At 38.5% G+C, this 72,089-nt stretch overlaps 3 protein-coding genes across 3 annotated transcripts in view; 1 reads left to right on the forward strand and 2 right to left on the reverse strand.

Annotated features, from left to right (window-relative positions):
• The first annotated feature begins 12,752 nt into the window (after positions 1-12,752).
• On the forward strand, positions 12,753-30,084 carry LOC145780802 (tubulin-specific chaperone E-like). The gene is made up of 12 exons (XM_082592443.1): positions 12,753-13,208; positions 17,875-17,959; positions 18,975-19,169; positions 20,983-21,071; positions 21,583-21,785; positions 22,079-22,254; positions 22,933-23,041; positions 24,117-24,266; positions 25,156-25,309; positions 25,808-25,873; positions 27,183-27,334; positions 28,369-30,084. Exons 1-12 carry the CDS (start codon positions 13,115-13,117, stop codon positions 28,513-28,515), a joined length of 1,620 nt encoding a protein of 539 aa, XP_082448569.1. The 5' UTR covers positions 12,753-13,114; the 3' UTR covers positions 28,516-30,084.
• Positions 30,085-32,844: 2,760 nt separating this feature from the next.
• Positions 32,845-42,866, reverse strand: LOC145780828 (uncharacterized). Its single transcript, XM_082592472.1, has 3 exons — positions 42,681-42,866; positions 41,132-41,308; positions 32,845-34,336 (listed from the first exon to the last, which is right to left on the reverse strand). The coding sequence occupies exons 1-3, from the start codon at positions 42,769-42,771 to the stop codon at positions 34,020-34,022; spliced, it is 585 nt and encodes a 194-aa protein (XP_082448598.1). The 5' UTR covers positions 42,772-42,866; the 3' UTR covers positions 32,845-34,019.
• Positions 42,867-66,695: 23,829 nt separating this feature from the next.
• Positions 66,696-72,089, reverse strand: part of LOC145781346 (sialate:O-sulfotransferase 1-like) — a 13,195-nt gene continuing 7,801 nt past the window's right edge. The window contains exons 2-6 of the mRNA XM_082593128.1: positions 70,336-70,517; positions 69,853-70,051; positions 69,260-69,504; positions 68,253-68,456; positions 66,696-67,054 (exon numbers count right to left, since the gene is read on the reverse strand). Of these exons, the coding sequence (XP_082449254.1) occupies positions 66,696-67,054; positions 68,253-68,456; positions 69,260-69,504; positions 69,853-70,051; positions 70,336-70,517 (1,189 nt within the window). The remainder of the gene's footprint in view (positions 67,055-68,252; positions 68,457-69,259; positions 69,505-69,852; positions 70,052-70,335; positions 70,518-72,089) is intronic.

A 72,089-nucleotide genomic window follows, 5' to 3' on the forward strand; every position in this document is an offset into this window, starting at 1 on the left:
ACTCGGCAATCTGGCAACTCTAACTATTTCGCAATCAGAATCGACTATTGCGCAGATCGGGTGCAACCTATTTCGTCTTATGAAAAAAATGGAGAAAAAAAATACAACAGAACGGCAGTCGCTAATCGGGTGCAAGTGCAACCTAGTTCGTACCCTGAACAGTTCGTACCCTCAGTTCGTACCTTGAAAAGATCGAGAGAAAAAATTAAAAAAAGCCGAAGTCGCTGATCGCAGTTTCCGAAAACATTTTAAAATTTTCCCCCTGAAAAGATCAAGAGAAAAAATAGCACAAAGCCGAAGTCGTTGATCGGAGTTTCCTTTTTTCCGCAAACATTTTAACATTTCCGGTAATGATCCTAAGAGTTTGCCGAAGTCGCTGATCGCAGTTTCCGAAAACATTTTAAAATTTTCCCCCCTGAAAAGATCAAGAGAAAAAATAGCACAAAGCCAAAGTCGTTGTTCGAAGTTTCCATTTTTCCGCAAACTTTTTAAAATTTTCGATAATGATCCTAAAAGTTTGCCGAAGTTGCTGATCGTAGTTTCAGCAAACATTTTTAAAGGGTTAGGAAAAGATCGAAAAGAAAAATTTGAAAATAGCCGAAGTCGCTGATTGGAGTTCCCGAAAACAAACAAACTGAAAAGATCGAGAGAAAAAAAATAGAACAAAGCCGAAGTCGCTGATCAAAGTTTCTGTTTTTCCGCAGTTTCCGCAAACATTTTAAAATTTCTAGTAATGATCCTAAGAGTTTGCCGAAGTCGCTGATCGTAGTTTCCACAAACATTTTAAAAGGGTTAGGGTTAGGAAAAAATCGAGAGAAAAAAAATTAAAAAAAGCCGAAGTCGCTGATCAAAATTTCCGCAAACAAACAAACTTAAAAGATCGAGAGAAAAAATAGAACCGTTTTTCCGCAGTTTCCGCAAACAATTTAAAATTTGATCCTAAGAGTTTGCCCAAGTCGCTAATCGCAGTTTCCCCAAACATTTTTAAAGGGTTAGGGTTGATAGGAGTTTCCGCAAACGTTTTAAAATTTCCGGTAATGTTCCTAAGAGTTTTTGTTTGTTTGCAGAAACTGCGATAAGCGTCTTCGGGTTTTTTTATAATATTTTTCTAGATCTTTTCAGGGTACGAACTGTTCAGGGTACGAACTAGGTTGCATCCTGTGTTTAAAGCCTGCTGGAAAAAAAAGAACACTCAACAAATGGTCACCGTACGCCACAGCACTGCAACGGAAAATCCGATCAGCGACTTCGGCGAGAGAGAAACCTTTTATTTTGTCTGCTGCGAAAAATAGTCAAAAGTCATGTATTATTTTCAATAGAAACAGATAAATATCAGTTTGGGTTTTTTTTGTATTAATTTGGCTTTAAGACCTTTTCATAATCTGGCAACCCTGATGTCGGTTACATATCGTCAGACTAATAAAATAATGGCGTAACTCATTTTTTCTTGTTTTGAGATAATCGAAAAAAACTGTTTACACGGTTGTTATCATATTTATTGTACAGTTAAACGAAAATAGCATGTCGACACAAATACAATGAACATGTATACTTTGATTTGCTTCATTTTGCATCCCATAATGTGCTGGGATGACTTAGGCCATTTTCCGAATGCACAGACATGACTTAGGCCAGGGGTCACCAAATGGCGGCCCGCGGGCCGCATGCGGCCCGCCACGCTGTATCGCTGCGGCCCGCGGAAGGTATCAGCGTACAAGTATAACCAAAAATACTTTTCTTGAGGAGTTAAAGAGCACGAAGGCAAAAAATACTTTCCGGGAAGCATATTTTTGCTTTGCATACGATTCCACCTTCCACCGACCTATACCAATCAGATTATAGTTCTAGGTGGGGGTTGCTTAAAGTTATTCCAATGCGATGTCCAGCCACACTGTTCCAGTGGTTGATTAAAATGTCTGTTTTCGAATTTCGAAATTATCTGTGAGCATAGGGCCGCCAAGTTAAAGCTTTATATTGTACAGCGAACATGCTACGTTCACGCTTTTCTAACTGCTCTTCCGTTGTAATGAATGTAGGCTACTATTTCGCACGTTTTGTTTACCTATGTACTCCAGTCAACTGTGGGCCAGATACTTATCCTCAAGTATGAATAAATTGCGTGTGGCTTACAATAATGCATTTCGAACATTGCATAAATTACCGAGGCGTGTTAGCATTAGTAGTATTCAGACGTACCATCATATTCCTACGTTTCATGCCCTATTCCGAAATCGTATATTTAATTTTGTCAACCGCTGTCAGGTCTCATCTAACAAGTGGTTAGTTGATATATAATGTGATATATAATGTGTAAACCCAAGTATTTATGTGATATATAATGGCTCGTATAAATGCTGAGATTTGTTCAAAAACGTTTGTTTTATTTTGTATGAAAATTTAATTTTTCTGTCGTCCTTATTTTGGGGTCCATGTCGATGGCAACCCTGGATATTGCAGTGGCGTATATTCAGAGTGTGAGCTCCGCACACCCATCAAACATGGTTGATTCATCAATCATCATACAGTTAAACATGCAAGTAGGCTACTTGGCAGCCTATATAAATGGTTAAGGCATGGTATGCAAGTAGCCTATAAGTACTTGGTAGCCTATATAAAAGGTGATGGCAGGGTATGCAAGTTTCACTATCCAACAAAAGTGCAGAGACAAGTTTTTGAAATGGCAGAAAATGTTAAGGAGACTGTTGTGAAGGAAATTAAAGAATCTGGCTTGTTCAGCATTGCAGTGGATGAGTCCACTGGAGTTCGATCTTGTACACAGATGCTAGTTTACGTCCATTACAAAATAAAAGATGACATTAAAGAAGAGTTTTTATTTAATGTCACAAAAGGCAAATGCTTTGAATCAAAAGGCAATGCTTTGAATCGATTATTTTAGCCAATAAGAGAAGTAAAGGCATTTATGCAGAATAAAATTGATAGTGAAATGCAAAAGAAGCAAACTGCCAAACAAATCCAAAAACAAAATGGCATGATTGAAAAAAAATGATTGATGTGATAAATGCTGATAATTTTGAAGAAAATCTTGCTTATTTAACTGACATGTTTACGGAGTTAAATCATCTCAATTTATTATTACAAGGAAGAGACAGCACAATCATAGACTTCAAGGACATTATTAAAGGATTATAGCTACAAAAACTGCTCTGTCTCCCTCTCTGCCTGTCACCACAAGTCGATACCTTGTCATGCAATGTGTTCGAAAAGCCTGTTTACTTATTTGCTTTTATAGCCACAGCAACGTTAAATCAAGCCTAAAATGTATCAAACTTTGTAATATGCACCTTCTTACCCTCACATCAACACAACACTGCACTCCCATCCCACCCATATCAGCTGTACGCGCGTTACGCAAAGCGTGCTAAAGCTTGAAGCAATCACTGCGAGCGTGTTGCTAGGACCCAGTTGTAGCGCCACCGAGTGGATCGCACAACCCCATTGTGAGAAAACTATCGTCACGCACTTACATCGTTAAGTCTATGAATGGTGTCACATACAAACGAAACCGTGTGTCATATTCGTATTGATAGACATGAAAACCAAAGCCAAAGTGATGATAATGAATCAAATACATCGTATTTCGATTCAAGAGCCAACAACAATAATTATGTACCTCCTTGTAACAATGTATTTTGCAATGATGACAGATCTACCGCAGATGTAAGACCACTGAGAAATCGTAGACCTCCAGTGAAACTATGTGATTATTTTGGTGAAGATTTTGTGAGTAGGCCTAGTGTTATATTATTTATGTTTTGTAACTGTTATTTTGTACTGTACAAACACTCATGTAAACAAGAAGGGATGTTGATATATTGGATGTTAGTGTTACCCCTTTGCATCTGCAACACATGATCTGGTGTGATTATTATTGTTACGTGACCTCCAGGATGTCCATGTTGGGCAATCTATGTCACTTTTCGTTGTGTCGGTTCAGTTGCTATTTGTCTCGCCAGGTGAACGTTGCATTAGCCCGAATCAAACCCAATAAATCCCTGATTGTGTCTTTGATTAAATAGAGATGTAGCGGACAACGGGTAACTTAACTTATCCGCCCATACCTAGCTGTCATACTAGTCTACAGCGACATTTCGGGCACAACAATGTGGCAGAAATGATCTGAGAACGAGGTCTGTACTTCTTTATTACAAGTATGATTTTATTATCACCACATAACTTAAAAGATTGCAATCGTCTTTCCACAACAGAACGTAATCCAAATCATAAGTCCAACCCAGGAAACTGCACACTGAACGTTGACTGACGGAGCCAGAATTAATATCACCACTGTACCAAAATCATATTATGGTGGACTGCACCAAAAATTATACAGTACTCTGACGTACTCCTCACACCAAAAGTAAAATTCTCTGTCTGTCGAATGGTCGGCCAAAACGCGATATACATAGGCCCTGAGGAATGAAGCATCTGTAAGCCAGAACGTTGAAAAGACGAAAAATTACGCATATGTGATTGAAAGGTGCCGGTTGCAAGAATGCGTTTAGCTGATTGGCATACGATTTCTTAAGAGGCAAGCAAATTCCTAATCATACTTCAGGAAGCCCAAAGCACACTTGCCAAACTACATGAATTGCTTGACTTACTGGGTAACATTACATATATGCAACAGAACGATAATTTCAAAGCGGTAACAGGCGTTTAAGAAAAGTTGAAAAGACCTAAGGTGAAAATCCCGAAGCACAATTGTAGATTTCATGACGGTGACAAACCTAAGGAATGTTGAAAAGACCTAAGGTGAAACGCAGGGCGCTACAGAGACGACAGCGATCAACAATAAGCTTACAATAAAACTTATTCAGTCACATTGAAATGGTTCGATCGTATGAGCGAATAACTAATAGAGCTTCCTATGATACTTCTATAGTTAATGCTGCTGTAGGATATGTATCAGATGCAAGTCACAGCTTACGAGAAGCAGAAGCAAAATTTGGCATAAACTACCGAACCCTTGGTCGATAAGGCAAGGAAACAAGACCCAAAGCAGTTGTTGAATTAATTTCAACTTGTTTATAAATGTGTAAATTCCATGTAATAAAATTTGATTTTGTAAGGCAAACCGGGCCGTGTTGTCACAGGTTTGGGGTTTTTCAATTTGTGCTTTTGCTATATAAAATCAATTTTTTTTTTACAAAAATTTGATTTTCTTGAAATCCTTTTGCGGTTAAAAAGTTTAACTAGTGGCAAAAGGAAGTGTAAGTAGACAACGTACGAATGATATAACCAAATCACTTGCATTTTATATAGCAAAAGCACAAATTGAAAACCCCAAACCTGTAACAACACGCCCCGGTTTGCCTTATCATTAAACCGTCACAAATACCACATGGTGAAGCACAATCTAAAAAAGTTGCAAATTGGTTTATAGCATGGCGATCTATAGCCTACTACTGGCCATCCCAACGTGGCAACAGCCAAATAATGTGGGGGCCTATACGAAATTTCAATTTACCGACTGAGATAAGTGTTACAACATGAAATCAGCAATTTTCATTGCTCAAGTAATGTTTTTTAGCCTAAAAATTGTAAATACAGTGCCAAAACGTAATTTGGATGTAATATTATTAAATAAGTGGCAAGAAAGCAGGACAATAGCCACATTTTAAGAATAGGCCTACCATGAGAATCAACATATCAACAGAATCAAGGTAGGCTACACGAAATCAAGAGTGACCCAACTTTCAAAACACTCAGTATGTTAAAAAATTCGTTTTCTAATCCAGAAGTATTTGTTTTTAGTAATAATTCATGCAAAGACGCCTTTTTTACGCCTAATACCTGTTAGTTGCCAAAACTTAATAGACCCCCACATTATTTGGCTGTTGCCACGTTGGGAAGGCCAGTAGTATAGATCGCCATGGTTTATAGGCATAACTTGTTTAATTTTTTGGTTTCACTTAGATCAGTGTTAACTTAGGTTGTTTAAGTCTGAGTCTCTCCGAGAATTAATTGTGACTGTCTTTGTTCGTTTAAACTTTAAAACATTATCACATTTTGCCGCCTTCTAGCAAGTGCCGCCCCAGGATTTATCCACAAGATCCAATGGGTAGTTACGCCACTTCTCTCGGAGTGTGCGCTTAAGCAACGCATTCTTAGGACCGCTGTCTATACAGCAGCATCTAATGGATGGAATAATTCCCCAGCAACAAAACTTCAACAATCGGAAACTTCACTCTGTCAGTCTCGGTGACCGGGCCTGTGTCAGTGATTCAAAGCCTTTACAAGTATGCGAAACTGCCAGGATTAAGCTCTGCAAGAAGCTTTCCCAGTCCGAGGATAAAGATTCAATCAATCAATCTTGGCTTTTTTTTGTATTATTTTGGCCTTAAAGGTGCACTGCAACGAAAATAGGCTACATGGCTTTTGTATTTGTAGATCTTTCTGAAATGAAACGTTTTTCAACAATTTTTTTATTTTTTGTGTTACCATTAATTAAAAAACCTAAAATAACTTTTTTTGAATTGAATGATTCTGATTGGTCAAAATTTTTGATGACGTCATTGGCTGGCAATGCCGCATCCAAGGTCTACTGTTTTGCATGCAAACACAAAGAACAAATCGAGTGGGCTACCGAAAAAGTGAACAATTTTGTGCTAAGGGAGTTTTTACGCTCTCAAAATGGTGGCTTCTTGTATGGCTCCCGGTTGTACTAACCGGGAAATCGTCAACGGGGGATCCTGGGCGTTGCTTAAACTCAGAAATTATGTCAACACAGACACTTTAAAAGATGTGTATCACGCTTTGATTTACTGTCATTTGCAATATTGTATTTCAAGCTGAGGAAAGGCCTGTGACAGTGCACTGGATCCATTAATAAAATTACAAAAAAAGGTTGTAAGAATAATTACGAAACAAAATTACTATGCTCACACTAATTTTTTATTTTTCAAAATGAACATCTTGAAACTAAAAGACATGCATAACATTGAAATAAAAAAACATATGTACAAAGTTCATATGAATGAGTATCCGTCTACGTATTGTGATTTATTTACAAATGCTTCATCTATTCCTCAGCATAACACAAGATATCAAACAAGCAACAATTATTTTATAAACAGATCAAACACAGAATTTGGCAAGAAGTCCATGCAGGTATTGGGACCAATGCTCTGGTCAGAGGTTCCAAGTAGGCTAAAAAACTTATCATTTCATTGTTTCAAAAAAGAGATCAAAACGTTAATTTTACAAAGCTACAGTGCATCGTAAGTGATATGTTATGGAAACCAACTTGTCAGTTGCTTCGGAAACTTTATTATTCTCTGCTTGCTTCATGGAATTTTGTGTTTTGGCCTACGTTATCATCAATATGTTTTTTTTTGTGCGTATGCTGTTGTTGAAGCGCGGGAACGTTTCAATTATTATTTTTCTCTTGTAAGCTTATTTTAAATGGCAAAATCGTAATTTCCGTAGGGTGGCAATTGACTAGTAGACCGTATGGTCGTCTCGTTGTCTCCCTGTCGGTATGGGAACTTGTGTAACTTTTGTACTGTGTATATTGCATATTTCAAACATGTACCTATGTTCCTGTTACTGAAAAATAAAACATTGATTGATTGATTGATCCTTTCATCGTTTACTTCTGAATAATGACAACAAGCTGAAGAAATGGATCTCAGCGATGAAACTCAAAAACCCACCTGTAAACAAGCACTGCCGTGTGTGCAGCAATCATTTTCTGGCCAGCGATTACCAACGTGATCTACAGGCAGAGCTACAAGTCACCAAGTCCAGACACCTGATCCCTGAAGCTGTTTCTTCTGTCTTTGATTTTTCAAGATATGTGAAAGCCACTGTCAATACAGTACAGTACGGTACCCACAAAACTCGACCGACCTAGGTACACTACACAGGTCTGTGAGTACGATCGGACGTTTGGATCGAATAGCAAAGCGAGAAAAAAACAAGACTTTGAAACTTTTAGGACAGTAAAACATTGGCAGGGTAGGCATAATATTAGGCAACTCTAAATACAGTACATCGGCTACTTTTAGTTGATATAAACCATTTGGTTCAAGCAAATTATTTTCCTGCATTTTTTCAATGCAAATTTTCCATCCGACTACTGTCCGAACTGGTGTTGTCAGAGCATAGCCGTACGAGACCAAAGCATTTTGGGGGGGCAGAAAGTAAATTTGCCCAAATGTGCACGCTTTTATAGAAATTGCCCAAATATAATGTATGCGGTGCATGATAACTATCCCTGATGATAACAGTGAAAAAGTAACATAACAAGATCACCAGCAGTGGCGTGGCCAGTAATTTTGAAAGGGCGGGGGTTGAGGGCGTGTTTCGCTTATGACGACACCCAGCAGTGGGAGGGTCTGGGGGGCCTCCCCCAGAAAATTTTGAAAAATTACTTTGAATTTGGTGCATTCTGAGAGCATTTTCAACAAAAATGTGGTTATGAATATTCCTGTAAAATGATGCTGTCCAGTGGCATAGCAAAAGGATAAGATCATGTTTTTTTCGGTATTTTTCAGAAATAAAGCTACAATTCTCTATGTTTTCTTGTTGCTAATTTCTGGCTGAAATATTTGAATGCTTGGTAATGGCAAAACTCGCTCTTTGCAATACCCCCCCCCCCTCTCCCCTTGGCTATGCCACTGATCACCAGCTAGCTAGAACTTCTTACCAAAGTATTCAAGATAGAACAAATGAATTCATCTTTGAAGAGCATGGTAAGTAGGATTAACAAATATTGTTTTACACACCACAAATAATAAACAAGGCCACTTAAATATTCAGTTGTGATGTCATAAAAAACTCAGAAAAATAAACATTGCAGAAAACCGGCTCAGGGTGACCATGCGGATTCAGAAAAAAGTACATAACAATAGAGAAATTATAATTAAATGTAATAAAACACAGACATACTACTTCTGTTCAAATAAACTTTGTTCAATCAATTAAAGTAGTTTTGATGATACAAATTTTTAGTACAACAATAAAAAGGTCTGGCAGCACTACTTCTAAAAATATAGTTAGGCTAGGTAATTTGATGACAAAAATAACTAAGTTTAATATATTCTAAGTTTGCATACAGACTAGGGTTGCCAGATTGGGCGCTTTTACGCCCAATTGGGCTACTTTTGATTTCTCCAGGCGCCAAAAATTCGCGTTGGGCGCGATTTTTTAGATAGCGCCCAATTGGGCTACTTTTTTTTAAAGTATAATTTAACTTTTTATGTAAAAATTGTGTCATGTTTAAGATTTTTACCTAATTCGTAGTTATTTCATTGAGGAGGAGCATTTTTGGAGACCTCGGTCAGGCAGGGTTACCAATTTGGTAGGCTATAAACATTAAACATGCCAATTTTCAAAAATTCGCATGTTTAGGATTTAATATCTGGCAATCCTGTCAACTTAAGTGATCCAGGTTTTCATGAAAATGCAGTGAGTGGACATCAGTTCAGATTTGTTTTTATTTCTGACCATCGCAACGAAAAACAATGTATGTCAAACATAGCAGGGGTCTAGAAAAAAGTAGAAGCGACAAAACACGGACGCTATAACGTGCGTGATGCCAAAGCAGGACAATCAGTATCAGTTATGGCATGGTCGCAACACCTTAATCAAGTTTTTACAAAATGTAGAAAGATAAGAAAAAAAGGCTAGTGAAGGCATTTTTTGTGTTTAGGTACCTACCTGTTTGTAGTTATTTTAACAAACAGTTGATTGATTGAATCTTTATCCGCAGACTGGGAAAGCTTCTTGAATAGCTTAATCCTGGCAGTTTCGCATACTTGTAGAGGCTTTAAATTACTGACGCAGGCCCGGTCACCGAGATTGACAGAGTGAAGTTGTCGATTGTTGAAGTGTTGTCGTCGGGGAATTATCCCATCCATTAGGTGCCACTGAATGGAGAGCAGTCCTGAAAATGAGTTGCTCAAACGCACACCCCAAGAGTCAAACCAGTGCCGCTTGATCTTGAAGCTTCTTCTTTGTTCTTGAAGTCACGCGCTATGCGCTAACCAAGTACAGTACCAATTAACTGGGCTATCTGGTGAATGCATGGTTGCCAATCTGTTTGAAAGATGTGAAGAACTGGAAAAACACTTAAAATTTGGGACTGATGATCAAGCGCTCCAGAATAATTTTGTATATTAGCCTATCTATTTGCTTGGGCTCCATTTTGGGCTCCATTTTAGAACCCCCAAAAAAATTGGGCTACTTTTGGGCTACTTTTTGCATAAGCTTGGGCTCTTTTTTATATTAACCTCTGGCAACCCTAATACAGACGGTGACGTAGGATTCAAAGAACCCAATTAGCCTAACAGTTCGTATTTACATTGATTCAATGTCTGAATATTGAATAATATTCAATCATCGGATTTGCAGGCGTCGTTGGATTTTCAAAAAATCGCCGAAAAAGGCTCTGGCCGAATAGGAAACTCGCCGAATAGTAGCAGAACCTCTTTATAAAAGTAACCAAACAAAGCTAAGCAACACCTTAACATTACAGTACTTTTAACAGGTATAACATGTTTTTGTTAAATGTTGTGGTGGTGTTGCTTAGCTATGTCCATTTATGGTTGAAAAAGTACTGTGACCTCCCCACCCGAATTGTTTTGTAAAAGTACCGGTAGGCTATTCACCAGATTTATATAAATTCATATTTTGTAGTTGCCCAAATCAAGATGATGCATTTATGGATATTATGAAAAAAATTAAAGACTTTGTACATTTTGATGCGAGGCAACTGCATCATGCCAATTTGGGCAGTTTTATAAATAGACTATGATCAGATAATTTCATATTTTTTGTTGCCTTAATCTAAACGATACAGTTATGTAAATGGGAAAAATTAATGAATTTGTTCATTTTGGGTAAACTGCCTCACGCTAATTTGGGCAGTTGCATAAACAGACAGACTAATCAGTTTCATCAAATAATTTCATGTTTTCAGCTGGGCAGTGGCTATTTGACCGGCTCCGGTCTTTGAATCTGAAACACTATTTGACCGGTCATGACGTCATTACATAAGTACTTTTTTCTTTTTCTCTTTCAAAGCAAAAGACGTGAAGCGCCGATATAAAGTTCTAAATTCAACACGCTCTCTTCAACTAAGTCCGTGGCGCATACGTTGCGTCTCGGGTTGCCATTCTAGAGGGGATGAGTTCGATACTATCCGGAAGCATTGACTTTTTTTCATTTTTTTTTATTTAAACTTTGAACCGAAGCGCATTTTTGTGATCAATTTTTAATTTGAGTAGCCTACAGCCCATTTTTTTATGTCTTTTCAAATGTGAGAAATAAAGTTAGAGTTTTTTTAATTTGCTGGAATTTGAGAATTTCTCTTGGTAATTTTCCAATCGTGATAAGTGGTCCAATTTTCCAATCGTCCATTTTTTTTAAAAGAAAATTACATTTTTGCTCTCAAGTTAGTTATAGCCTATACAATACTTCTTTAAAAAATTTAACTAACTTGAGAGCAAAAATGTAGGGTCGTTCAGCAAACACGGTCACTTATGACGATCGGAAAATTACCCAGAGAAATTCTCAAATTCCAGCAAATTAAAAAAACTCTAACTTTATTACTCACATTTGAAAAGACATAAAAAAATGGGCTGTAGGCTACTCAAATTAAAAATTGACCACAAAAATGCGCTTCGGTTCAAAGTTTAGATAAAAAAAAATGAAAAAAACGTCAATGCTTTCGGATAGCATCGAACTCATCCCCTCTAGAATGGCAACCCGAGACGCAACGTATGCGCCACGGACTGAGTTGAAGAAAACGTGTTGAATTTAGAACTTTATATCGGCGCTTCACGTCTTTTGCTTTGAAAGAGAAAAAGAAAAAAGTACTTATGTAATGACGTCATGACCGGTCAAATAGTGTTTCAGATTCAAAGACCGGAGCCGGTCAAATAGCCACTGCCTTTCAGCTGCCCAAATCAACACGATGCATTTGTGAAAATTAATAAAATTAGCTATATAGCAAATTTTGTGTTTTGATTTGGGCAGTTTCACAAAAGTATTAGAGACATATTTTGGTGGCTGCCCAAATTGGCATGATGCAGTTGGTTAAATGCATTTCATACTATAGTTTGATCACCATGCAATACAATACATCAGTACGGGTGTGCCAAATGAAAATTTTGCGGCACATTTCTTGTGCAAATAAGAGGCTGTACTTAGTTTGATAGGTAAAAGATATTAATTTATAGTTTTTCTTAATTCATGCAATTTTGTAGCTTTTTATATAGCAATTTTTGCCCTAATAATTTTAAGATTTTGCCCGGACTTGCGACGTTTTGAAACAACAGGGGGGGCGGCTGCCCCCCTGGCTCGTACGGCTATGTGTCAGAGCACGAATCAGAATGGTGTTCTTCGCCGTCTTTTTGGTTCAAAGAAAAATCCTTGTCTTGTTTCAGACATCTTGTTTATGCTGATCTTCTATTACTCAATACACAATGACCTATGCGACGTTTTCAAGGCAATATGCATCAAGCTGTTTACTTGGTTGCCAGCCGATGACGTCACAAGACACATAGCGCCATCATGTGGCCGATTTTCATTTGGTTATATCTCCCAAACAAAAAGGCATATCAAAAAAAATTTTCGAAAAATATAATACTTAAACACTAAAGAGTCACCAAAAAAATTTTAATTTTTCATTTCAGGTCCCCTTTAAGACTTTTTCATAGTCTGGCAACTCTGTTTGAAACATTTATTTGTTGTTTTTTTGCACCAACCGGAAAAGGCCAAAACAGTTCAGATTTTTTTTAGGCAACTTCTAGATTGAATTTGAGGGAAAGCCTAGAAAGTTACTCTAGTTGTCAATCAATGAATCAAGTTTAATTTTCTATGCAGTAAGAGCAACCAATTTACTTAATATAATAAACATTCATGTAACGAGCGTTAGACCTACTACCCTACAGAGTAAAAAAACAAGTGGTCACTGCTAACACTAGCTAACACTACTTAGCTAAGTAACGAAACAATTGCAAATAAAAAAAAAAAAAAATAGATACCTAGGTATAGGCTACAATAAAAAAGAAGTAACATCATAACAGAGTGCACATGACTAATAAAGTTCACAAGCATTTTTATTCAGATTATAAGTGACAGTGCAATGGATGAAGTTACTTTGACTGTGGGTTGTCGAGTTGAAGTTAATGGGGATTTCGGAACTGTAAGATTCTTGGGACCAGTTCCCCCTACAAAAGGTGAGTTTGTATTGATTTTAAGATGTCATTATTTGGTTGTTCAGCAAGGCAAGGTGACACTTACATTCTGTCAGAAACAACTTAGGTTTATACTCGTAATAGACTAGCCTACTGAAATAAAGCAAAATTTCGGCAACATATTTTGGTTGTGCCACCGTACCATAGCCTATTTCTGTCCAAAATGTTGAATTATTATAATTTTGGAAGTGGCTACACTTATGGCGCCGTAAATACAGCCGTTTCATGCCTTTTTAAAAATCTTTACGTCGCTATTACTGCGCACGCGCTGTTGCTGCGTCTGCGCTCTTGCTGCGTATTTATTTCTTCCTTCACCTTCTCTTTCTAATCTAAGCGAAAGAACAAATGAAAAAAGTGCATATATAACTTCTAAATTCAACTGTTTTTGCTGAGTGAATCTTTGGCGCGTGCGATGTTTGTCTGGCTCGTACTCACATGGATATGAGTTCGATACCACCAGAGGTGATTTTTTTTAAAACTCAATTCTTCAATCGTTAGGCTACGCATTTTTGTGGCCGTTTTTTAGTTCTGACCATCACAACGAAAAACAGTATATGACAAACATAGCAGAGGTCTAGTCTAGGAAAAAGTAGAAGCGAAAAAACGCGGAGGTTATAGCGTGCATGATACCAAAGCAGGACAATCAGTTTAAAATATAGCACGGTCGTAACACCTTAATAAAATTTTTATAAATTTAAAACAAAGAGTAAAAAAAGGCTAGTGAGTTTTTTTTCTTTAACAATTAAAATGAGTAAAAAAAAATTCTAAATTTATAAAAATTTTAGGTGTTACGACCGTGCCATATTTTATACTGATTGTCCTGCTTTGCTATCATGCACGCTAACGTCCCCGTTTTGTCGCTTCTACCTTTTTCTAGACCTCTGCTATGTTTGTCATATACGGTACTGTTTTTTCATTGTGATGGTCAGAATGAACTCATATCGTTGGGAGTACGAGCCAGACAAAGATCGCACGTGCCACAGATTCACTTCGCAAAAACAGTTGAATTTAGAAGTTGTAGGCTATATACAGTCAACCCCGCTTAATCGGCCCACGTTTAATAGGACCACCTGCTTATTCGGACCATTTTGCACTGGTCCCGAATCCAAATCCATTTTTCTGTACAATTTTCCCCGCTTAAACGGACCACCCTCCGCCCTAAAATAGGCCTTTATGGTTAACTTTTTTTACTTTTTGTACATTTTTCTGCGAGGTGACGCGTCAAGAGTTGTTGATGGGTCAACGTGCTACGTTCTCGCTAAGCCATTTTAAAGTGAAGTAGGCTACAGATAAACAAACGCTTGTTGTCACGTCATAAGGTCAATTGTCATCTAATCAGAATTGCAGTAGTTGTAATGCAGCACCGAAAACTGTACTGTACAGAAGAATGAATGAATGCTTTTAGTGCTTGAATAAAAATGGCAGCAATAACTCGCGTAGATCGAACACTTAAAGAAAAAATAGAGATTTTTAACAAAATCAAAAACTAGCCTTAGGGAACGTCAGAGAGGAAGTTAGCCGAGATTGTTGGCCTACCAAAGTCAACATTAAGAAGGCTATGTGTACAGGAGAGGGAATTGCAAGATCTATGGGCAAAGCATGAGAATAATGGTAGTGCAGCTACAGCTTCGCGTAAACGCCAACGAGGTGCGAAATCAGCAGACGTCGACGAAGCATTGGCAGAATGGTTTGACGCGGTATCGACAAAAGAACAGGTAATTACTGGTCCGATACTGTTGTCAAAAGCATCCGAGTTCGCAGTCAAACTGGGTGATACGGAGGTCAAAGCTTCTGAAGGCTTCCTTTATTGTTGGAAGAAGCGTCGTAGCATAGTCTACAAAAGGGCTTGTGGTGAAAAAGCAAGTGCAGATGTCAAAAGTGCCGAAAAGTGGATCGAGACAGAGCTACCAAAGCTGCTGGAAGAGTATGAGGCAGATAACATCTATAATGCAGACGAAACAGGCTTTTATTACCGCGCAACACCAGATGGTTCGCTATGTCATGCAAAAGACCAGCTCGCAGGTTCTAAAAAAGCTATGGACAGAGTCACAGTTCTATGTTGTGCCAACATGTCAGGAACAGACAAGCGAAAACTCCTAGTGATAGGAAAGAGTAAAAAACCCCGGTGTTTTAAGGGTATAGATACAGAGAAGCTTCCTGTGTCATACTGTGCAAATAAAAAGAAGCTTCCTGTGTCATACTGGATGACAGGTGAGTTGTTCACGAATTGGCTGAAGGAGTGGAATGCCTGTTTGGCACGAGAAAAAAACATTTTACTTTTGGTAGATAACTGTACTCGTAATGGCCCGATTCGGTGAGTCCGATTCGGTGAGTCCGATCCCTTAACGGGAGATTTTTTCAATTTTTTTTTTAATTATTGGGTACCGTGACCTAATTATCATTGCCGTTTTAGGGTTAGGGGTTAGGGGTTAGGAGTTAGGGGTTAGAGGTTAGGAACTCACCGAATCAGACTCACCGAATCAGACTCACCGAATCGGACTCACCGAATAGTAGCAGACCCAACTGTACTGCCCATCCTCATGTGGAGCTGGCAAACATTAGGTTGCAGTTTTTGCCTCCTAACCAGGGTTGCAAGTATCGGTTCCAAATCGCTATTCGATAGCGCTGTTCTCTACTTTTTCAATATCGATTACGTCATAGTCTTTTCTTTTTTCCGCCAATATCGTTTATGGTTTTTCTTTACTTTTTTTTATGTGAATCGGGGATATTCTTTATTCGGTTGTTTTGCGACTTTTTTCAAGCCTTTAATTCTACTTAATAACATACGACGGACAAAGATATCATAACGTATTTTGACGCTCATGCGAGAAAAACGCTAATCGAACAATACCGATCAAGCGGAGTTGAAAGAATAAGCATTTTGTTTGAAGTTATGCATGATTGAGCAGAAAGGATGCACTGGTAGGCAGTATAAAATCAGATACTTGATTTGTATTTTTTTTAAAATTGCGTTTAATATCGATTAGCCTATTCTTTATTCTCTACTTTTTTGGGAGGCTATTGAAATCGGATATTTCTCTACTTTTTTGAGAAGCTATGGAAATCGGATATTTCTCTACTTTTTTGTTTGACTATCGATATTGATTTATCCCCTACTTTTTTCAATATCGACTTGCAACCCTGCCCCTAACACAACCTCAATAATCCAGCCGATGGATCAGGGGGTAATAAAAAACCTCAAGACGCTCTATCGTAAAGAACTCATCTTCATGATCATTCGTTACATTGACGAAGATCTTTTGAATCCGAATTCAACAGCCATAGAAAACAGCTCAAAAATCTCGATTTTGGACGCCATTAATCTGCTGGCAAAAAGCTGGAGGGATGTATGTCAAACAACAGTCCAAAACTGTTTCCGACATGCAGGATTTCAAGCGGTCACACAGAAGCAAATGAAGAGGTAGAGGACATCAATTTTGATGCATCATTGAGTGACATAATTGGTGGAGATGAATACAATTGTATTGACGACGATATACAGTGCTGGGAGGAAGTGTGTGACGAAGATTTAACGGAGAATAGCGTGGCAAGGCATCGCAAAATTGATGATGAAGAAGAAGGCAACGACCAAGAAGACGAAGATGATGAGGCCGAACCTTTGCCTAAGGTTACCCATCGTGAAGCCAAGCATTGCGTTGCAATACTCCAAAAGTATTTTGTCGAACAAGGAGCCGAGCAAGACCTCCACAAGCATTTGGATGTTTGTGTACAGACAGTCCGAAAAATTGCTGATAAAGCCAAAAGACAGACGACCCTTGATGCATTTTTCTAGTGACTACTGTACAGTACTGTATTTTGTTTTGATTGTTGATGGTGTTTTGGTTGTGTTTATAGCCGCAATTGTAAAATGCTTAAACTATTTTCTAAAACGATGAAAAAAATAACAAAATTTGTTCTCCCCGTTTAATAGGACCACCCGCTTAATCGGACCAATTTGGCTTGGTCCCGATGTGGTCCGATTAAGCAGGGTTGACTTAATATATGTACTTTTTTTCCAGCAACAGCGCGCATGCGCAGTAAAAGCGACGTAAACATTAAAAAAAAGGCATGGAACGGCTGTATTTACGGCGCCGTAAATGTAGCCACTTCCTATAATTTAATACTTAAAAAAGAAGTTTTTTTGTACGTATGTAGTTCGATTTCTTGTAGTCTAGCCTACTCGTTTAAATTGTGGTTTATCCATGGAATTAACCACACTCTTTAAATGAAACACTATAAGCTTTCAACTTTATCAATTAGCCTGCATTACTTATTGAGAATTTCAATTTTCTCATGTGTAGTATTGTCCAGGTTTAAATCTTGTAGTAAATAAAAAAAGTAACAGTAACCTTTCAAGTACCGGTACATGTACTGTAGCTCTACACAAAGTGAAGTTTGCATGGCTTTTGACTCTTAAATTTTGCTTATTTTATTCACTTTTAATTTTTTTTATTTCCTGTTAATATTTTTTACTCACTTGTTGACTCTTATGCATATCAATTTGTATCCTCTATGGATTCTTGTCTTGTATCGTGGGCCATTCCTGGTACAGTGGTACACCCATTCATTTTCTTTAAATCTTGTAGGTTGTCTTTTTATTTCAAAGAAATTATAGTTTTGCTCAACCAGTATCCTATTTTCTTTTTAGGTGTCTGGGCTGGCATTGAATGGGATAATCCAGCCAGAGGAAAACATAATGGTTCAAAAGATGGTGTTTCATATTTTGCATGCAAGTAGGCATTCAGCCAAAATTGTTCAGAAATGTTGTTTTAAAAGTTAATCATGGAAATAACGAAACCTTACATTAAACATTTTGAGCTGGTGTACAAGTCTCAGTCCTGTTGAAAAATACCATGACATCATAGACAGGAATCGACCAAGTCACGTGGGTTGAAGTATATATGAACACTAACAGTAAAGCAAAGGTAAATTAGTTTCACATTATTATCGTGTTTGGTTGATTCCTGTCTATGATCTCATAACGTTTTTTTCCAGCGTGGAGACTTGTACACCAGCTCCAAACATTTGTATATCAATGATGAAAATTATACATGAATGTTTCTGAATAGGTTGGTTGATGTTTTGAATCTTTATTCTCGGACTGACAAAGCCTTGATAGGTTATTTGTGGTAGTTTAGCAATAAAACACTTTTTATTGATGCAGAATTGATTAAAGTATCGATTTTGCTATAAAAATAACATCACCTTATTCAAACAAAAACAGATGCAGAATACTTTTATTCTTCTCAATATGGTAATACTAGTCTTCTGCTACAGTAGAACATTTTGGTGGATATGTGTTTTTTATTGTGATTTCAATATTTAACACAAAAACATTTGGTATTTGGAGTTGAAAAATAGCAGTGTAGCCCATACTCATACACATTGTTAACAATACTGTGGACTTATCACGTTTTTGTAAAATGTGTAAAAGTAGACTTTGAATTCACTTATTCTACTGTATTTAAGTATTATTTGATGAAACAATAAATAGTAAATCAGGGCAAATTGTATGTATATATCAAATACATTGCTTATCACTTAAAAACCTTGATCTTTAAAAGGTTGTTTCAAATAACATTCAGTCTTCCATTCTCCAGGTTGTCCTGGTATTCAGTAGGCGAGCTATGTCATCTTGTAAACCTGAGTAATTTTGTAATTATTTTTAAATCTGTTAATTCTGTGTTAAGTTTTATTTACCATATGTTGTTTCTATAGAAAGTTGTAAAATTTTGGATACTTGTGCAGAAATCCTACTGGTGGATCTTTCCTTCGACCAAATAAATTAAACAAAGGAATAACAATATATGAAGCGATCAGAGAAAGATACACAACTGCTGATGACAGCATAATATTTGATGAAGATACTATGTATTTGTCAACTAGTGGTGGTAGCAAAAAAGTTGAAAGTGTTGGAATGGATAAAGTGCAGAAGCAATTTGAGTGAGTTTATGATATTTATATATATTGATAACTGCTCATTCACAGGCAACGCATGATTTAATAATTTGGTTATAATATTAGTACCGTAGTTCAGTTCAGCAGGCCATAGATCTAGGAAGGGTCATTGACATTTCTCTAGAGCAGTGTACTGCTCATATATGAAAGAAATCCAGGGCCATAGTCGAAAGGCCGCCACTCAACAACGATTTTTAAGTTCTTGCCAAAGACACATGCTCTAGAGCGGTGTCGAGCCGGTGGCCTTTCGAACGTTGCACCAGGGCTCTCACCACTCGACTATGCAATAACATATGTTGTTTTTAATTGTGTAATTGATAGAGCTTTGATAGAGAGTTTGTTTTGTTGAACCATAGGCATACGAAGCCGAGCAACGTGATCAAGTTTAACATATTCAAGTTTATTACATTTACATAAACACAAAACTATGCAACAAATTAAATATCGAACGTTTTCGACATTACAAGATTTCCTTTTCAGGAATAACATACATACTTAAAAATACATACATAAATTTAACTACATCGGACTAAAATACAATGGTTTACTAAATCCTATAAACAAGAAAACACAAAAAACTGCATAGTACTTCTGACTAGCTCAAACTCAGTGATATAGGCTCTACGAGAATCAAAGGTAACTGCATCAAAAGGTGTTAAACAGATCACATGATGTGGTAGAATTGTGTAATTGTTGTCAGGGTTGAGAAAAACCCGTTTTTTTTTTAAAAAGCCCAACCCGCATGTTTTTTTTTTAAAAGACCCAGGTTTTTTTGGGTCAAAAAAGATGCAAAAAAGGTAGATTCATGCTTATTTCACCTCAAATACTACTTTTTACCAATGAAGTGCCTTTCACTCATAGTACATGCTGGCATAACTCAATAAAATAATGCACTAGGGCTGTTTAACTATGAGTATGAGGCCTTCTTGCATAAATGAGTTTTAGTGTAGTACAAAGTGGCATTACTTGATTTTTGTGTACAGAAGTATTCACTGTGTTTTCAATTTATCCTTGGAAATTTCCTTCACAATCACATCCTTAAGTCCTAATTTGAAGTTTGCTTTAAGTACATTGTAGTACTGGTTCATTTTTTCAATTTTCTGATAAAAAATGGACAAATATGATGCACTGTTTTTTTTATGGGTTTTTTTAAGTGTTTTTTTTTGGTTTGGGTAAAATACCGACAACCCTGATTGTTGTTCAACTGAAAGTGAATGTACTTTTTTGGTATTTGTTTGTATATATTTAACTTAAGTAGGCCTAATGGGATTTGTGATTATGATTTATTAAGCCTATCCGATTTAACAATTTAATCAGTCACTAATGGTATCTACATGTTATTCTGCTATTAAGCTGTTTTAACATTGTATTAGAAAATGGGCATTGATTGAGAAAGCATCGTCTGATGCTTTACCTTCAGTTGTTTTGCATACTTGCAGCTAAGTTTCAACCACTGACATAAGTCTGGTCACTAAAGGTTATTGTTTGAAGTTAGCTTCTTGTCTATAATCTGTTTCTTTCACTAAGTACTGCACTGCTGAATGGAGGTCTGTTTTTGAAATATGCTGACCAACTGCTAATGCAAAATGTCGTATTATATCTGCTTGATCGCGCCATTTTTTTTATTTGCCGACCATAGGGTTTTTTCTATGAACTGTAAATATCATGTACTATATAACTCATAAATTTATTAATTAGAGCATTTCCATACACACACAGCTGTGACCTGTGTTGCTTGTACAGGGTACAGTCGTTAGATAAGAACTTTTAACGTAATAGTGAAAACATCTCTTTTCAGGAAGTTAAATGAATTGATACAAATTGGATTGCGACACAATTTCATATCTAGCGCTGGGAGACCGGGCGTGCTGTCTCACTTTGTTCCAAGTAAGCTGATCTGCTATTCAAAACCTCACATTTATTGATAAGCTATTTCAAAATCTCGTTTTTTATTTTTAACAGCTTTTGAATAATTTCTATTTTGTATAAAATAAAAATGCAAACAAAAAAGAAATTGGCAAACTTTTAAAAATCAATTTCATTTTATGAATGTAAGAACAGGGGGATGCACAGTGACTGCACACCGTTTTCAAATAAGGTTGTCCCCCGCAGCTACGTTTGTCTTTTTTTAGTGTTCAATGCACGTCTTCAGACTCTTCACTCGATATAGTTTGATATTACAAGAGTTAATTTTCAAAGAGAAGCAAAGTATTTCGCGTCATATTATTAATGAAATGGAACGCATTTGCCGTACAGTGCTAGCAGCAAACAGTCTTGCTGGTAGAACGCAACATCTGAAGTCAAAGTATCTGCCTTGAATAATGCTTTTCCAGAACCAAGAAGGCCATTTTTTTCTGTTTTAAAGTCCCATTTCTTATTGCAAAACCGTGTGCTTCAGATATCAAAGAGCTGGAAGTTTCCAAAAACCTGCTGTCGTCCTGGGACACAATTTGTGACATTGCCATGCAGCTCAAGTCTCTCAAATTGCTCAACGTCAGCGAAAATCTACTCACAGTATCCGATGCTGCTTTAACACGGTCGTCTGCTTTTGATTCGTTGCATACTCTCGTGCTCAACAGATGTCAGATGACTTGGAGTGAGGTGATCATTTCTCGTACTTTTGTTCAATCCTTATTATAATTTCATTTATTGTAACATTGTGGTAGAAAATGAACAAACCTTTTTTCATGAAAATGTAACGTCACGTAACAAGACATAATCTACAAGGCGCAATAGGTTTCTACAAAAGTGTCTGGCATAGCTTACTCTCTCCTCAATTATCCGGCACATCTCAAAATTGAGGATGACGTGCTTAGTGAAGTGTATGCAAAGTAATGTGTACTTGCCGTAATGCTAACTAAGATAACATAATCGCTCTTGTCTATTGTTTCTAGGTTCTCACTTGCAGCAAAATGTGGCCCGGTGTTTGTAATCTTCACCTGGTGGACAATTTAATCACCGACATGGCCCCTATTCCAAGCGATGTGTTCTATTCACTAGAATTTCTTAATTTATCCGAAAACACGATTCGGTCTTGGGATGACGTCAGGAATTTCGATTCTCTTCCAAAGTATGTTGATTATTAGAAGTTATGACTTATTCGCGCAGCTAGAAACTAGAAACCTGTTTTTTTTTTCATGCCAAGTTGCTTCTCATGGAAGCGGTCACTTCGTTATCATACTGCTGTCAATAAACTCGGCTTTATTGAACCACCTTGGAACAAAACCAAATTATTTCGACAAGCGGAAAACAATCTGGCAAAACTAATATGCGATCAGTGACCGTCGTATTTGTTTCTCCTCCCCCGGGTCGAGGCCTATCCTTTTTACTACTCCATAATTGCGATGTTTCCTGGACAACACCGAGAGGCTACTGAAGAGCAGCTAGTCTTTGGCCCCATCTTCCCACGCAAACTGTCTATGAAATGCAAGTATAGTCTAAGATACGAGTGACAAGTTGTGCGTTAGCGGAACCTTCTGTTGTAATTTCATTCCAAGATATTGTCAAACCAATTGTATTTTTATTTCAAATCTCTTTGGTACTGTGAGGTGGCATCAAAAGAGACATTAAATTTTCTTTCTACATTTTTGATTTGAGCTCTCCATTTCAAAGTTCGACTTTGTTCAACATCCAAACAACTTGAAAATGATATTTTGTTTCTAAAGTAGACTGCAGTGGGAAACATTGTTGTCTATTATAAAGTAACATTGTGACAACTAAAGTTACTTCATTTTTTTTTCCTTTTTAGGTTGGCAACCTTGCTCTTGAATGACTGTGCTTTTTCTGAGATAGATGTTTGTCCAACTGAATTCAAACATCTCAAACACATATCGTTGGCGAGGAATCGGTTTGAAACAGTGAGTAAAAATCACTTGTTATTTCTATCAGTTTGCATAGGATAGTAGACGTGCAATGAAGCACTACCTACTTTTGGAGTTAACTGCTCAACATACCACTTATTTTGCTTGGCAAAAGGTCCTCCGTATACTGTGCTTATCAACGACGTCAGTCAGGCACAGATGAAATGCGTCATGAATTACATCACTACTGGCTACTGCATTACACTGCATTGCACAATCTGCCTATAATAAAGATATAGCATAACTATGGCGACCTTTATACACAGGCCATGACAACGTGCAGCTTTAAATTTGACTAAAGGCCGGTCTGTTAGTAGCCAAAATTGCTAGAATAAGTTGATAGTTTGATTATTACTTAATAAATATAGTCTTTGTGTGATTTTGAGCTACTTTTGTGCTATTGTTACCGTACAAATAATGGACTAGATTTTTGCACTTGTGCTGGAAATTCAACAAGTATCTGGCAACACTGGTAATAGAAAAAGGTTTGTCATTTTTTAACGTAAATTTAGGAGTTTTGCAGTGAGTTGAGATTCAGTGATAGCACTTTGGCAATTTAGGTTCTCAAAACTATCATTTCAAAGGGATATATTATACAGTAAATTTAGCTTAAAAGATTTCGAAATCGAAATTACATCGGTTTGGCTTCAGTTCGCACGTTGTTAATAGATCGCTATGAGCATAACATTGAAAATTTAAAACGCAAATATCTCGAAAACTTGATGTACTAGACAAAAAATAAGGACATTTTCGGAATCAGCGCCAAAAACCCTTCAAGAATCACCTAATCAGATCGCCGTTTAAAATTTGCTGTTGACCAACGTGTATCTTACAGGCGCAATAATTAGACTTGAGCATTGCGCAGAAAGATAACACAATTTTTGTAACAAACAGAAGAATGTGACATAAATTTAGGACCATTGTCAGAAAAAGGGAATTTTCTCAAAGGAGAATATGTCTTGTCGAAGTTATACATAGCTAAGATATGATACAAATTGTTTTGATTGAAACTTCACACAACTGCCTGAATGCGACATTATGATTATGCTGTATCTTATTCGTTCTTTTTCAGCTTCAGATCTTTAACGAAATCAACAAATTTCCTGCCGTGGATACCTTGACCTTCCGAAACTGCAAGGTTATGGATTTAGAAGATTATCGAACGATGGAAGAGATCATTGTTGCGAAGATTGGAAAGTTGAAAACGTACAACAGAAGCGCAGTGAGTATTCGTTGCGTTTGTGCTCTGCTACAGTATTTTTTGACCTACCAAAAGGTGATTTTAATTAAGTTTTTAATTTTTCTTCCTTTGCAAACTACACGGCACATGTGTCAAACTTCCGGCCCGTGGCCAAATCCGGTCAGTGATGCAACATTTTTTGGTCCATAGGATGAGTATTACTGGTGATCAAGTTTATTGTAATCCATAAATGCGTTGCCAATGTGTAAAAATCGCTTGCAAAACTACTTATTTTCCAAATTGAATATTTGTCCCAGTGTATGTTAAAACTTCAGTTGTTCTGATAGGGCCTTTCATACTGGATGGCAGTTTGTAGGCAGAGTGTGAATACTAGGTTAGTTTCTGTTGTAATATATGAAAGTTTCTTGAAATTAATTTTGCAGTACATATTGAACCAGTCTGGCCGCGATTGGTGCCGATTTTTAAATTTTGGTCCAAACTGTGCTTGGGTTTGACGCCCCTGTCATGCGATTTCAAATTTCCCTGTGTAGTTGGAACACGTATTATATGGCCTAATTTGGGTAATCGCGTCCATAATTTGTTCAATAAGCTTTGTGGACTACTTGGTTCATTTGGTGTTAGTTCACTTCAATTAATATGGGATGTCATTAGCAGTGAATTATTTCAGTTGGTATAAGCTAGTTTCTTTTCCACATTTCAAGACTTAAATTATACGTGTTGCATAAAAAATAGTCTTGTTCGGAAAATTGTTTCTTTAACTCATAGTTGTTGAAACAACAGTAAGGAGATAGCAATAGAATGCATGTACTTTCGTTCAGCTGCCACTATCTCTTTTACCACGACGCAATTGTTTTTACCATAATTCGGCATTGCTTATCAACTTATTGATCGAAAAAATGCTATTTTTAAGATTGTGGTCAACGAAAGAAAAAGTGCCGAATTAGATTACCTGAGAAAGTACGGACTGGAATGGAAGAACGCAGGAGGACATCAGGATCCCGAGCTAAATAATCCATCGGAGGAATTTTTAAGAGATCATCCCAGATTCCAAGACCTTATTAACAGTAAGGATATAACCAGTTCGAAAGCTGAAAGTTTTAAAGAACGTTGTTTGAAAGAGCCGGCGATTATACAGCCACGTTGTTACACTGCGTTATATTTGTGTGTATTTGACACAATACAAAAAAAGTTTGAAGCCACTTTTCATAGCTTCTCAATGTGCTGTTGAACCTAAGTTTGTTTCTGCCAATCGTACCCTGTCTACCTCTGCAGCACTGAGAACTCTCTCAAATATATGAATAGTGAATACCGTACTAAAAAGTTTGAGTGTTCATTAGGAATATTATTATTTCTATTACTAGCAGTAGTTGGAACGTTCATCAGATAGCATTGTTACTACTCCTAGAAATGATCTCAAATATATGTTGTGAATTTTTACGTTGCCAAACTTTCGATTGCTATCATCTTTTTTCTTCATTATATGAGATCATGCTCTAAGCGTCACTCACAAGGTGAAAAAAGTTACAAGCTACAGCGATAATTGTAACTTGTTACCATTCCAGTATACGGTGCACCTGCTGACTATCAACTTTTGAAGAAAACAACAGCCATTAAGGGAAACCTTATTGGTGAGTGGCCGACTGGAAGGAAAACTGTTGATCGATTGTTAACGTTTATTTATGAGCTTTAGTTTATAATGTTTACTTAGTGGTTGGATGCATTAATTAAGCTTTTATCAGAAAATCTTATGAAATGAGTCAATTTCACAAACAACTTCTTGTTTTGCTATGTAAACACTATATTTTAACAAATTTTACCACATCAATGTAACTGTCACATTGAATACGTATTTAAGTGTTGTTTGTGAAGTATCTAGGTTGCAATAACTACGTATTCCAGTACGATAAGTCACGAAACAGCGTTAGTTTGCTCTTTAGACCAAACTTGAGCCAGCCTCATATTTTAAGCTGCTATAAAGCGAGAACATCATTGAAAAATCTGCAACTTAAATTTCAGACAATTTTTTGATGCTTTTGCGTCGTCCGGTCAACGAAATTTTTTTTCCCACAAACTTTCTGTCTCATTTGAAATATTTCTGTAAGTGTAGCCATTACTGATTACCGTGCGGCGCGCGTACCTGTTTTTACCGATTCATTTTTTACCACACTTTTCAAAGTCAGCAGCCAATTTTCGCCCTCCAGGTCCAAATTTAAACAGTGAACTTGAAAAAAAAACGTAGCCTGGAGACACACTTAGTTTAAAAAAGTTGACAAAAGAAATTGATTCTGGTCACTCTAAAAGTAAGATTTTCTGAATTATTAAGAATTAACCCTAACTCTGCTTTTTATGTAAAGCTTTTTTGCACGCCAAAATTAACTTAAAGAAAAAAAAATTGACTTCGATGGGCGTCGAACCGATGACCTCACGAACACAAGGCACAAGATGAAACCACTGAACTAAACTCGCCAAAGAAAAAATGCTTGCGTTCACATGGTATTGACACAAACTCTACGCGAAGTAACAGAAAGTTCGTGGGAAAAAAACTTTCGCGTCCGGTCCATCCAGCGGTTTCGTTATGCAGTGCTGCTTTTGCTGCATGTTGATTTAAGGAGTAGTGAGAGAGAGTTCGCTTCGAAAGAAAAACATTACAATTTAAATCTCTAACAACTCTCCACTGGCTGATGATTACTGTGACTAATTTTGTAGAAAGGTTCAACTGTTCCGCAAACGGCTATGAGTATTAATAGGTTCATTGGTAACTGATATGCTAAATTGAAATTACATTTGCCGCTCAGTTTACCTATTATGGTGGTTAGGTTTGACACAAGGAGGTTTGACATGCTTTTGATGTATCGTATTTCATCATCTTAGCTTATATTGCAAGTTATGAAGCTCCTAGCATGAGTATCCGGCTTATTAAAGTATCTTCGAATACAGACGTCGTGATTGAAGCGCCGGTCAAGCCCGAATTCCAACCGGTCAAACGTCGTCTTCCACTCTCCATGACCATTGGAAACTTGAAGCTTTTAATCCAAAAACTTACCAAGATCGAGATACGGAAGCAAAGGCTGGTTTACGTCAGCAAGGATGTGAGTTGGATTGTTCTGGTTTTCCTTGCGAACTATGTTTTCGTGTTTTGGTCGAAAAGTAGTTGCTCTATTTACTCTAAGATAAGTTACATTAACAGATTATTGTAACCAAAAATATTTGTTAGTTTATGCTAACCACCGCAAATGTCCACCTCTGTAACTTCATCATCAAACAATCGGCCCTGTAGACATTGGATTGGCGAGATCAAGCATGCATCGAGTAGTGAGAACCATGTAAAGTTATTTCTCTCTCATGCACTGCCGCTGTGCCACGTGTACCCTAACATTAAACGCCTAGGCTTTTCCCTGTCAGGTAATCAGTCCATTTTTACATTGATTCTACGAATGTAAAATTGACTTATTTGCTGGCTGGCTTTTCTTTGCATTTACTCGAGCTGTATTAGCTGGCCAATGCATTGTCGGGTACCCAGTGTCCACATTCTTGTTTTAGAACGAAAAGCTCGTTGTACCATTGTCACGTGACGGCGAGTCGTTGCGTGACGTATCAATCGATCCCGACGATAGAATTCAAGTCCTGCACCCTTTCTCAAAAGAAATTCAGTGGGATGCCATGTTGGTCAAAGATCGTGCGCTTTATGAGCAAGTTTATGGCTCTCTTAAACATTGACGTCACCAAGTGTGACGTCACCACATCTCCAATTTTTGAAAAGTTGTTTTTCTCTTCATCCGAGAGCTTCTCAACCTCAGTTCTAGTGGTTTCATCAACTTATTTGGATACGATTCAAGCAACTGATCTCCACGTGTGGTACAGTAGCCGTGTTTCGCGAGTCCTTAAAACCACGGCTGTGCAAGAATTATTTTTTAGTTATTTTTAAAACCTTTTACTTGATGTAAAAGATCAAGTGAAAACATCATTTGAATGTCTTATTTACTTTCCAGCCAGGAAATCAGTCCATTTTTACATAGAATCAACGTACGCAGACGTTGAATCCACGTAAAAAAGACCGATTTGGTGTCTGGATTTGCCAAGATTCGGCTTCAAACCAGCGTCAAGAAAACCTGTGACTTTTTAGGACGATTCGTATGTTGTTGAGCTGCACCGCGACTTTGAAACACTTCACGACGTATCGATCGAACCAGACGATAGAATACAAGTGAGACAAGCGTTCAATTACTTGAACGATTACTTGAAATACCGGGGCAAAAAGTTAAAAAACTAACAGTCATGTTACCTTTTCATTCAGTTCCTATTGCGGTTTTATACCAACTTGAGCTATTTTTTTGTTCCGTTAGTTTATTGCCGACTCCAATATATAGATAATTTTCTTATCGCTATTGTCGATCGTTTTCGTTCTCAGTTAATTGCACTTTTTCGTCTCATAAACTTCAGTCGAAAAGTAATTTCTCATCCATAGTAGTGCAAGATTATTTTCTACGCTCTTGGTGGACAGTCCCATAAAATATTTAATTTTGTATGTTAAAACTGACTGTAACATGATTTCTCAACATTACTTGAAGAATTGTTTAATTAAAAAAGTCGTAATTTCATGTTAAAAGCCGTTTAAATATCCATATGACTTCATTGGAGAAGGAAAGGGGTGTCGGAACCGTGATGCAATATGGAGTCATTAATTGACCACTGATGTCATGGGGTGAAGAGTAGTGAGGCGTGATATTTAAACAGCACCTTGTGTTGCATGATGTCGTTATGCACGCCAAGGATCAATATAAACAAACGGATGAACAACTTTGTGTAGTTCACTCAAAGAGGCCTGGGACAGTTTTATGAAACGTGGTCTATTTCGTATCATGAGCCATCGTATGTGAAAGCGCCAGAATGTTGTGCGCTCTGTGTGAAATACTGCTGGTTGTTGTTAGCACAAGTTGAATGTACCCGAAGCCTCAAGTTCTAACTATAAAGAAAACTGTTGACATGGTACTGTAAGGTAATGAATTACTGATCAAAAAATCGTTCAAACTTCTACTTGTTTTCGATTTGGTTGATGTTGGCCGATCAACTAGAGATATGTTGCATGTAGACTTGCAATTGCTGTGTTGCATATCTAATCTATTGCTTTTCTCATTTCACAAGCCTTATGATTGGTCGATATAAAGCAGGTATCTCTTGATACGTGTATAACTGTCTACTCATAGTGTTCCATGTTGTCAAAGTGATGGTAATGTTAGGTTGAAGAAGTTAATCGAAATATATAAAGAAAGCGTAGCGTTTTGCTTTTATTTCCCTAAACTAGGCAAAGTTAGTAATTTGTGAAATAGAATATAAACTTGTTTTCTCCGCAACCCGATTTGTTTTGCTTGGTGATGGCAACAGCGTTGGTAGGGGGGTACTTGTGCACCCGGCCCCGGAACTTCATGAAGCCACGTCGTATTTGTTAGGGCCCGATGATCTCGGTGTTTTCAGGCCAAAATGATCCTCTCAACCTCCCAGTGTGGTGACGTGATGTACCATATCTTCTGAAGACCTATTTTGTGGTGATTTCTATACTTTGTACTACTTATAATTTCTCATCTGCTCAGCATACGATGTGTGATAGGACTGTGCACCAACATATTACGCGACGTAGACGAGCAATTACAACACTTGTGAATTTTGATCAACCGTTTCGTCAATATTAAAGCAAGTTATAATCACTTTCAGTGTTGCTGATTGCAGGGCCGGATTTAGAGAAAGAAAAGCCCTAGGCTATTCCCCTTTTGAGGCCCCAACTTCCACCCTAGCCATAAAGACGAGTAGCCCGCGACGTCCTCTCCGATAACTGAGTTGGTCAGCGCGTGACTTTGTGAACGCAGAAGCTTCAAGATCAAGCGGCGCTGGTTCGACTTTCGGGGTGTGCGCTTGAGCAAATGCACGTTAAGTACTGTTCTCCATTCAGCGGCCTTTAATCGATGGAAGAATTTCCTGGTAACAAGACTTCAACGATCGGAAACTTCACTCTGTTAATCTCGGTGAATAAGCTTTGCAAGAAGCTTTCCCAATCCGAGGATAAAAATTCAATCAATTACTGTATCATCATTGCGAATAACATGTTGTTGTTTTTTTTTAAATTGCTTCACGATAGCATTACAAAATGATGAAAAATCCGATGTTATATCCAGTGTATCTGCTCGAAATTGTTCTTTTGCTGCTCAAGCCTCAGCTGAAACTTTTGTACTTCTCGGCACTGAGGAGACCCGCTTCAAACATGACTGAATTACTCCTGGAAAGATCGATGGTGGTCCATTCGGTCTTTTTCCTCTCTTTGCTTTTATTCAATTGCAATGGTTAGTACTTACAGTACGGTACGGTACAAGCATAAATCAGCTTTAGCAAACTGGAACGTTCATTTGGCATTGCATCAATTCATTGGTTTCGTTCTGCTTCTTCCTGTTGGAAGCTATACAACTCTTTGGTAGCCTAGGCTAGGGGAAGGGAAGGTAATTTGATACACTTTTAACATTTTTGCCTGTTAAAGGGGTACTAAAGGAAAAACCTGACTTGGCGATTTTCCACGTTCTTTGTGTTTAACATGCTACCATAAAACAATTTTCAATAAAATTTTGCCCCATTGCCGTCTGACCACCATTGTGCGCGTGCTTTTGTCAGAGCTTTCAAAATGAGATTGGGCCTGAGCAACGAAGCGTGCGACTGTACAGTCTACGTAACAAAAGACTAGCAATCAACCAATCATGCAATAATTGTTACTGCGGGCGATTTGACTGTAGGCTATGTATGTATGTACGTCAAAACAGCGCATTTCAACATCAAAACAGCAGACAGTTTGCTCAAAACATCAGATGTGGTCAGTAGCGTACGCAGGATTTTCTCAAGGGGGGGGGCATTGAGAGTAGCGTAGCCAGGAATTTGAAAAGGGGGTTTTGACGACCGGCGGGCGAAGCCCGACGGCGTTTTCGCTTAAGACGACACCCAGCGGCGGGGGTTTTGGGGGGCCTCCCCCAGAAAATTTTGAAAAATTACTTTGAATTTGGTGCATTTTGAGAGCATTTTCAACAAAAATGTGGGTATGAATATTCCTGTAAAATGGTGCTGTCAGGTGGCATAGCAAAAGGATAAGATCATGTTTTCTTCGGCATTTTTTGGAAATAAAGCTAAGTCTCTATGTTTTCTTGTTGTTAATTCCTGGCTGAGATGTTTGGCATTGGCAAAACTCGCTCTTTTAATGCAGTTTTGTTTAAAATTAGGCAAGTTTTTTTTAGACTGAAACCATCATTCCCAAGCATAAAGTAACTGAAAGCATCATTCTCAATATCGTGACGTCACACGCGTGCCAAAGTGGAGTTGTAAACCCCAAGGCCCACCCCCTCCCCCCTTTGGCTATGCCACTGGCCATTGATATCCCAGACGTCTTCATGATATCCCGGTATGGTTTTAGTTTAGACTTTATCCATTTCTCTCTCACTAATCACTATAATAGGCTTACAGAACACTATGCTACATTGGCATACCTGGGGTGGGGTAGGTGGATTGGGCCATGTATTTCGTATTGGCTTAGTCTATAAAACAACATTGTTACAGTAATTGCTTTGACAGAGCAATGCAAAACATATTAAATGCTTTAATCTACGTCGTTAACTACTAAAACATTTTTAAGGGGGGGGGCATGGCCCAATGGCCCCCCCCCCCTGCGTACGCCACTGGATGTGGTAACGTGGCTTTTGTTATTGCTGTCTTTTATTACGTATTCTCGAGCAGTATTTGCACGTTTTGGTCATTTTGAAAAAAATGAAACACTGGACTTTGGGCCTTGCCAGCGCCATTGAAAACAATTTTTTTTGGGTAATTGTTTTTGAAATGTATTCTTGAATGTTCAGTTTACTCATTTTAATGCTTAATTCCGGTTTGAAGTTTTCATTTAGTATGCCTTTAACTGAAAATTACGTGACACAAATTATTGATTTTAAGCTGAAGTGAAAGTCTGATCCCTTACACACTTTTTAAAAACATTTTCATTTTTCTATTTTTGTTACTTTTTTTTAAATTGAAATTTTAAAAACGTCACTCAAATGTATCAATTTACCTTCTACGGAAGGTAAATTGATACACCCGGAAAGTAATTTGACACAGTAAAACTAACACAGAAATCCCCTTTGACAGCAAAGCAATAAATGAAAATTTAATATGTGGTTGGCATGCTTGGGTGCAAGGGTAACTGTTGAGACTTATGTGTGCGGCGAAGCTTCTGCAACGGGATGGACATGGGAAGGATGAATGGCTGGAGTTCTTTATCAAGGGGGGTGCTTTGCGTTGTTCTCATTTTTTGACAGCAGATAACGTGTAGGCCTACGAAAGCCTATATAATAGTTGTTTCCCCAAAGTAGCAGGTCTAGTTAATAAAGAATAACTTATTTAAATCAACTAGATCAATAACAACATTTTTTACAGTCACAAAAAAAATTTAATATACAGTATCAATTTACCTTCTCCACATGCATCAATTTACCTTTTTCAAAAAAAGTTAAAAAATTCTGATTTTTGTATGTTTGGATGCACATTGCAGAAAAAACGTGATATGCCCTTGAAGCCTTATCAATGAACTGTCAAATGAGTTTGGGTTTCATCTTTCAGGAACTTTTCTTTAATTTTCCAGACGTAAAAATTTTACGAAAATACTCAAAAAACACACTTACAATTTTATGCCACAAAAGCACGAGTTAGCTGCATGGTGCATTTTTTGTAGGCATTATTTTCACAGATCTTCCACCTAATGACAATATTTTTGACTAATATTTTTTGTACATTTCTGTAGGGGGGTGTATCAAATTACCTTCCGTATCAAATTACCTTCCCTTCCCCTAAGACTCACCTTTGTAGTTACCACGATATCCATAAACATGTTTTCGGCATCTTTTTGTACAGTAATTTAAACAAAAGTATCGTAAATAAACAATTTATTATGACCGGTTCTCGATCTTTTTTGGATCCATGGACATTTATTGTAATTTGTATAAATATAAATAACTAACATTCCAATCGACTGCTGGATTCACAAGATCTCAATATTTGCAACCATTTGAAATTCCCCAGGAGCGAGATCTACAATTTTAGGCTAACTTATTACGACAAGCAGTTATATGGCACACCTGATTTTGTTCTAACCTTCGTCCAAAACAAGTGCACTACAAAAAAGCTAAACTCAAAGTTTAGCTCATAGCTCAAAGCTAAACTCAGTAAATAAAAATGGACCATTGCAAAACCCCACTTGCATTGTCATGTTACAATTAAATCTGCACCGCAGCCTACAACGTCTACAGTTGTCCTCTCTTAAGTCCACTCCCTCCAAATTTTCGAACGCATTTGCATAAAATTGGGTAAAAAAGCGTCGCAATTCACATTACTTTGTCTTGTTTTTGACGGTTTCACACTTCATTACACTGGTAACCTACTTTGAATTCAACCGTTTTGTCACAAACTATTTGTGCTGTAACCATTGACAAACATTGCTTGCTCTTTATCTACTATTTTGTGGGCATTTTCCATAGATTTAACAACAGTTAGCCATAGTAGCCTACAGTAGGTCATAGTCTTTTATGCGCATAGTGGCCTTAAGATTTTGGGATCCAAGTTTGAAAACCTGAGATATTAGTCCTTTGAGTCCTTCTATTTAAGCCTTTCAAGGTGTTTCTGCAACAAACACTTAAAAAATAGGTCTGCCAATAACATTAAACTACATTGCAGAATTGTTTTCAGACATTTACTGAGTCGATTTCATTGTTGGTTTGTTAATTTCTTTGCCCTTCGCACTTCCTTCATCATCGTTGAAAACATTTGTAGACCTTCCATTATCCCTTCTCCTTTAAGCGCCGAGCAAGGCTGGACTTTCCACTTTTGTGTTTCAGGAATGTTTGCCAAAGCGAGCTGGTCTGTCACTATACTGAGTGGTGCCGCACAGGGAGAGTCTTGCTTGTTTGCTAGAACTAAAATGGGAAGCGCCGACATTTGCGCTGCAGAAATTATACCAAAAAGTTCATCCTTTGCTTCTTCGAATCTAGATGGATCAGCGCTATCCACAACAAAAATCAAACCTGCAAAATGAAGTCATAAAAGTCTACTGAGCCGATATCAATCATATCAACAGATGGCCCAACAAATCGTTGGACCTTTAAAAACATGAGCCGTCGGAGTTTTTATATTTTCATCTGATGCAATAACCCCGATCAACAGCGTTTTATAAACTATGATAACAATGTAATGAAAATAATGTATTGCGTCGATGGAGGTGACTTAAAGCTGTTGGCTAGGCTACTCTCATTTATTCTACGTGTGCAATGAAGCCGTGTCACGTAGCCTAACGACTGCTATAGTGCAGTCGTGGAAGGTTTTTTGTGGCAAAAAATTTTTATCAAGCTGATACTTTTCTCAGACCTTCCCCATACTATGCAAATGGCTCAGAAAAAAATCCCCATTAATCGGATGATGGGAAACCCCCTTTTGGGCTCATTTTCCAAATGACGTCACAATCCCTTTATGAAAATTTTATGTTTTTCAAAATAGGACATATTATACATCATTTTTTAGGTTTTTTCAAGGGGAACAACTTTTTCTATTAACAAGAACCCTGAAAATGTACAGAAAAAGAGTTATTACCGATTAAGCAAAAGGATAAATCTGTCAATTTCAGGCAAATTTGAAATTATTCGTCACTGTTGGACTTATTCTTCTACATTTGTTAACAAGAATTAAACAAAGTAAGCGAAACAAAAATTGAAGCTATCATCATCATCAAAAACGTCAAAGATGTTGCTTTCCTCCTCATCTTGTCCCGTTTCATCTTCATTGTAAGAGCACTCCTCTTCGGTACCAACATCGACGTTATGCAAAAGTGAAAAAAAAACTTCATTCTTAAGTTTTTCGTCTAGTCTCTGGAGTATGTCGTTCATACTTATTATACATAGATACGAAAAAGATGTGAAGCTATCTTTGTATTTGAAGCATACTTAGGCTACTATACTATTACATTCCACACCATGACTCCAGATATTGCTGATAATTGCAGAATTCTCTTTTCATCTATGGTTGTAGGCCTACGATCAACTTCTAACCGAGCAGCACACAGTAAAGAGGACAGCAAAAAGCTTCACCGGAATTTGGAAAGATCTTGCGATCGAGTAAGCTCTTATGCGCTCAATTAAGTCGCGTGGAGGATTGACGGAAGGAAAAGTATGCAGAAAGTGTTCCACATCTTTGGGTTTTTGGTGTGAGTCACTCGGCAAGTATTCATGAAGCAATGACGCAACTAAACAAGGCTCGGTTTCTATGAAGTAGGCTAACCAGCATGAAGAGTTGGGTGCTTCAAGAAAAAAGAGGGATTACGAAGATTGTAAAAGTTTCTGGCCTGGTTAACAACGAAAAACCCATTCTTAGTACCAGATGTAAACCTATCTTCTCCATCAAACGGTCTAGTGTCCATCGCCGGAAAAGATGACGTCAATTGTGAACAAGCGGAGCAAATTGGTCAAAATATCCAAAAAGGTTTAAATGGGGTAGCAATTACTATCGCATCAATCAATTGTTCAAACTATTAGAATCCTTAATGGAAGTAAACAAAACAAAAAGTAGTGCAAGTGGTATTGGTTCGAAAGTCATGTTCAATAGGATGTTTGCTGTTGCTGAAAGCGAGGAAAGCCTTGAGCAATTTTTCGAATTCGAGTTGACTTCAGAGCCAATGTCGATGTTCAAGGAAGGCATGATGAGAAAGCCTGACAAACCTTCTTCTCGAAAAATTCTTTTGCCTGGTTCTTCGTCGCATGCCTTAGAGGAAATCAACAAGCAACTTCTATTATATCGACGGTGGTACATTAGGCCTACTACATAAAGTTTGCTGGAAAAAAGTAATGAAGTTTTCGGAAGTTTGAAATTCGTATATGAAATATATCCAAAAACATTATACCCATGCTGTAGTTGTATTTGATGTTTATCATGACGAAAGTACTAAAAGTCACGAGCACTTGCGCCGAAATTCCGTTCCACAGAGCACGTTTGTGAAAATTGATCCTAGCAATTCACTTCCTTTTACTCAAGATCGCTACCTCAGCTGCATCGAAACCAAGGCTGAATTCATCAAGTTTGTTTCTACCCTTCTGAGACAATCCGAAGTTGAAGTTCACAACTGCTCTGATGATTTTACAATAACATCTACATTGAAAATAACTGATCTATACAATGAATATTGAAAAACGAAATGCACAAGAATAAAACTGCAAAGCAGAGGAGAAAGGCCCATCGCATGGCGGTTAATTACGCGAGGCAAAATGCTCTGATGATGCTGACGGTTCCATTGTAGCGAAATCCCTTGATTATGCTCTTCTTCGAAAAGGTCCAGTAAATGTCATTGCTGATGATACTGATGTAATTACTATGTTAGGCTACTGCATCATTGGAAGACTGACACTCATGATGATATTTACTTCGACCAAGGAGCGCTTCAACAAAGCCTGGAGAATCAAAGAAGCCAACCCAAGTATTAAAGATATTAAAGAAGATCTTCTTTTCCTCCATGCATGGTCAGGATGCGACACAACGTCATCGATATTTGAAAAAGGGAAAAAAAGTTTGCGAAAATCAGAAATGCTGAAAGAGAATTCTGCAATTATCAGCAATGTCTGGAGTTCCCAAAACGAGGTCGGAGAAGCCTCTATAACTGCATTCAAGATCTGGTATTGTGGCAATCAAGATTCAACGCTTACTAAACTCAGGTATGTATTTTTACATAGGGATTATATAATAATGTTTACACTTTCAAGATATTGTCCAATTCTAGATACCCTGTAGGCCTATGTAATATTTATCTTTGTTTACTTTGAGACATGACAGTTACATGTGTATGGTAGGGTTGCCAGAGGTTAATATAAAAAAGAGCCCAAGCTTATGCAAAAAGTAGCCCAAAAGTAGCCCAATTTTTTTGGGGGTTCTAAAATGGAGCCCAAAATGGAGCCCAAGCAAATAGATAGGCTAATATACAAAATTATTCTGGAGCGCTTGATCATCAGTCCCAAATTTTAAGTGTTTTTCCAGTTCTTCACATCTTTCAAACAGATTGGCAACCATGCATTCACCAGATAGCCCAGTTAATTGGTACTGTACTTGGTTAGCGCATAGCGCGTGACTTCAAGAACAAAGAAGAAGCTTCAAGATCAAGCGGCACTGGTTTGACTCTTGGGGTGTGCGTTTGAGCAACTCATTTTCAGGACTGCTCTCCATTCAGTGGCACCTAATGGATGGGATAATTCCCCGACGACAACACTTCAACAATCGACAACTTCACTCTGTCAATCTCGGTGACCGGGCCTGCGTCAGTAATTTAAAGCCTCTACAAGTATGCGAAACTGCCAGGATTAAGCTATTCAAGAAGCTTTCCCAGTCTGCGGATAAAGATTCAATCAATCAACTGTTTGTTAAAATAACTACAAACAGGTAGGTACCTAAACACAAAAAATGCCTTCACTAGCCTTTTTTTCTTATCTTTCTACATTTTGTAAAAACTTGATTAAGGTGTTGCGACCATGCCATAACTGATACTGATTGTCCTGCTTTGGCATCACGCACGTTATAGCGTCCGTGTTTTGTCGCTTCTACTTTTTTCTAGACCCCTGCTATGTTTGACATACATTGTTTTTCGTTGCGATGGTCAGAAATAAAAACAAATCTGAACTGATGTCCACTCACTGCATTTTCATGAAAACCTGGATCACTTAAGTTGACAGGATTGCCAGATATTAAATCCTAAACATGCGAATTTTTGAAAATTGGCATGTTTAATGTTTATAGCCTACCAAATTGGTAACCCTGCCTGACCGAGGTCTCCAAAAATGCTCCTCCTCAATGAAATAACTACGAATTAGGTAAAAATCTTAAACATGACACAATTTTTACATAAAAAGTTAAATTATACTTTAAAAAAAAGTAGCCCAATTGGGCGCTATCTAAAAAATCGCGCCCAACGCGAATTTTTGGCGCCTGGAGAAATCAAAAGTAGCCCAATTGGGCGTAAAAGCGCCCAATCTGGCAACCCTAGTGTATGGCATGCGAAGGGATCATTGCAACGAAAAGCTAACACCGAGCCAAAGAGCAGCCTACTTCCATGGGTTACGTCTTTAGAATTTAAATTCAATGTTTGTGAATGGGGATGGAGAAACAATAGCAACAACGAATTTGTCCCAATAATGACGGATATGCCTATAGCACCAGAAGCATTGACCAAAGTAATTAGATGCAGATGTAAGAAATCAACGAAAAATCCATGTGGAACGAAAACTTGCACCTGTCGCAATTGTGGAATGGCATGTGTTTCTTCGTGTGGTGAATGTCATGGTGTGGAATGTAATAGTATAGTAGCCTAAGTATGCTTGAAATACAAAGATAGTTTCACATCTTTTTCGTATCTAACTAATAATTTGTATGAACGACATATTCCAGAGACTAGACGAAAAACTTAAGAATGAAGACTTTTTTTCACTTCTGCGTAACGTTGATGTTGGTACCGAAGAAAACGAATTCTCGTACAATGAAGATATGAAACGGGACAAGACGAGGAGGAAAGCAACATCTTTATCGTTTTTGATGATAGCTTCAATTTACATTTCGCTTACTTTGTTTAATTCTTGTTAAAGAATATAGAAGAATAAGTCCAACAGTGACGAATAATTTCAAATTTGCCTGAAATTGACAGATTTATCCTTTTGCTTAATCGGTAATAACTCTTTTTCTGTACATTTTCAGGGTTCTTGTTAATAGAAAAAGTTGTTCCCCTTGAAAAAAGCTAAAAAATGATGTATAATATGTCCTATTTTGAAAAACATAAAATTTTCATAAAGGGATTGTGACGTCCTTTGGAAAATGGGTCCAAAAGGGGGGTTCCCATCATCCGATTGATGGGGATTTTTTTCTGAGCCATCTGCATAATATGGGGAAGGTCTGAGAAAAGTATCAGCTTGATAAAAAAATTTTCCCACAAACACCACTTTTTATAAGCTCCCACGACTGCACTACTATAACAGCCTACGCTTGCAACTGCGTCTCACCATAGCCAGAGATGGGCAAGATCACCAGTATTGGTGATCTTGAAGATCAAGATCACCAAGAATAGGTGATCTTGAAGATCAAGATCACCAAACTATGTGATCTGGAAGATCAAAATCAAGATCGTGATCTTGAAGATCAAGATCACTTTTTGTGTACTTGAAAAAAAAATGAAGTTTTTGATCAATGATGTTGCAAAAGATGTAAAATAATTACTATTAGCAACCTGGGTGAAGGTATATAGTTGGTGTTGCTCTTTTACTTATAACTACTCGATCGCTGGCTTCAGAATTGTAATAAGTTAGTGACTGTTGCTATTTGGCCCATCAATTGTTCACGTAGTTTGCGCAGAATCGCAACGTCACACCCACGGCCGAGGTTAATTACAGTAGTAGGCTACTAAAAAAGTCGCAAAATTTGCAATTAGTTTTATACTTTTTATTTATAATAAATAAATAAAAATAAACTTTGAACTGCATCATTTTTTACCAAATTTTTGTCTGGTTCATGCGGGAGGCTTTATACGTGTTACTAAGTAGTTGTAACTTTCACTGCATTATGTCAATGTTTATTGCACCATTTATCCATCTGGCAACCTTGATACTGTTGTATGCTATCAAAAAAGTTCAGAGGTTTGCGGTCACACAAACCGCTCCATACTCAGACCCTAAACAAGTCTTGGTCTGGTTGATTTGCTGCAATAAACCACTTTACATGACCAAAGTCGGCTAGAGTCCAGATTTTTTAACACCGCCATTCTAGACTTTTAAAACATCTAAAATTGGGTCAAAGAAAGCAAACATTTCTTTAAAATTTACACATGAAAATTGTGAACAAAGTTAAATCATTTTCATTATACGTCAACATAAAGTACACGGAAGTTGACTTCTTTATTATGACCAACACAGAAAACTTTTTCAATTTTGAAATGGCAACACTGACCAGATTAGATGAAGACTTTAAATCGTCTTTTGTTGGACACATATCATATTAGAGACAGTAGAATATCGGGATGCGCAACTACATCCGCTTTTGGCTTATCCGCAACACTAGAAGGGTTACGATTTTTTCTGATTTACAAAATAATGTACATTTTATAGGTTACATAAGAAGAATGAAGTTGGTTTTAAAATAATTTAAGGTTTTTAGGTGAAAACAAGCGAGCAACAAAGCGTGAAAAAAATGTCAAATTGGCAATTGACCCTTCTAATGTTGGCGGAGCAACGGAGTTGCGCGTCCCGGTATCTACCGTCCCTAATATCATATTAGCAGTGGCTTAATGTTAGTAGTTGCTACTAACTACTTGTACAGTACGAGTTCTAAAAAAATGCCTCTATCTAGTAAGTAAACTTCAATTTTAAAGAGATCTTGATCTTATTGTTCATCAAGATCAAGATCACACAAAAAAAAGTGATCTTAGATCAAGATCACCAAAAAAAAGTGATCTTGAAGATCAAGATCACGATCTTGATCTTCAAGATCACTTTTGATCTTCAAGATCAAGATCACGCCCATCTCTGACTATAGCCCACTTAAAAATCAATCGCTTTTAATGTTACTGCAGTGACAACCACAAAAATAGTTGCGAAGAAAGATTATCACTTGTTTTTTTCACTCAGCTTAGCTCATTCAGGCTACAAACGCCTTACAATTTTTTTGTGTAAGTTAGCCTATTAGCAAGCTAGGCCTACGGGTGTAAATTTTCCAATTGCCCTTTTTAAATGTTATGTGTTTGAGCTTCAATCATAAATTAAAACTTTCAGACATTTTAACACACAATTGAAAAAGAAAGATTTACTAACCTCCCGCTTCTTGATAATAATGTTTCCACAAGCTTCGCAGCTTGGTTTGACCTCCCACGTCCCAAACAGTAAATGTGAGCCCTTTGCACGGGGTTATTGTTTCAACATTGAACCCAATGGTGGGAATTGTTTTCACCAATTTGTTTATCTTTAACTGGTAGAGTATTGTAGTTTTTCCTGAAATGTACCAAAATGTTAGGCTACTACTATTTAAAAAAATGGGATAGACTCAGACTAGGCTAAGTGAAAACGCAAACATTGACATCATTTTTGCGCTTGTGACGTACCAGCGAACTTCATTTGTCATCTTACTTAGTTTTTTACCGCTTCATCTTACAGAACATAGCCTACGTGTCTGATTCCAGCTGGCTTCCATGTCTAAATTTTTCTGAGACATGAAAGCCGGCCTAAATCCAGGGCCGGATTTAGCTTAAGTGCTGCCCTAGGCAGATAAGAAAAGTGCTGCCCTCCAACAAAATTTGTTGATGGTAATTTTCAATTTTTTGATACAGCACAGGCACTTGTCCTCAATGCAGCCATTTTTATAAAACTTTATGAAACTAAAGTTCTTTCGTAAACTAGTCTTAATTTTGGCTTGTTTACATACTTTAAAGCATCAAGGCAAGTAGGCTACACAAAATAGCCTGCAACTTTTCCATCAACCTAACATTGACTAAAACATTTTTTCTAGGCTCCTTTAAATTTACTAACAGTGAAACAAACCGAACAAAGATTAATAAAAATTGCACAGACAAAGCCTAGTCCTCCATACTAAGCGAGACAGATAACTAAAAGAACAGCTGAGCACGAATACAGCACTGCTGAGCAGCACATATTGTTGAAAACCAATCAAGCGTGAAGTACTCTAGGGGCGATGACTTGCCGCACTGTTTATATATGTGTGTGATGTGATAACATATTTATTAATTGCTATATATCTGCTGTGAATTATTATATTCATACGTAGCCTACAGTATTATCAATGTAATATATTCGTATATTTTGCCACCCCAATAATTTTCCGCCCTATAGGCAACTGCCTACTCTGCCTAGCCTACTGATAAATCTGGCCCTGCCTGAATCAGACACGTCTAACAGTAGCCTACAATCAAACGCCGCACAGAAAGAGGACAGAATAAGTTACCGTTGCTATAGGCAAGCAACAATTGCACTGAAGACGGGTAGCCACCAAGACACAAGTAGCCAAGTCTCGAAAAGGCTCAATTGTTGTAACTGCATAGAGCACAGCTCACTAACTATTCAGCTCTGACAACAAAACCGATGTGTCAGGTAAGTTAAAAAAGGTCACTTAGGCTATGCTGACCAGTAGGCTACATCTACAAAGAAGGATTGAACTTTTGATAAACGATTTCCTATGGTTAGCTCCAGCTGTTTTACTGTCTCATCGATATCTGGAGATAAACTAACGGTAGGCTACCAAATTTGTGAGACTGAACCACAATTTCAACATCATCAGTTCTGATGATTGAAAATATGTGAACAATGAAAATAAAAGTGCTCAATGCTAAGCAAAGTCAGCCCAGCCTACCTGCAGCATCCAAACCAAGCATAAGAACTCGGACAGGTTGACTTTCAAATGCCTTAAACAAAGACTCAAGTTTTGAGGTTATAATTCCCATTGTGTTGGTCCAATGCTCATGTAAATTGGGGATTTAATTTATGACATGAATTTAGTATTCCAAAGAACATAGCTCCCAATCCGCACTGCTTAGGCCATAACAGAGTAGGCTAATGGTAGTGGAGATTATAAACAACTTGATTATTGTGTAGGCCTGCTGGCCAGTTCCTGCTGATTCACCAGTTAACACGTGTAGGCGATAATGAATTAATGATGTCAGTCGGAAGCAATACAGTGCGAAGTTTATAAGGACAGAGTTGCCAGATAATCCTGGAAGAATTCGAACAGTAGGCCTACTAGTTTGAAATTCGGACATTTTAGTAGAATTAATGCAAAGTGTTCTATTTATGATCCATTATTTCACTGGTATCACAGGAAAACGTTTGTACAAAAAAATAAATAAAATGTCCGAATGATTTGATAGCCTTCGGACACAATAAGATAGACTAAGCTGTATAACATTAGGCCTATTTATCGTTTTTTGTCCGTACTAGTAGGGTACGCTACTAGCAGAGGAAGCAATGCTTCCCTTGCTTCTATTGATGATACGCCCCTGTACGCTAGGTAGCCCTACTGCTGCTGATTGTATAATGTATAGGCCAGCTTTTCTTAACCTTTTTTGACTCTAGCCCCCCCTGTAAACAGGCATGAACAGTCTAGCACCCCCTAACTATCGATTGTTGACATACGACTACTAGGCCTACAGTGTAGAAACGATTTATGCGATCCCTTTCCTATTTTTAATGTTCTTGTTTTGCGTTCACGCTTTAGTGACCTCCAGCCGCATGAGTTTGAATCTTTGTGTTTCATTTATCGAAAAGCGTTCTTTTGCTTTTCGACTAGAGCGGTGGACGGTCATATTTTCAATAATCTTTCTGATGATGGTTGACTTGTGTCCGTGGATTACAAGTAAGTGTTTTTTGTGTACTTGAATAAACATCAGTCAGCTTGAGTCAGTAATGTGATGAATTGAGGCCTAACCTGGTAGCCGTTCTTGTCGTGCAAAATAAAGCACAGCCAGTGGCAGCTGGTGGTGTTTGTGAGCAGTGGGGCTGCAATAAATAGTCTGGGGGGTCCCCCCAAGAAAAATTACATTAAATTTGAAGCGTTCTGTGCATGTTTTTACCCCAAATTTTGAAAAAATGCATTCAAACTTTATTAAAAAGTTGATGTAGCCTAGTTCTAAACTATAATTTGAAAAAACTAACAGTAGGCTATGCTATTGCTTTGGAGACAAACTTTACTGGTATTGAACTTAGTCTTGACTAGCCTAGCCGTTGCATACAAGGTTCAAGTGATTTTGAGATGCCCTAGGCTGGACTAGCACTTCCTATAACCTGTTGAATACGGTACCTTAACTCTACAGCTAACACTTATACATTCATAGCTCATCGCTACTCTGTGAAATAAAAACTAACTTCAAAAAGTCTGTAAAGTTATTCGGTTAGGTGGGCTGTTTTCTATGCAGCCCCAACAGATTCAAAAATTGCTGTAAAATACCAAAAGAGGTGGAGCTTCAAGGATAGTTTTTAGCCAATCAGAGCGCTTGAAATCCAGAATCTCGGGCTGCAGAGCAGTTTGCCCAATATCGGTGTTGCCAAACGAAAGTTTAATATTTTAATTTTCGATCCGCAATTCTTAAGTGAAAAAGGAACCGGGTCGGACAAACACAGAGGAAAACACATTCTCTCTCTTCTCATTCTTTCAGGTGGGGCTGCAGCCCCATGGCACGAGCCGCCACTGAGCACAGCTGTTGGATGCAGGATCCGTTATAGTCGGGGGCTGAAAGTGGGTTTTTAAAGTCAACCTATACTGGAATACTGAGTGGAACTTTTTTGTAGAAATACTTAGAGGGGTCCTATAGGAACAATTTTAGAGATGTTGCCACCTTCCAAACCGTGGGCAACATCCCGATTTCGTTCGGTTTCCAAAGTCAGTAAAATCGGGAAAATCTGCCAAGACAAAATTTGGAAAAAATCTCAATTGGTCCAAACATAGGCATGTTATATATCATTTTAAAGGATTTTTTGTCCTGATTAATAATATTGAGGTCTTAAAAATTCTATTGACTTTGAATTTAAGTTATTTAAATTAACAATTCTCGATTTTTTTATAAAACATCGTAAGAAAAAAAGGGATTTGGAGAAGCATTATTTTGAAAAACTACTGAACTCTTCTTTTTATTTAACAAAATACATAGTCTTTCTTTAGCAGATAAAAGTTTTTCGTCGCTGTCACTGTCACTCTCACTCGGACTATTGCCAACATTCCATTCATTTTCGCAATCGCTGCATGTACAAAAATCGGTACAGCCAATTTTCGATTTCGAACAGGAACATGCTTTTGTGTTACATTTCGAAGCTGAAAAAATAAGACTTTGTCTTAGAGTTTTTCATGTTCATGATAATCCTTGTCTTTTTACCACTAAACATGGCTGTCAATTCATTCTTTTAAAAATGGATGGAGCAGCCAAACTGAAGGGTAAAACAATGAATTCGTGTCTCATGTGACCGACTGATATGATATCATACATATCAAATAATAACTTGTGCATCCACAGCTACTGATTTCTAAGGTCTCGTCAGGAGCAGATTTGATTCCAGTTGGTAGCATAATTGGATGGAGTGTTTTGGTTTCTTCATCTTTATCCCATCCGTACTAAAAGAAACCAGAAGAAAGAAACACTAAAATTATGATCTTTTTGAATTGTATAGCAATCTTTTTCAATAAAATAAATGCCTAGTTACACAGAAATTAAAACAGAATTCAAATATAAATGTCTATCTATTTTAAACTACCTGGCAAGGGTCCAAATTTGGTAGGTTACCATCGAGACACGATCCCCAAACCAGTCTTTACTATCTTGCTTGTTTGATGTTAAGTTCGAGAGCTTCATCTGTTGGTAGTAGCGAACAAAGAGGTGGTGGTGTGGAAGTTATTTTGACTCCCCCGGTTTTACGTCGCCAAATAGTTTCCCTGAAAAGCAAAATTGTATTTAGTTATCTATTACTATGATTTGTGGTTGTGATTATCACAGTTGCATCTGATGACTGACGAATATAACCTAGGATTACGAAACGCTTTGCGCTATTTTCAACAGCTGGTTTTCTTATTTGGGCTGCTGTTCACAATAGTTTATTAAGAGTTGATCGAAAAAAATTATTGACACTTTTTTACGAGTAATAAAGAAGAAAGTTACCTGTTATCTGCAGAGCTCGTGCTTTTTCCATTGTAACAAGTAGCCACAAAGTTCTTGCACTCGTTGATATATTCATCCTCGCCAGCTGTTTCGTTGCCAAGATGAAGAAGGGGTGACTTTTTGATGGCACTTAGAGCTTTCTTCTTACCCACACCATACATCGTAGGTACACTGTCACAACCGGTCATTGCATTCATGGACATGATCTGGGCAATGACATCTATGTGCTTTCGAACAGACTCTTTTATAGAGATCAGATTTTCGCCTTCTTTAAATCCTTCCATGAATACTTCAGGTTCCCACTATTTGATTTGATACGAGTGGCACAGAAGAACGAAAACATCCGTATCTTCACAACAAACTTTGATTGATGATTTGCCATCAGTGATTGCTGCAAAAACCTGACGAGGAATGATAACATCAGCTTCTTCTTGTGTCGTCATCAGGTCATGTCTTTCTGAATGTCTACCATAGTGAAGTTCCTCTGGGGTGTCATCTTTTGAAGTGATGATGAGTTTGTTGGAAACTGATGGGAGATTTCCCATCAAATCTGCTTTATCCATTTCAATAAGTTGGACTTTGGTTTTAGTGACACGTAAGGTGATTTCTTTGGAAGGCAATGGGCTTGACTTGTTTAATGTATGGGAACATTGAAATTGATCCAACTTCTCTTGTCTGGTGTCAGATTTAATGCTGAATTCTTTGTATCGATCATAGATTAAATAGACATCTGACTTCGCCAACTTTTTAGAAATGTAACATCGAACGCCAGCAATGAAATCGTTCACCTTTCCTCCCTTAGGCCAATGAATTGCACTGTGAAGCATTGCACAACCATCAATTACTATCGCATCAGGAATAATTTTCCTTGTAGAGACTTCGACTTTCAAAGCATTTTTTAAAACAGATTTTGATGTAGAGTATCTGCCTTCTCCTGTGTCTTTGAATAGTGCTGTTGGAACGGGTGCAAGTTCATATTTGAAAAGATCCTCCAACTGGATACGACCAGCAGACAACAAATACATGACTCTTGAGAAAATTATATCTATGTTGTATACCTCTGCTGTTTTGTTCTTTGTTCCAGACTTGCCTGTGTCTTTCATTGTAACAACTTCCTTCTTTATTGCCGATCGAAAACCATCAGGTAATGATTTCTGGAATGAAGCCATTTGGTTTTTACCGATCTCCACCGATTTATTGACATTTACTTTAGTACCAGACAGCTGACCAGTATAAATGTTGCAAAGAGCACTTTCTGGATGGTTTGAAAAATCGAGGGGATGGAGGCATGTTTCAAGAAAATTTTGGAGCTTTACCTTGTCTGTAAGATCTGCTTTCATCCTTCCTTCTTTTTCTTCCTTGTGAGTTGGCATTGTACATTCTTGATTCTCTCTGATGGCATCCAAAGATTGGAGTACATCATTGCATGAGTGTTGACGTTTGGCCCAGATTTGCAAGGTTCTTGGCTTTGTTGTCTTTCCGATGATTCCATTAGGACCTTTACCGAACTTCATGTAGGAGGTTTCAATCATCATGTCAGACCAAATACCATTCAATATGCCTTCTCTTTGGCGCAGAACATGTTCTCCTTTCAAAAACTGGTTGATGATTGTTGGTGGTAACCTTGACATTTTCGGCAGATAACATTACCAAAACCTTGCATAATTGATATGTCCAGCAGCAAAGAAGTAAGGAATCATTTGGTGACATGCATAAAGATGTAGGGGAAATTTTCCTTCTCGTTCTGCTCGTACAAACAACATCATAAGCAGAACTGGCCGTATCAGATTGTTAATCCAATGCTCAGCAATCATACTCTTCTGTGCTAAAAATTCCATTCTTTTCTCCAGATCTTCAAAGGAATATACTTCATCTATGAAACGCTTAAGCAATTTCATGACAGCAAAACATAGTGCGCGCATGTTCATAGGGAACTTTTTACCAGTCATCATTTTCGGTACACTTGCAAAAGCAGATTGTAACCAAGGGACAAGACCACTGTTTTCCATTAGAACTCCAACACGTCCTATGAAACTCATTAACCAGTGCATACCACCAAGTCTTGGGATTATGTGGTTCCATCGTAAAGCATCAGACCAGATAACATCTAAAGCTACTTTGTAAAGTTGCTGATCCAATGTGAAAACAGTAAATCCTTGCCCTGATTGAACAGTGATTCTTTCAGCCTCACGCATCACACTCAAAATTGTTGAGGGATCAGATGGTGTTTTATCGATGAGTGGTAAGAAAGTTACCTTGGCTTTTGGTTTCAACGAGATGCCAGATTCTCGCAGCTGCCTGCAATTATATCCATTGAAGTCAGGAGATAACTCTGATGCATGATACTTCTTAATAAATGAAAGATCGTCGCATCTACTTCTATTCAAACTCAAAGCTTGATGACACAATATCTTCAGTGGCAGTATTTGGTATTTGCAAAATGATTCTGGCATAGGGGGGTTCCTTTGCCCCTTGAAATACTTCATTTCAGTTTCTTTCAGTTCCTTGTTAAGTTCTCTTGTTTCAGTCTCGGAATGGGTGTCTTCGACGGTTCAGATTTTGGTGTTGTCAACTGTGGTCAAATCCTCTTTTTCTTACGATGTTTTATAAAAAAATCGAGAATTGTTAATTTAAATAACTTAAATTCAAAGTCAATAGAATTTTTAAGACCTCAATATTATTAATCAGGACAAAAAATCCTTTAAAATGATATATAACATGCCTACGTTTGCATCAATTGAGATTTTTTCCAAATTTTGTCTTGGCAAATTTTCCCGATTTTACGACTTTGGAAACCGAACGAAATCGGGATGTTGCCCAGGGTTTGGAAGGTGGCAACATCTCTAAAATTGTTCCTATAGGACCCCTCTAAGTATTTCTACAAAAAAGTTCCACTCAGTATTTCAGTACAGGTCAACCTCACCAGCCCCGGACTATTAATGACCCTGCAAAGTTCGGTTGTTAGCCTACATACAGTGCCGACCAAAAGTTTAGTAATGGCCGAAATTTTGACATGCCTTCAGATCGCTGGCAATATATTTTGTAATGAAGTCTCTGGTTTAACAAACCGTGCAGTTGTTTTAACGAAGTTGATTCAGGATTTGGTATTTGCCTTTCATTCACCAACAGAAATTCAATTATAACCATATCTAAGCGAATCAACTCTCTTAAAACAACAGCACAGTTTGTTGAGCGACAAAAAAATACAAAATATACCGCCAGTGATCAAAAAGCATATCAAAATTTCGGCGCCGCCATTAAACTTTGGCCTGCATTATTGAAAAGAAAGCGATGTATGAATTGATCCTTTTGTTTATTCTTCAAAACTAGTGTCGTCATTGGTGATAAAAGAAATAGGAAAACCCGAGAATAGTGATTATTAATTATTAGGGCCCGCAAAAGTCAACAAAGTCAAAATTTTTTAAGGACCTATTCTGTCCACGAATCAAAGAATAAAGTTGTTTTTAGCACCTAGGAGACTGTTTCTAAGAAGTTTATAGGTTAAAATGAAGTCAAAATTTACAATAAAGTCAAATTTTTTACAATAAAGCCAATGCAGGATATGCTGTCAACTGATCACACCAGAAATCAGCAAGCAAACGGACGAAATTTTATTCGACAACTCTGATTCACCTGCATGTCAATCAGCTCCTCCTTTAGTCTATTAATTGTCATCACTCATGTCTGCCAAGAAGGGCTGCTTTATCCACTCTGGATATGAGTGATTTGTGGAAACGTATTTTGCCATGGTGGTTGCTAGAAGCGAGAGGTGAGCAATAATATTGCGACAAAGCACCCACCAGGTAAGTTTGCACAAACTATTCAGGATCAATTTGCGTACTTGACTGGGAGTTGACTACAATAACAGCAAATCATGTAGGCTACTTCGAAACAGCAATCATTGATATGACAACTGCTGATAATGGCAGAAAGACAAAAAAATGCAAAAAAGTAAAATGGCATTTTTTGATATTATACTGCATGAATTTAGCACCACCTACAGTCTATTTCAGCACCTCCAAGGGGTGCTAGCGCCTCCGGTTAAGAAGCGCTGGTATATGCTAATATTTTATTGCTGCATATTTGTTTATTGCATTGTGTAATCGTTGTTTATTCTGTGCACTAGTTAGCTACAAAAAAATAAAATGATAGACCAAACGCACACACACCATGTGTGAAACAGTTACTAAACCTTGGACAATACTTTCATTGTACTAAATGTTCAGTTTTCTTCGTCGTATGAGCTGTTCTTCTGGACTATATGTTTGGGCATGATGTCATCAGCCACTCGACAGTCTCGTCATCCAGGGCCTTCAGTCCAGGCGCTCCATGTGGTGGTTGATGGATTGGGCAGTCATGGACGACATGATCTACTGTCTGGTCTGTGGCGCCACACTCGCATCCCGGTGAGGGAGCCAGGCCCCATTTGCACATGTCTGAACGAAAGCGACCGACGCCGGTTCGTAGGCGGTTAAGCCGGACCCACGCAAGTCTTGCGAGGGACATTCCCGGAGGGTGGGGATCGACGTCGGGTAGGAAATCACGGAGTCGGGAGGTGTTGTTTTGCCACTCCATGTTCCATGTGTAGTTCGTCCAGTGTGCCGCACTTATTCCAAGATCTTCAACGTTGTTCAGAAGCTGTCGTGCGGCGGGCACAAATGGGCGTCTTGATTTCAGTCGCTGCTGTCCTCCAGGTAGGCGCTGGAATGTACTGTGGAGGAGGTGGTCGGGGTCCAGTGCGCGACGAGCAAGGGAAATCATGGCTCCTTTACGGCGAAGCTCAGCAGGTTGGATGCCTGCAAGGATGGGAAGTCAGTCCGTTGCAGTGGGACGCAGGCATCCAGTCACAGTGCGTAGTGCGTCATTGATGGCGGTGTCAATGTGGCGGGTGTGAGAGCTGCGGCACCACACTGGTGCGCAGTACTCAGCAGTAGAATGGACAAGGGCCAAGGTAGCTGTGCGAAGGGTTTTCGCATCAGCTCCTCAACCGGAACCCGCCAGCCGCCTCAAAAGTGCAACGGGCGCAGATAGTTTTTTGCGCAGTGACTCCAGGTGTCGTCGGTACGTGAGTGACCTGTCCAGGGTTACGCCGAGGTAGGTGGGTTCGGCGCAGTAGGGGAGGTGTTCGTCATCGGTGGTAATGTTGATCTTACGTTTTGATTCCTTGTTGTTTAGGTGGAAGGCCGCCGACACTGTCTTTGCCTTGCTGAGCTGTAGCTTCCATTTCTGGAGATATGTTGATATAGTTGACATGTCCTGGCTTAGGTTCCTCTCCATTGTTCAGTTTAAGTTCAGTTCATGTTAAGTTCAGTTCAGTTCATGTCCTGGCTTAGGTTCCTCTCCAATGTTCAGTTTAAAGATAGTAGACCTATTTTGTTATTTATTACATATAGGCCTACAAGGTGAAAATTGTAGCCTACCCGATCAAACCACAGTTACTTGAAGACACGGCCTGCTTTGTTACATTTTGCAGGCTTTTTTAAATTTTGCCAACTTTGATAACTGTCTGAATGAAATTTTCTAACCGTAGGCTAATCTTTATTACTGTTTTCCCCTCTTGACAAATTGGGCCTTTGAAAAGATTTTGAAAAACAAAGACAATTTCAGTCAGAAAATTTCAGTCAGACTGCTAACCTAATTGAACGTTTTATAATTTAGGCTACTTTTTCTCAGTTTTTATTGCTTTCCCTAGGCAACAAAACGCTTTTATACCATTACGAGTTAACAAAAATTGAAGTCATATAGACAGTAGCAGCTTTGGTTGCCGTAGTCAAAATGTGACAAATCAGGCCGCACCTCCAGGTAGGTTAAACCTTTGATGATGATTATGCGCCTGATCTGATGCAGACGATTGCAACCATGGTCTTCCAAACGTCTCTGTGATTTGACATCCTTATAAAGTCGCTAGTTTTGATTACCGGTATTGTGTTTATGGCCCATTGGTTTAAGCCAGGGATGTCCAACCTTTTATTATAGTGGGCCGCATTGTCACTTGAAATAATTCAATGGGCCGCAGAACTTATTAAGTTTCAAGAAAAATGGGTACATAAAGTAACAATTAAAAACCTTTAATTTCATCTTTGAAAATGGGAACAAATAACATATACATAGAAAAAAACAAAAATTTATTTCTACAATATCTTTGACATTGTTTTCAAGCTAAGATGTTATCAACTTTTGCAATTTACATTAAAGAACGTTGTCTTGATTCTTAGGATGTGTGCTAGGTGTTACTCGGTCAGCCTGTTTCTTTCTGCAGTTTTTTTTAAATGTTTTTCATGCAACTGATTGCAACAATATGTGCTGCCCAACATGCACAATAATTTCCTGAACAAATTAACTAATTTATTAAGTTCATTACATGAATGTAATTTCTATAAAATAAAGGAAGAGTGTGTTCTCTGTGGAAAGTTTTCAAACTTTCTCAACTTTGCAGTTCATCAATTCAAGTTGGAATTCGGGTGGCGCTTTATCACACTGAAATGAAACTGGATCACTGAATAATTTTAATTCAATTTCAATCTTTTTGAAGTCATAAAATCTGACTGTAAATTCTTCAAGCAAATCTTCAGTTCTACAAGCAAACCAGTCATTCACATAACTTACCATACTTTTCATAATTTACAGAACAGTCTTGAGCTCTTTCAGATAGACTACGAAACTATACAATTGCGCCAGCTTTCAGTTGTGCTATGAAAAGTTTTAATTTCCTAGTAAAGCGACTTATTCGCTCGAACATTGAAGTACACAACTGACCTCTCTCTTGTAAATGCAAATCGAGCTCAGCTAGCATTTCTGCGACGTCAACTAAGACAAATCATTTAACTATTCTTCATTTTCTATCAATTTCACGTTTTGTTTTTTTTTCTCCACGAACTGTTTTATTTCGGGTAACAATAATTGAAATTTTTTATGGTGGCTGCTCTACTCAGCCATCGAACTTTAGATAATCGGACTTATAAATCCTGTTGCTCCCATACTATACTATTACTACGCCCCTAAAAACTGCCTGGGACATTTTAATTAGGCTAAGATTCAAAGTTTAAAATACTACTTGGAGTGAAAATGATTAACCGGCTGCACAAAAATCTCAGGCGGGCCGCAGGTTGGACAACCCTGGTTTAAGCTGTTGGTCACAGCGGTAAACCATAATTTCTTCGTGGGAAAATTGTAACTTAAAGTTCCCGGATCCTTTCGTCTGCATATAATGACCGAAGAAACACACACTTGAACTTCTTTTCAAACAGTGTATTTCTGTAAAAATTAGCCCACGGCTACCAAAAACGAGGGGGTGCAACGCGTACACCACTTAAACTGTCACTACACAACAGATTACTTGGATAAAAGACGGAACTTTTGTCCAGCTAGCAAGCACTAAGCCAACAGTTAAATGTGCGGCCAACTTTCAAACAATCATTTTACGAATGACCAGAATAGATATCAATATCTCAAATTCACGTAGAAAGTAACTGTGACGCAATAAATGAAAGACAATTATGAAGTCATTCCAACAGGTGTTTAAGCTGATGTAATATTTCCTGTTTAAACAGGCCCAAACAGGTCCAAACAGGTCTTATGAACGATGGTGCAATTTTGGCACATGCTTTAGGAATTTCCATGACGTAATATTCAGTAGACTTGAACGGTTTTTATATGACGTTTGATTTGGTGAAAATTGTCGGGAACATAGCGGCCCCTAGTTATGACAGTCTGACATGGCATAACTAAAAAGAAATGACGACAATTGTGAGCCAATGAATAAAAACACATGATACACAAATTGTTTGAATCACTCACGTTTAAGTTAATACGCAAATACAAAGGGCATGCAAAGAATGAACAGCAATAAGAATAAACACGACGATACATGAAATTGGTACCATAGGTACACGCTAAATGACGCTATATACAATGGTTGCGCTAATAACCGACTGTTCCGGGCTCAGACAAGGGTCGGCCACCGCAGACAAAACCAGGCTCAAACCCTAACACTTAGGTGTTCTTTACGGGGGCGAGGCACGAAATATCCCTCAACACGTAGTCTACTTTTACTTTCCCCGTACTCTCATCATAGTTGCAGACGGCAACTTTGGCTCTACGAACCACAGGCTTCCCTTTCCTAATTTGTGGAACTACCTCATGCACCCTCCCAAGTTGATACTTCCCACGTTTACCAATGTCTTGGAGAGAACCTACCACTACAAGTTGACCAGGCTCCAAATTCTCGGCCATTTTTAACCATTTTTTCCGGCCCTGAAGACCTGGCAAGTAAAAATCGATCCATTTACTCCAGAACTGATGAGAAAGTGAAAAATTGAACCGATAATCCCTTCTTAATTGGTCACGATCATGTGGTTGCCCAACAGCACAGTATGGGTCTAAGTATGGGGTCAAAAGTGAGGCAGGGGTGATGACAGTAAAATCCCTAGGATCGTCACTCAAAGGTACCAAAGGGCGTTCGTTCACGATCCGAACGGCACTGCCTGTGTACGTAAGCAGTTCAATAAAATTGGGCTTACGAATTGAAGAGTCCAAAATGTGAAAAAAGTATTTGGTCACATCAGCCATGAAACCAAATCTTTCAAGCCGAAATCTAGCCAAGACATCTGCCAGAGGGTTTAACAAGTCAGACAAGTCAGGGCAAGAAGACATTACATCATTTACACAAGTTCCTCGAAATTCAGATTGTTTTAAAGCCTTCTTCCTTAAAGCAGCAGCTCTATCTGACGCCAACACAAAATTGTTAGGTAAATCAATATCTTCCTTCAACGGAACAGGTATCTCAAATCGACCATCTTTCAACTCAATATTCGGTTCGACAAGTTCTCTAGCCAAAATATCATTGCGAGACAATTCACAGGTTTCATTTTGCAAAGTCAAATCCTGAATGACTTTATTCAGGTCTGCTATTTCCATATCACGAGACTCAATTTTACGCTGAAAGCCAGAGATGACATCCGACTCTGAAGACGTCTGCACTCTGCACACTTTAGCAACGCTTTCAACTAAGGGTGACTTACCACCACAAGCCAACCAACCGAGAGGAGTGAGTAAAGCATGCGGTTCACTACGATTTTCACCAACACGTTCTTCTTTTGTCCACATCAAATAAGCGTTGTCATTGCCAATCAGTACATCTACAGTACTACAATTATTCAAATGAAACATATTCACGTCATGAAAATGACGGAAACCACTTAAATCTTGTTTATGAGGTAAAGTTTTAACATCGTCAGCCCAAGCTGGGTTAACCACCGAGGTTATATCACAAAACAGTTCATCAGTCTCTAACGACTGGATGTTGAGTTTAACAAGGTCAGCACAAGTAGGTTTCTGACCAGCCAGAGTATCTATTTTAAACGACGCTTTATCATACGGTTTAAGACCAAGTTCGCACACCAAGTCACTCGAAACAAAGGTCAACTGCGAACCAGGATCATGCTGACAATACACCAACTTCGATTTGCCAGTCATTGGATTCAAAACACGAGCAGCAGTAACGCGGTTAAAGGCTGCTTTAACATTTCCAATCTTAACATTACGCACAGGAACTCTGGCACCAGCATCATCTTTACCGACCGAATCCAGAGAATCACGTGACGTCACATAAAAATCATGCAGAAGAAAATAGTGTTTCCTATCGTTGGTAGGTCCACACTTACGACAGTTATTTGCATGATTACAGTCTCTAACCATATGCTGGCGCAAACAATTCAAGCATTTGCCAGCTTTCACAATGACATCTCTCCGATCTTTAGGTGTCAAGCGCAAAAATTCTTTACAATTAGACAAAAAATGATATTCAACTTGACCACGTGACGAACAACAAAAACACGCCGGTATGTCACTATGTCTGGCCACACCGCCGCGCGGTGCGCCAACAGCAGTCGAGTACTGCGAACTCCCTGAAATCACATTATCATGGGGCTTTACCGACGTCTGCCTAACCGGACATGAAGGCAATTTTCCTTTGCCAAACTTTTTAAAATGCTGCGACTCACCAGAATCGCCCATTAGCATAATGCTAAAATCAGTCGACTTGCGCGTTTCCTCCCGTACTACAAAATCAAACAAACTCTGAAAGGTAGGTTCCTCAGTGCTACCATACTGATCACCTAAAAAGTCAAGATAACGCTGCTTAGCGTCAAACGGGAGTCGCTTAGCCAAATCCAAAACAAAACGTCCTTCTAATTTATCACGCTGACCATAAGCTTTCGCGTAAAGCAAACACTGCGACAATTCATCTTTAAACTCTTTCAAATCACTGGAAGAGATAGAAGTCAATTTGCTACCATAGCGATACTTTCTAATTTCTGGTTCTGCGAAAAGACCTCCACGAACCCCAAAACGTTGGGACAAGCGAGCTAACGACATTTCTATCCTGTCTTCCTCTGACAAGCCAGGAGTGTCAGAAACCAAATTAGCAATCGTTTGTGCAGCTGTTCTAACACAAGCTGCTTGCAACAAAGTCAAACGAGTTCCCTTAAAGGGCGAAGCTGCCATCAAGGCCATAACACGATTTTTAAAGAAGACAAATGGCATATTATTACCATCGTAACCAATCAAGGCCGCCTTATCGAAGAACGTCCTACTATTTTGGTATTCAAAAAAGCAATCCTGCTGTTGAGAACTCGATTTAGCGGGAGAAGACAAGCTATATCCCTTAATGGGCTGAGTGGGCTCAGTCACATGCACAGCCCGATCACGATCCTCACATACGTTAAAATCAGGAGACACGATACGCCTCTCACAACCACCCAAATTACGTGTAGCTGGGCGATCAAAAACTAGCGGCGCTGAAAACTGTGAAGGGGGCAAAGCATTACTGCTAATGGCGGCCCCGTGACCTGTACGCTCTGGGGGAGGAGTTCGGTTGTAATTTGCAGACCTTGGCTCTACAGCCTTCGGAAGACCCTTAGCCGCGGCCCTGAGACCTCCTGAAACAGCTTGAAAAGATGTGGATTGTACTGGTCCACTTACAGATTGAACAGGCGTCTGGAAAAGGTTATGTAAATTAAACTGTGATTGATGTTCACTTCTGGAATGCCTAGAAGATCCCTTCTTAGAGCTACGCCGGGAGCCCACCTCTGATCGATATTCAGCTAATGCCACTTCCTTACGTTGTTCAGCCCTCAACTGAGCGTCTTTGAGTGCGAACTCAGCAGCTCTCGCTTCGGCTTTCGCGGCAGCCTCAGTTCGTACGGCCTCAGCTCTCGCGGCGGCCTCAGCAGCTCTCGCTTCGGCCTCAGCTCTCGCGGCAGCCTCAGCTCGTATGGCCTCAGCTCTCATGGCAGCTTCAGTTCGTATGGCCTCAGCTCTCATGGCAGCCTCAGCAGCTCTCGCTTCGGCTTCGGCTTGTATCTGGAGCTCCTCTCGTCTTAGCTGTAAGTTAATTTGTGCCACTATCCGTGACGAGCTCTCAGACATCCTAGTGCTTACATTTGAGGCGCTATCTTCAGGATGTATGTCAGCATCCAACATATCTGAGAACTCACTTTCTTTTTGTTCAAAGTTATTTTTTAACGAGTTAAATTCGGGATCTACCCTATCACGAAGTTCTGCTAAGATTGCAGAGTTAAAAATTTTACTCAAGAGAGCATGGAAATGCCGTAATTCCTCTTCTAAAGTAGATAAGTTAGATCGAAAAATTAACAGTTCCTGCTTATCACTCAAAGAACCTAGGGCCACAGAAAGTTTCCCAATTTGAGTCAAAATATCCCGTCTAAGATGCCGGGCCTCTCGAACTGACTTAGCCTCATCGTTATTGGGTCCCTCCCCAGAATGGCCTGCCCGACCGCAAAGAACATCATCAGGCTTAAACTCAGTCGAGTCGACGGCGGTCGAGTCCCTGTCGCCACCGAGTGTAGACATATTAAATGTTAGGGCTAAATTTAACAATTAAAAAATTAAGTTACACAAACACACAAATTACAGTAGTTATAAAAAACTTAACTGCAAAGACCGTAAAAAATACAAAAAAGAATTTAAATGCACGATACCGTAGCTGTACGAGTATGTGAAGTCCAAACGTCCACAAAACTTGCTTGGATTCTTCCACTTGAATCTTCAAGCACAGATGGATTGCCTTTAATCTTCTTTCTTGCCAATGAATGTCAAAGTTATTTTTTCTTCTGTACCAAACTGAGAAGAAATGTCTTTACTTTTTAGCTTAAAGTTCTTCAGTTGCCTACCGAGAAGAAATGTCTTTAATTTTCTTTGCTTCTTTAGACTACCAACCAACAAGATCTTCTTTTATTATTTCTTTGCTTTTGTAGCCTACCAACCAACAACTTCGTCTTTTATTTATTTTTTCTAAGTGCTTCTGTGTCAAACACTAGACAGAGAATCGTCTTTTATTTTTTATGCTTTAATTTCTTGGCCCACCAGCTAACAAGAACTCGTCTTTTATTTTTTATGGTCACAGCGGTAAACCATAATTTCTTCGTGGGAAAATTGTAACTTAAAGTTCCCGGATCCTTTCGTCTGCATATAATGACCGAAGAAACACACACTTGAACTTCTTTTCAAACAGTGTATTTCTGTAAAAATTAGCCCACGGCTACCAAAAACGAGGGGGTGCAACGCGTACACCACTTAAACTGTCACTACACAACAGATTACTTGGATAAAAGACGGAACTTTTGTCCAGCTAGCAAGCACTAAGCCAACAGTTAAATGTGCGGCCAACTTTCAAACAATCATTTTACGAATGACCAGAATAGATATCAATATCTCAAATTCACGTAGAAAGTAACTGTGACGCAATAAATGAAAGACAATTATGAAGTCATTCCAACAGGTGTTTAAGCTGATGTAATATTTCCTGTTTAAACAGGCCCAAACAGGTCCAAACAGGTCTTATGAACGATGGTGCAATTTTGGCACATGCTTTAGGAATTTCCATGACGTAATATTCAGTAGACTTGAACGGTTTTTATATGACGTTTGATTTGGTGAAAATTGTCGGGAACAGCTGTTTAAATAAGTTAATCTTTGCCGACCTCTGCTTTTTTTTCCTTGAATCATGCCTAATAGTGCTATTTTTTCCAAATCTCCACGTTTGTAAATATATGACGTAAAAGTTCTATCTGGCGCTTTCTAACTGTTGTTATTTATCTCCTTTCTGTTGTTGCCAATTCCAAAACTTTTTTATTACTTTTCTGTCCAACTGATTTTCAATATTCTTCAGAGAAAACACATCTCATCATCATCATCATCAACCAATTTTGATTATACAGGCCATGAATTAATCCTCATGTCGAGGGTGTGGCCTGTCTGTTTGTCGAGAACGAAGTCTTCCCCTCCACACCTCGCGATTTATTGGGTTGGCAGAGTCCATGTTCAGGGCTACAAGGTCACGTTTTACAAGTTCTTCCCAAGAAAGTTTTGGTCTACCTTGACCCCGCTGTGCTGTGATGTTGACACATCTGACCTGTGAGATCCAGCTTGAGCTGCGCTCAACGTGACCAAGCCATCTCAGTCTGCCTAATTGGAGGACTTTACTGATGTCTTTTAATTTGAACTTTGATAGAAGAGTCTCAAACTGGATGTTGTCTTTAGGCTTGACTAGGCAGGTCCATCTTACCACCGCTCTGTCATTACGTTGTAGGCGCTTGAAGGTGCTTGCTAAAGTAGCCGACGTTTTAGAGCCATAGAGCATGACACTCCTCACACAACTGGAGTAAACTTGACCTCTGGTTGCAGCAGAAAGTTGTTTGTGAGGATAGGGAGGAGTTCCCTAAACTTTTTCCAGGATGTCTTGCACCGCGTTATAGCCGCATGCTCACACCCCCCACCAGAAGACATGGTATCACCAAGGTAGCAAAAGTCAGCTACCACTTCAAGTGTGCCACCTTCAACCTCAACCTCGCTTATCGGCCTGCCATCTCTATCGGTCTTGCTGTGCCCTGACAGCATGGGCATGAGTAGTGTAGGTCCGGTCTGAGTGACCCTTTAATTCCACTACACTTTTTGTGGACCCAGTGGGAGCAATTGGTGCAAAAGATAGAGTTTCTACCGGTTCCACTTAGGCATACCGAGCAATGGTGCTTTCCTGATATTCTTAGGGAGTTCTGGTTGATGCCAGAGATCATTATTTTGGTCTTTCCCATATTCACTCTTAGGCCCTTTGCTTTCATTTCCTTCTTCCAGGCGGCGGTTCTGTCAACTAGTGACTCTAATGAGGTGTCGATAATGGCAAGGTCATCAGCGTACTACAGCTCCCAAGGACAGCCTGTGCGCAGTTCGAGTGGCAAGGCCTCCAGGACAATGATGAAGAGCAGTGGGCTCAACACAGAACCCTGATGCACATTTACGCCTACTTTGAAAGTGTTACTGTGTCCATCCCCAACACGCACATAGCTCCTAGCATTCAGGTACATTGATTGTACTATCCGTACTAGCCATTCCTCAACACTCAGCTTTTGCATGGCCCACCAGATCACCTTCCTTGGCACTCGATCAAAGGCTTTTTCTAGGTCTACAAAGGCCATATAGAGAGTCTTGTTTACGGCAAGGTGTTTTTCTTGAAGTTGACGGATGATGAAGATGGCGTCAGTTGTACCTCCACCTGGCATGAAGCCGAATTGCATTTCATCAGTCTGCACTTGTTGCCTAATCAATTGTTCTGTCACTCTCTCAAGTATTTTCATGGTCTGGTCAAGCAGTTTCAAGCCTCTGTAATTACCCCTATCAAGTTTAGCAGCCTCTAATCTTTTCTTCATTTCATTACTTATCGTCAAACATTCGCATCCGTATGTTTGCTTACTTTAACCTAGGGACAGTATATTACAGGACGCGCAACTCCGTTGTTCCGCCAACATTAGAAGGGTCAATTGCCAATTTGACATTATTTTATTCTTTGCTGCTGGCTTGCTTTTAACTAAAAACCTTAAATTACTTTATAACCAACTTCGCTTTTCTTGTATAGCCCATAAAAAGTACATTATTTTGTAAATCAGAATAAAACTTAACCCTTGCAGATTATTTTGTAAATCAGAATAAACTTAACCCTTGCGGATAAGCCAAAGTGGATGTTGTTTCGCGTGACGCGACAATTTATTGAAAGACACTTTATCGAACGACAGTTTATGTAACGACAATTCATCGAAACGACAGTTAATCGAACCGACTGTTTATCGAAACGACAGTTCATCGACCCACTGTTTATCAAAACGACAGTTTATCGGACGACGAATCTCCTGAAACAAATTTTATCTAGGGTTAGTCGTTTGATTAATTTTTGTTCTCTGAACAGTCGTTTCGATTAACTGTCGTTCGATTAATGGTCGTTCGATCAACAGTCGTTTCGATTAACTGTCGTTCGATCAATAGTCGTTCGATAAACTGTCGTAGTACAGTGGTTTCGCATCCCTATGATCTACAATCCCTACTTTAAGCAAGAAAAAATACTGGAAATTTTGGTATCAGCTACATATGTTTTATTGTGTTGTCTGGTAATAGAAAATTTCTTAGCTAGAAACTTCTGTTGTCAGACAAAATTGATGTCTTTCGTAACCTTGATTTTGACAAAAAAATTACGAATTTGCGATGGCAACAAGTGGTTGACAAAGGCCGGGGAGCACTTAAACCCAAACTTAGCAACCAAAAGTGCAGTTAAAGAACACATCGCTTTTTGTGTAAAGTGCACTGACAATATCTCGATTGACCAATTCAAAATCATCTCTCGAGGAAGATCTGAATTTCAAACTAAGGTCATGGAAGCCTTAAGAATCAAACATAATAACACTGGTCTACACAAAATTTCAGGTTTGGGTTTTGACAACTCATTTTAGCTAATTTTGGGGCGCTGAATGCGAAAATGAACTCAGATTTTCTCTATCACATTACGTTTTTGAGATATGAAATATCCCTAATTTTTGAAAAAAATCAATTTTTGCCCCCCCTCTGTTGTCAAAACAAGGAATTCTGATTCAATAAACACTGTTTTACCTGCAATAATCTAGCTTTAATTAGCAAACAAGCATTCTATATTATATTCACACAAATTTGCGTTGTCTTTATTAAAATTTCATGCCTTGGAATAAAAAATAGGCATGCAAAAGAGCAACCATAATAACATCAAACGCTACATTATGCTGACAAACATGTCGATAGGACAGTGACAAAGTATTATCTGAAATATAGCCTACAGTTCACACAATATGCACATAGACATTCCAATGGAGTGCAGAAATTCTGAAGACACACACAGAAATAGCTAAGTGCCAAAATAAAGATTGACTCAAAGGGACTTGGGCAGGGCGAGTTCAGAAACAGTCACAGCAATAGTCGGCAACTCCAGCAATAGTCGGCCATCATATGACAATCCCACCGACCTTGATAACGTTCCTCCATAATTTTAATATCCTGGTGGAAACGTTCACCCTGTTCTACACTAACTTTCCCAAGGTTTTCTGGAAACTCATCCGTATGGCTCTTCAAACAGTGAACTTTGATGCTCATCCTGCATCCCAAATCTTCAAAACTAAGCAGTAGCTCCCTTAAGAGATCTTTATAATTTTCTGCTTTTCTGTTTCCCAAAAAGATTCTCACAACAGCACCGAAAGCGTTCCAAGCTCTAGCCTCGAATGGCACCATTGATTTTACAAAATTTTCATTCTTTAACAATTGCCTGATTTGTGGTCCATTGAAAATCCCAGCTCTTTTTTTCTCTTCACTGAGACCAGGAAAAGCATAACATATATAGTACTTAAAACACTCTCCTTCATGATTCAAAGCTTTTACATATTGTTTCATGAGACCAAGTTTGATGTGAAGAGGAGGCAAGAGGATCTTTTTGATATCAACTAACTGATCACGTATGATATTTTTGTCTCCAGGTGTCAAGGTGAGCCTTGGAGGCCACTCTTCTTTGTTCCAGTGCTGATCCTTGGCCCTGCTGTCCCACTAGCATAGGAAACATGGGTATTTGGTGTAGCCACTTTGTTGCCCCAGCAAAAAGTTCACTATTTTTAAATCTACACAGATGAGCCAACCATGCTCATGGTACTTTAACTTTTCAAGAACGGTTTTGATGTACTGATACTCTTCTTTCATTGTCACCGAATGTCCTATCGGAATAGAACTGTAGTACACGTTACCATTGTGAAGTAGAACACACTTCAAACTTCGTATGGAGCTATCAATGAAATGTCTCCATTCGTCTGCATCATACTGTGGTAATCCCATTTCTAGAAGAAGCCCTTCTATATTGTTGCAATAAACGAAATCATTGTGGGAAGCAAAATATGGAAGCAGTTCTTCTTCTCGTTTGCGATAAAATGTCACCCTTGTACCAGCTTTGAGAAGTTTCCTTTCCTGTAGCCTTGATGCCAATAACTCCGCAGATTGCTTAGGCAAATACAAATCTCTCACTAAATTATTTAATTCCATCTGATTAAACTGCTTGTCTTGTCTGACAGATCTGACTTGGCTTGTCTGACAGATCCTCAGGTGCTGGTTGAAAGATTTTACTTTCTCCTTCACTAAACGATTCTTCTGAAGAAGAAATAGCCTCTTCGTGTAGTTCTGGAAGTGATGTAAATACTAGCAGTGGCCTTTCATCACTGTGAGGAACTGGCCGCAATGCCGAATCCAGATTTGGATATTTCAAACGATGTTTACTCTTTTTGTTATACCCTCCTTTCACACTAACAAGACAAAAATAACAATCGTCAACATGATTTTGTTGCTCTCGCCAAATCATGGGTATTCCAAATTTCATTTGTGAACCTTTTCCTTGCGACCAACTTCTCAGACATTCAACGCAGGTCTTGCACACTTTTTGAGGAGCCCAGCTTTTGTCCTGGTCCCCCAACTTGACTTTAAAGTAAGCAAGATATGCCCCTTTTACAAACGTGGTAATATTGCATTGTTGAGACTTCAACATGAAGCATCCACAAATGTAATTAAATATATCCGGATCATTACAACATTTTCCTCTTTTGCTGGAAGCAGACATAGCTTGAGATCAAATATAACCTTTCTTTGTTAGTAGTTTTCTAAGAGCAAGTTTTTCCACAGAAACACCACTATACCAAAAACTCTAACCGACTTGAACTCAAACTAATAAAGTATGAAAAAACTAGAGATGTACCGATATATCGGTATCGGCATCGGTATCGGTGATATCGGCCATTTTTTGAGTATCGGTATCGGCATCGGTATCGGCAAAATTTGGCCGATACTGTGGCCGATACTAAACATGTAATAAAAAGGCGTTTGCTGCGAATTTTCTGCAGAAGCAAAGATATAGATTTTTTAAAGTAGTAACTAACGTCACATTGATGTAGAAAAATAAAAACCTGTTCAAATTTTTGATACCTCACACTCCCATGACTTCATGCGCACACCTTTTGGCATTGTTTGCTTACAGTGATTCTTTCACTAAAACAAAACGTTTTGTTTCAGAAGTTTTGCGTTGTTCGATTCTTAAGTTGTAAAGGAGACTCAATTTCTCCAATATTTATCGTTTGTGTTTCTTTTTTACTCTCAACAGAGGATAAAACCAGGCCAGGACTGCCCAGGTGGCGGAAATGTGTATAATTTTGCATCGTTTTTGCGTTGCTGGACGTTTGGGGGACTCGTGTAACTCGTGTAACTTGGTTCTTTTTGATGGGCTGGTTCTGTCGGTTTGTGATTTGGTTTCCGCATTTAGTTATGGTGGACTCGCCAAGCTTGGGCAATGTCATGGCGGAGTGGGTGGGAGCGGTGAGACTACGAGTCCTCGCTGGGCTGGTCAATAAGTGGTCTTGTTGCACCTGGGATGGCGGCCTCGTTGTGGGGGGAGCGTTCTTCTCGGCTGTCGGCGCGGTGCTGGGCACTCACTGGTGTGGCGGGCTAAATTGCAATTCGCTGGCCATAGCGGTGTGGCTTCCACGCTAGCCATTTAGACCATCCAATCAACTATATGTTTCTCGGCAGCCGTTTTGCAGCAAGAATTGACATCGACAAGAATTGAAATGGCTAGTGTGGAAGCTGCACCGTTGTGGTTGGCGGGTCGCAGCTGCTCGCTGTGCTGGTGGGTGCTCGGCCTTGTGCTGGTGGCCGGGAGGGGCGCTCCTTTCTTCGCAATGGGGTTGTCGTCTTGGGCGCGGCAGGACCGTTTTGATTGGTTTAGTGAGGATTCGTGGTCCCATTGCTTTCGTGTTGGGCCTGCTAGTTCTGCCGTGGAATTGTTTGGGCTTGGTGGGTATGTTGCAGCGAGGGGTGGAAGTTGGGTCGCGGACTGGTGGAGCCGGCTTGCTGGGGGCAGCCGGGTTGCATAGTTTTTTTGAACGTTTAGCAGCGTGGGGGCGATGCGGGATTGTGCATTTTTGCTGCCTGGGTGGTCTTGGCCTGGCAAAAGCTTTTCAACCAAACGACAAGCGCCCTTAGGTTGCATATTACTTGTCGAATAGTTTTGTACGACTACACAAATCACTTGGTTTATATTTTACATCTTATTATCAATTATGATAGCCTATTTGGAGAGTTTGCGCAAACACTTTATTTAATTTTTCAGAAACCCCAATTATGATGTAATGTTTCTTCCCTTATACCCTAGTCCTCAATTATGGTGGCCTTTCATTACTAAAACCTACTATTATGACACAAAAATGCGGTTGAGATTGGATTCTTGAATCTTTAATAAATTATACCAATTGAAAGCTTTTTTTAATAGTTTTATGCAAATAAGGTAAAACTTAGCATTTGATATAATACCTTGCAAATACCAAAATTGCATCTTTTTGTAACACCAAAGTATCGGCCAAAATATCGGTATCAGTATCGGTATCGGCCTAAAAAAGTGATATCGGTATCGGGATCAGTATCAGCCACAATATTGGTATCGGTACATCTCTAGAAAAAACCTTTTCCTTCTACAAACCACTTTTCAGCTTGAACTCTGATGTTGGTCTGTACAATGTACATGTGCTTTATGAAACTTCTAAATAAATCTTCATTACTAAGCAAGAATATTATTACTAAGTCAAATCTACTCTCACCAGCTGTCTTTCTACGATATTCCATCTGCACACTGCACAGAGATAGCAGCTGACCCACAGATAACGCCTGAGAAGCCAAGACAGGGAGTTCAAGCCAGCATGGAAAAACTCAACACTGCCAATCTCCACTATGTCCTATTACGATTATCATAACAGGAATTTTTTTTATTTTAGAGGAAATCTGAACCAATTTATGAATTTAGTGTAAAAATATCTCTATGTTTGAAAGTTTATAGCTGTCAGAAAATAATTATATTTGACATTTTACTGCACTGAAAAGGGTAAAAATTGGTCAATTTTATAAAATAATGGCAACGATAGAATAAAAACTTGATGTGATAGAGAAAATCTGAGTTCATTTTCGGATTCACCGCCCCAAAATTAGCCAAAATCAATTGTCAAAACCCAAACCTGAAAAAAAAAGTTGAAATTTGTAGACCAGTGTAATCCGTCTCTCAACAGGCAGTTATTCGCCTGTGGCTCATCGTTCCTTTTGTGTGTTTTAATTGTTTGTCACATGCTTTCACTTTACACCTCATGTGATGTGTTTCCCGCCGCATAAGTTACTCGTAATCATTCTTGTATCACTTGTTCAGTTTATGCTGTCTGCCTATGGTTCAACAAAGCAAACTCTCTATCAAAGCTTTTTTTTTAATGTTAGTCATTATGAAATGCGAACAAAGATTTTCACGTTTTATTTTGAATCTGTAAAACAAAAAAGAAGATTCAATTCTGCTCTTAAGCTTTTAAGTACTTTGAAAAATGAGAATTTAATTCCAATAGGCGCATTGCTTCGAGAATGTCATGGTTAATCTTGCTTTTCATAACTTGAGTAAATGGATCAAACGTCAATTTCATACTTTTTCTTTTAGTCTGCCCATTCAATCTTTGCCTGACGCAAAGCAACCTTTGGTTTAAATTGGCCACCTTTAAATCAGAATTTTTTGACATGAATTCTACCATTTCTTTTGTTTTCTTGATAGGTTCTTTCACAAGATCTTCAAAAAAAACCAACAGATATTCTTTTTTGCTCCCGACAACCCATTCGATGATACGGAGCCAATTGGAGTACCATTCCGCAACGTACTTCTTAAATTCTGAAACAACATTAAAATAACTTTTTAGAAGGAGCGATCTTTCTGGTGTCAGCACAAGGTTGACTACTCACTATAGAACAACGAGCATAGCGTTTTCTGGGATAAGAATTCAACTGACTGGCAAAAGCAGCGGTTGAGAACTTTTTAAGCATAAATTGGTGGTGCGATACTGATGATTCCAGCCAAGTAGGTGAAACACGTGTCTATCGCTGTCAATTCTTACTACACAATGCCATAGAAAGCTTGGCTGCATTCTTGCAATTGGGACATCGATACATACTGTACACATGGTTTTGCGTTAGTTTTACTATCACACATTGTTACATGGCGCATTGCAATCAATGTGTCGTGGCTGCATGCTCTGTGCGGCACGTCTCAAGGCAGGTTTCTCTTAAGCTGAAGCAACCAGCGCTTTGTATAAGAGTAACTAATACCAGTAGCCTATACCAGTATGTCTTAGTGTGGGTATAACTTCTATTATTACTGTTTCTCGGCAGTCGAGTGTAGCATGAATTCAGCGATAGACTGAGGCATGAGGCATGGGCGTCAATATCACACCACTAATTCATGCCACATAGTTCTCAACCGCTGCCTTTGTCAGTCGATTGTAGTCAGGTAGTACTGACGCCAGGAAGATCGCTCCTTCTCAACTGTTCTATTTTTACTGTTAGTCTTAAGTTTGGTTTCTGGTGTGGATGTCGTTGTTCTGCAGTTTTCCTCTGCGTTCTGTGTATGACTAAGTTTTGGTGTCAGACCAGTCAGCCTCTTTTCACGTTCTGATGGCGACGATTCGTTCTTTTCCATTGCCATAAACTGATATACAAGAAATACCTATGTGCCTCGTTCTCAGGTCATCTCCACCACTACATGTGTTCGGGATGTCGCTGTCATGATTACAGCTATGTATGAGCCGGTTGCTACTTACTGAGCCGCAACAACCCTATAATTTTTTTCAAGCAATCCGGAACCACCAGTTAGACAACTGACAAGACAGGCATATTTAGTAAGGCATATGGATGTCACATGTGGGTATTATTACCATAAAATACAAACTTTGCACAAACGCTGCTTATCAAGATTTATCTTTTCTGAAAATAGCAAGCCTGTTTAAAGTCATTTTCCTCAAATTTTGAAATTTTCCACCAAAAAGTGCACAGTTCTACGGAGTAGCTTAGTCTGTTGAATGATGCAAGCTTACCTATATACGTGTACACTTCCTGGTCTAAAACTTGTTTGTGGCTGTTGGTCATAAATCTGTTAAAGTCCGATGCCAGTGCCTCATATGGATTCCTTATAACCAGTATCGAAGCATTGTATTTTCTCATCGTGTTTCCATTTAAGTTCATATGATCCTTAACAAGGTATGCTGACTTCAAAGCTGTTTTGTATTCTCCCAAAAATCCTTCATTACATTAACAATAGAAAGCAGTTTTAGAAGAATGCAAAATAATTGTGACATTAAAGTAACAACCAATAACGTGTTTTCTTTGAAAGGCACTGACTTTAAAGACAGATGGGAAGAGGAAATGGGGACGTCCAATAACAACATGGAAGGAACAGGTGAAGAATGAGGCAGATAAAGTCAGACTGAAGGAAGACGATGCGATGGACAGAACGAGATAGAGAATAGAAGTGAAAGTAATTGCTGCAAGGAAAGGATCGGCCACCTCCACTAGTGGGGATAAAACCGAATTTGGATGATGATGATTAAAATAAACCAAAACAGTATAGATATGTAGCCAACAATTGTTATTTTCCACATAGGTTACTAAAGGAGTAGACAGTGATGTTCGCAGGATTTTCTCAAGGAGAGGCATTCGAAAAAAAAAATCGAATTGAAACGAAAGCGAATCGAAAAAACACCCATTTGCTAATAATAGCCAATAAGTCATGTTGTGTAAGATCAGTCTACCATACTCAGTTTGCATTGACAATAATTTTTTAGTTTCCAGCAATTAGTTTAGTCATTTGGACAAATTTTGCATTGAAAACAAAAAATGTGATACAACACTCTTGACGCCGCAGATAATGTTTAAAATAATGTAAAATAATGCAGAAAAATAAAACATTAAACAATCTGAAATGAGTGGATTCATAAACAACCCCTTGGGGGGTACGAGAGGTGGTTAGTACAGCCCTGGTACCTAAAACCACTCTTGAACAATTATCATGTTTGCACTACACAATTTGAAAGTTCTGACATACCTTGTGAAGCCAAACTTGGGTCGCCATATACGCTAGCCGTGTAAATACCAGTTGCTCTTTCTAGCAAATAACGAATCCATGTGTTTCCAGAGCCAGGAAAAGAAATCAAACCAATTTGTTTCAAAGAAGGAGAATGTAATAAAGATATATTATCACATCTTTCATCTTCCGCTAGAGTGCGATAAATAGCCACATTGTTTGATGGTTGGGAATGAAAGCGATTTTTGTTCCTTCTAGCAAATATTCTAAACAAAAAGCATATGATAAGGAAGAACAGGAGCAAGAAAGGAGCGGATATCAACTATCACAAAGAAACCGTCCATTTTTTGGTTATGTTTTGCGTTAAAAAGCGTAGCACTACAAGGAAGAATGAAAGAATCTGAAAAGAGGCCGACAGAGACTTAATTTCATAAATAGAGTCTAAAAAGTGACGCAAATTAAACCTACAAGCTTCACTGCTAACCATGGCCACTACGTTGGAGAGAAGTGACCGGAAAAAACGTGCATCCTATTACGGCGGGCACCTAGAAGAAAAATTATTGCATAAAGCCAATCTAACATTTCAAATTGTGTTTTTCACTCTGATAACTTACATTTTAGTGATTTTTCGGCAAGCACATATATTTTGTTTGTTGTATAGAGCAACAGCCTGCTTCAGAGCGCCACACAATATAATACACGTTTGGGGATTTTCAACCTTCTTTGGCAGAGGATCTTCATCATCAAACAAGCCAGAAATATCAAAATTCCGTAGAAGCATTGATTTAACAAATTCTTCCCCAGCAGACAAACCTAAAATTAGCATTTGCTCACAGCAGGCAACATTTTAATGCAACTTTACCTATCGTGCTTGAAAAAAGGATGAATGTGCTTTCACATAGCATAAAAACCTGTGTGGTAGAAATAATGTACGGAAAGAGAAAACTTTTATTCAAATGCATCGATTTGCGTAGGCCTACAAACATACTTGTTAAAGATGTTTAATCCGGTCGAATAAACAAATTCCACATATGGCAAATTAATACACATCAGCTTCAAAGCATATCCATTATTTATAACCTGTTTTCTATTCTCACCGCCTATCAATCGCTGGACATAATATGTATCAACACTTTTTACTCCTCCACACAACTTTTGAGAATCCCCATCGCATTGTACGTTGCATTCTGATGACAAAGGCTTGACATGCACAAAGTGGGATAACAATTTTGCACAGAAACAAGTGTCTCCATTTAGCAATCCCGCATTTGATCGCTTCCTGTAATCGCAAGATTAACTCCTTCCTTTGAATTTACAGACTTGTTTATAGACTGGTAGGCCTACTGCTATTTTGCATTCATCAAATGCTGGCATTTGCACAACAATCTAACCTCTTAGTGTTATTTATTAAGTAAGAATCGATTTCGCTATAGTAATAGCATCTTCAGCTAGCACATGTAAAAAAGAAAATTTGAAAATACGTAAAACGAACAAATAAAGCAAACTCCGATATTGTAAGTTAGCTTAACCTTCGTACATGACGACCTATAAACGCAAGCCTTTCCAACGTGCGAGCTTTACATTGGATTGGAGGCCGATCTGCTACGCTTGATTGCAGTCAGAATTGCTAGAGGCTAGACGGTATATCTTGATAGTTTGAGTGAAAAAGTGGTCACATACTTGATTACAAGCACAGGATTACAAGTGTCGAGGATGAAGAGAGTAAGGTGGCCAGTTTCTTTCTGCTCTTTTTCCTCAGCAATCATGCCCACCCAAATAGGTAGAGGTGAGCAGTGTTTTCAACAACCAGCTCAAGCCGGAGTCGAACCAGGTTTGCATTATTCGAAAGCCAATGCATTATCCGCTGCGCCATCCTACCGCATTTTGAGTAGCCTAGTAGGCTAATTAATAAATACAGTCTTTGTGTATATTTTTTGTGATTTTGGGTTACTTTTATGCTATTTTGACGATACAAGCATTGGGCTAGATTTTTGCACTTCGCCTATGTTGGAAATCTGGAAAGATTCCGTGCCCCAAAAATCATCCCAGACCAGGGTCCAAAAGTACCTGTAGAAATCTCCCTGTCAACGCTACTGTGTGAGCTTAAGCAACACATATTAAGTATAACTCTCTATTCAGCGGTAGGCCTACCTGGTGGATGAAATAACTCACAGACGACAACACTTCAACAATCGGAAACTTTACTCCAGATGTCAAACCAGGTCACCGGGACTGCGTCAGTGATTTGAAGCCTTACAAGTACGCGAAACTGTCAGAATTAAGCTCTCAAAAAAGCTTTCTCGGTCCGAGGATAAAGATTTCCACATAGAATCAAATCAGCCAGATAAAACATTTCAACAATTTTAATCATAAAAAAGAAGCATAATGTTAGAAACTCGACTCCCTTTCTTAAATGATTAAATTGTTTCACGCTCGGTTGATTTTCGAGCGCACGATATTCGCATTTTGCTGGTAGCTCTTTCTTTTTGCTTCGTCTATTGTGAAGGTAAGAGCTGCCATTTTTATTGTAATTGTTTCTCATAGTTTGTGTTTGTGTCTTATTGTGTCTTTAGTTGTATCATTATACTTTTGCTAACCTAGTGGTATTTGAAATAGAGTGGAGTATAGGGCAACTAGCACTTAAGCGACCAGACTTGGAGAAGTGATCTGCAATTCAGTTCAGGCAGTAGACGAAAACTTTGGCCACTTGTTGGCAACTCGTGGAGTTAACCTGTAGTTTAGGGTTTAAACTCTACATCATTACAATAAAATTTAGAAGCTTTTCCCTTTGGTGTAGTATTGTTTTTATATAGTAATTTTGTCGCTATAAAATTACAAAACTTTTTTATTT

This window comes from Aplidium turbinatum, chromosome 12 (assembly GCF_918807975.1).
Source record: "Aplidium turbinatum chromosome 12, kaAplTurb1.1, whole genome shotgun sequence".
Classification (NCBI taxonomy): domain Eukaryota; kingdom Metazoa; phylum Chordata; class Ascidiacea; order Aplousobranchia; family Polyclinidae; genus Aplidium; species Aplidium turbinatum.

Excerpts from the sequence above, each read along its gene's own strand:
- LOC145780828 (XM_082592472.1), bottom strand. The coding sequence starts at position 42,771 with ATGGGAATTATAACCTCAAAACTTGAGTCTTTGTTTAAGGCATTTGAA. Across the intron at positions 41,309-42,680 it reads GCTTGGTTTGGATGCTGCAG|GAAAAACTACAATACTCTAC; the intron begins GTAGGCTGGGCT and ends GGTACATTTCAG. Across the intron at positions 34,337-41,131 it reads TTATTATCAAGAAGCGGGAG|GTTTGATTTTTGTTGTGGAT; the intron begins GTTAGTAAATCT and ends TTCATTTTGCAG.
- LOC145780802 (XM_082592443.1), top strand. The coding sequence starts at position 13,115 with ATGGATGAAGTTACTTTGACTGTGGGTTGTCGAGTTGAAGTTAATGGG. Across the intron at positions 13,209-17,874 it reads ACCAGTTCCCCCTACAAAAG|GTGTCTGGGCTGGCATTGAA; the intron begins GTGAGTTTGTAT and ends TTTTCTTTTTAG. Across the intron at positions 21,786-22,078 it reads GTCAGATGACTTGGAGTGAG|GTTCTCACTTGCAGCAAAAT; the intron begins GTGATCATTTCT and ends TATTGTTTCTAG.